The 72,089-nt window shown below is 48.1% G+C and overlaps 2 protein-coding genes, 1 long non-coding RNA gene and 1 other non-coding gene across 4 annotated transcripts in view; all 4 read left to right on the plus strand.

Moving 5' to 3' along the window:
* The first annotated feature begins 1,375 nt into the window (after positions 1 to 1,375).
* Positions 1,376 to 1,448, plus strand: trnak-cuu. The gene has a single exon. It is a non-coding gene; the product is annotated as a tRNA-Lys (tRNA).
* Positions 1,449 to 8,243: 6,795 nt separating this feature from the next.
* Positions 8,244 to 30,589, plus strand: LOC119961087 (zinc finger protein 271-like). Its single transcript, XM_038788570.1, has 3 exons — positions 8,244 to 8,552; positions 9,569 to 10,899; positions 29,743 to 30,589. Exons 2-3 carry the CDS (start codon positions 9,929 to 9,931, stop codon positions 30,464 to 30,466), a joined length of 1,695 nt encoding a protein of 564 aa, XP_038644498.1. The 5' UTR covers positions 8,244 to 8,552; positions 9,569 to 9,928; the 3' UTR covers positions 30,467 to 30,589.
* Positions 20,899 to 22,890, plus strand: LOC119961089. The gene is made up of 3 exons (XR_005459587.1): positions 20,899 to 21,642; positions 21,764 to 21,870; positions 22,611 to 22,890. It is a non-coding gene; the product is annotated as an uncharacterized LOC119961089 (long non-coding RNA).
* A 29,594-nt stretch (positions 30,590 to 60,183) lies between the features above and the next one.
* The window catches only part of LOC119961088 (gastrula zinc finger protein XlCGF26.1-like), a gene marked incomplete at both ends in the record, with an annotated part of 17,029 nt that continues 5,123 nt past the window's right edge, over positions 60,184 to 72,089 (plus strand). The window contains one exon of the mRNA XM_038788571.1: positions 60,184 to 61,382. Coding sequence (XP_038644499.1) covers positions 60,184 to 61,382 — 1,199 coding nt within the window. The remainder of the gene's footprint in view (positions 61,383 to 72,089) is intronic.

Raw genomic sequence — 72,089 nt, forward strand, 5'->3', positions numbered from 1 at the left:
CGAGCCGAAATGAGGAGCTGCAGCTCGCTCGGTACAAACGGGGTCCCGGAAACTTTTCCGAGGATTGTAGCTTAAAACAGTTTTACACGACGTTTCCGCCGGCTCCCACGATCTCTTGCTCCCTCCATATTGTTAAACGCCTCTCACTGATTTCAGATCTGAACAAGACGCTCTTCTCCATTGCCATTACACACACTGCGCATGCTTCAATCACAGTCGGCCCCGCCCCTCATTCATTCCGATTGGTTGGAGGTCTCGCTGCTCCTGGTCTGTCCTCTAATCCCGCCCCTCCTCTTCCTATTGGTCGGGAGCTGCCGTCAATCACCCGGGCATTGTGACGCTTCCAGATGGTGAGAGCGGCCACAGGCTCAGGCTGACTCGCTGATTGTCCAATAATAACAGTGAGAGTCTCAGTGGGACAATCAGACAGTAATAGTGGAGATGGGGCCCTGAGGAGAAACAGCAAAGGATTCACTCACTTTGAGAGTAACAAACACAGTGTCTGCTCCAACAAGAGTCAGGCTGCAGTGTGTGTGAGTGAACACATCATTGTATCCAATGTAGAATCATAGAATCCCCTCAGTGCAGAAGGAGGCCATTTGACCCATGAAGTCTGCAGCAACCCTCTGAAAGAGCACCCGACCTTGGCGAATTCCCCACCCTATCCCCGTAACACCTCCCGGGGACAATTTAGCACAGCCAATCCACCTAATCTGCACATTTTTGGACTGTGGGAGGATACCAGAGCACCCGCGAAGGAAATCTACGCAGATGCAGGAAAACTCGACAGAGACAGTGACTCATGGTCAGAATTAATCATAGAATCGGCCCATCAAGTCTGCACCAGCATTACCTGATCTGGCCAACTCACTGAAATGTCATTAATTTTGAATTGCCTAGTAAGCCACTCAGTTTAAGGACAATTAGGAATGGGCAACCAAGCTGGTTTGCCCGTGACACTCGCATGCCATAAAGAACAGAGAAAATCAAAGGGCTGTTTCCAGTGCCGGTTTCCAAGGAATCGGTACTGGGCCCTTCACTCCTGGTTTACATCAATGATTTGAAATTAAATGTAGGAACATGAAGAAGAAGTTTACCTGTGACACAAAAATGATTGAACACTTGAGGAATAAGGAAGAAAGCTAGAGGGAAAACAAGGCAAAGGATTACATGATAAATGGCAGGACAGGACTAGGTAGGCCAGAGCTAGATTCCTGTGCACAGGAAGATTGCACCAGAGAGAGCACAGAGGGGATTTAAGAACATCAGCCAGAAATTGACAATGTTTGCTCTGAGGAAAGTTTGGATAAACTGGAGCTGTTTTCTTTGGAACAGAAAAGACTGAGGGGAGACCAAAATGAAATTTTGAAAAGCAGCCCAGCTAGCTCATTCGGTAGAGCATGCGACTCTTAATCCCAGGGCCGTGGGTTCAAGACCCACATTGGGCGCTTCAGCTTCTTTAATCTGAGAATATTGAGTTGAGCTGAACTGTTTATGGTAGCACTGTTGCGCCAGGGTGCTGGGTTCAATTCCCACTGGGGACACTGTCTGCGCAGTCTACATGTTCTCCCAGTGTCTGTTTGGGTTTCCTCCGACAAGTCCTGAAAGACATGCTTGTTAGGTGAATTGGAATTCTGAATTCTCCCTCTGTGTACCCGAATAGGTGCCAAAGTGTGGTGACTAGGGGATTTTCACAGTAACTTCATTGCAGTGTTAATGTAAGCCTACTTGTGACAATAATTAAGATTATTCTAAATGTATAAAATTCTGGGGGATCATGGTGGCACAGTGGCTGTGTGCCTGCATGCTGGGGACCCAGGTACAATCCTGGTGCCAGGTCACAGTCTGTAAGGAGTTTGCACATTCTCCCATTATCTGTGTGCCCCAACCCTAACCCCCACAACCCAAATATGTGTAGGTCAGGTGGCTTGGCAAAACTAAATTGCCCCTTAATTGGAAAAAGATATAAATGTATGTATTTTTAAAATTCTGAGTGATCTATATAGATTGGATAGGAAGGTCCTATTCCCTTTGGTTGAGGGATACATATAAAAGGGGGCAGAGATTTAGGGAAGGACTAGGTGGTTTAGAGGGTGGTCAGGATCTGTGACATGCTGACAGATACCCTCAGAACATTTGTAAAGTATTTCGATAGACATTTTAATTGATGTAACTTAAAAAGCTACAGACCACAATCTGGAAATTGAGATTAGGCTGAATACCTACTTTGCAGCCACGGTGAGCTAAATGAAATGCAACAGGAACAACAAACTTCAATAAAAACCCGGATAGTAACTCTCACTACTAACAAGGTCAACAGTTTGCCCAGTTTAGCTGCCAAGTATGCTAATGAATGAAATGAAAATCGCTTATTGTCACGAGTAGACTTCAATGAAGTTACTGTGAAAAGCCCCGAGTCGCCACATTCCGGCGCCTGTCCGGGGAGGCTGGTACGGGAATCGAACCGTGCTGCTGGCCTGCTTGGTCTGCTTTTAAAGCCAGCAATTAGCCCTGTGAGCTAAACCAGCCCCTAATGCGGACATTTCCAAATTTACCTGCATACAAATGAGTACAACAGCAAATTATTTAACTTCCCCAATGTGATCGGTGTAATTAGTCTCAAATTTAACCCGGAATGGTCATTTAAATTTTCCCAGTCACTCTGATATCTGAACTCTTTGTCCTCAGACAGAACAGACAAACCATTTTACCTCCCAATGATATTCAGCTCCTGATGAATCGAGTAACTCAGTCAGAGGATGATGTGATGTGATGTTTGGTTTGAAGTTCCCGTTGGCAAATCCTCCTCTTTCTAAATGAGTTTCCAAAGGAATTTCATTCTCTGTCCAGGAAAGAAATTCACAAGATTCTCTCTTCCGGCTTCCGGTTCCTGGATGCCCGCGCATGCGCCCTGCTGCACATTTCCGCGGAGAAAGATGGCGGCCGCGCAGGCGCCCTGCTGCATATCGCCACCGAAACAGATGACAGCCGTTAACAGGGGCCGATCAGAGAGAAAATCACCGATGCGGCTGGCACATTCGGTACAAACAACGAACGTCATCAAAAGTGCCGGAACCAATTTATCACCCTGAGGAATAAAATGGAATAATGGCAGATAAGGCTACCCGGAATGCCCGGCGAGGCCGAATGCGCCCTATCTCCATCTCAGGAGTCAGAATGCTCAGGAGTCAGAACGCGCAGGCGCAAGTTGCCCCGTCCCCGGAAGTGGCCTCTCTGTGTGGAGCATGCGCGTTGCTGCTCCGGGCTGAGCGCAGCCGCAGTGAGAGTGAGTGTGGCTCCCAGAGGCTGAATGAGAGCCGCCGCGAGCGGGGACAATGGTGAGAACCCAAACCCCCCCAATAAGACCCATTGGTTTTATTGTCAGTCTGCAGACAGGAGCTGGAGAACTGAACACAGGCAGAGGAGAGGGAGGGAGAGAACTGGGAGTGGAGGAAAGAGATGGTGAGATGGGTTTGGATTTCAGCCCAGGGAGGACGGAGAGTGTGTGGGACGGGGAATTACAGCTTTGGGGGAACAAGAGAGGGAAAAATGTTCCAGAGAAACTAGAATTGTCTGTTCAGAATTTATATGCTCCACTGACAGTGATGGCTTTTGTAAACTCCTTTTACAGGATATTGGAAGTGGAGGATTGGACAACAGAAAACTCAAACCAAACATCATATCGAAATCTGACAGCCACTCAATTCATTAAGAGCTCAATATCTTCAATCTTTGAATTTGGAAGGAGAAGGGTTTGTTCTGTTTCAGCAGTGTGACTGCAAAAGCACCGAGACCCACCCCCATTGAGAGTTTTCCAGTCCACTGACTGTGGAGAGAGTTTTAACCAGTTACACAGCCTCAAAAAGAGTATCACATCATTCACTGCAGGGAGAAATTAAACGCTTATTTGTGTGTGGACAAAGCTTCAACCACGAGAGACATAAAGACCCCTCACCATGGAGAAACTGTGGAAATGTGCGGACTGGGAAGGGATTCGGTTACCCATCACAACGGGAAGTTCATCGTCGCAGTCACACTGGGGAGAGACCGTTCATCTGCTCCATTTGTGGGAAGGGATTCACCCATTCATACAACCTTCTGACACACCAACGAGTTCACACTGAGGAGAGGACATTCACCTGCCCTGTGTGTTGGAAGGGATTCACTCGGTCATCCCACATTGTGACTCATCAGCTTGTTCACACTGAAAAGAGACCATTTACATGTCCTGACTGTGAGAAGAGTTTTAAATGTAAAAAGGATCTGCTGACACATCAACATATTCACACTGGGGAGAGACCGTTCTCCTGCTCCCTGTGTGGGAAATGATTCATTCAGTCATCCCACCTGCAGACACATCAACTTGTTCCCTCTGATAACAAATGTTTTAACTGTCCTGACTGTGAGAAGTGCTTTAAAAACAAGAAGGATTTACTAACACACCAATATGCTCACACTGGGGAGAGACCATTCACCTGCTCTGTGTGTGGGAAAGGATTCAGCCGTCCATCTGCCCTACTGAACCACCAGAGAATTCACACTGGGGAGAGGCCATTTACCTGCTCTGACTGTGGGAAAGGATTCATTAATTCATCCAACCTTCTGATACACCAGCAACTTCATACAGGGGATAGACCGTTCACCTGCTCTGAATGTGGGAAGGGATTCACAAGTTCATACAACCTTCTGACACATCAGCAGGTTCACAGTGAGCATAAACCGTTCACTTGCTCAGTGTGTGGGAAGGGATTCACTCGTTCATCCAACCTATTGAATCACCAGCGAGTTCACACTGGGGAGAGGCCATTCACCTGCTCTGTGTGTGAGAAGGGATTCAGTCAGTCATCCAACCTGCTGACACACCAGAGAGTTTACAGTGGGGAGAGGCCGTTCACTTGCTCCATATGTGGGAAGGAATTTTCTCATTTATCTTATCTTCTGAAACATCATCGCATTCACACTGGGGAGAGGCCATTCACCTGTAATGTCTGTGGAAAGGGATTTACTCAGTCATCCCACTTGCTGACACACCAGCGAGTTCACAAGTGACTACAAATTTTGGATTCTACCTTTATTGATGCTGTTAATCATGTTCAGCAGTGAATCAGTTTCACTGTGACTGTTTTCATCTGTTGATGAGGTTTAATATTCTGAATAAATGTGAAATAAATCAGCTTGGTTTGAAACGTTGCAGGTTTTTGTCTTTTCCACCTGGGTCTTTTACGGCTGGGTCACTGTCTGTGTGGAGTCTGCACGTCCTCCCACTGTGTGCGTGGGTTTCCTCCGGGTGCTCCGGTTTCCTCCCACAGTCCAAAGATGTGCGGGTTAGGTGGATTGGCAATGCTAAATTGCCTGTAGTGTCCTAATAAAAAAGTAAGGTTAAGGGGGGCCTGTTCTGTGCTGTACTGTTCTATGTTCTATGTTTAACATCACCTGTCTGTAGCTCAGAAAGGACAATCTAGGGAGAATCACACGGCAGGAACAGAACGTCAGCCTGGACACAGTCCTTCAGGGTCACACTGAGAGGGACAAACAACACTTTGGTCTTTCTCATCTCTCTTCACTGTCAGCAAAGTCCCTGTGTGGGTTAATCCTGAGATGTGAGTGGAATATATCCCAGCTGTTCTCTTCCATGGTTCAGAGCTCCTGGGTATGGAACAGAAGCTCCTTTACAACTGTGTTTAGAGTCAGGAAGAACAATGGTGAATGATGGAAACGTGCTGTAAAATCAGAGATTGGTGTAAAACTGTGATGTTCCTGATTGAATGTAAAGTAGCTCCTTTAAGTTTCCAGACTGCAAATGTGGTTATGTGACAGTCACAATGAAATAATTGAATAGAAACCTACTGAAAATAGATTGTTGGAGTCTGCATTAAAATAACAGCTGGAGGACTTCACGGGAGCCTGGTAACTGCCGGGACAATTAAACAACAGTTTGATTCCCAGATAAAGAAGGATTGCGCAGCTAAAGAATTCCACTGATTCACTACCCTCTGATGGAAGAAATGTCTCCTCATCTCGGTCCTAAATTTGAGACCCCTTCCTCTGAGATTATGCCCTCTGGTCCTAGACTCTCCCACAAGAGGAAACAAGATGATTTTTCAGGCTGTGTAACTGGTTGAAGCTCTTTCCACTGTCAGTTCACTGGAACACTTTCACTCAGGTGTGTGTGTGGGTCTCGGGGCTTTTCCAGTCACACTGATGTTTGAAATCTCTTCCCACAGTCAGAACAGACAAGCACATTGACAGTTTGTGATATTTAGATCCTAATGAATTGAGTGACTGTCAGATTTTGATGTTATATTTGGTTCGAGTTGCTCAGCTGCCAATCCTCCCGTTCTAATGCCTGAAAAGAAGTTTACAACAATGATCACTGTAAGAATAGGATTGAAATTCACAACAGATCATTCTAGTTTCTATCAAACCTTCTTTCCTCTCTTGCTTTCCCCAAGCATGTGGTCCAGTCAAAATAAAAGACCAAAATCAGCTAGAAGCCCCAACAAAAGTGTAGGGAATCTTCCTGACTGAACCAGAATATTGTTCCCAGTGTCTCTGAAACACTCTGTCTGCTGAGGTATCCACTGGTTGTGGAAGGTGTCACGCATTCCGGTGGATACCGCATGCTCCCTCTGCAGAGCCACTGGGAATAGACAAGACCACGGAACAGAAGTCGGCAACCAGAGTGACCCCCCCCCCCGCTCCAAGGTCCTCATCCAGCTACAATGTACTGTTTTAATAAGACCCAAGAGTAGATTCAGTTTGTCACGTTCAGCACAAGGATACTAGATGTGATAGATTGTAAGATCCACAAACTCTGTCATGGTGGCTGCAACTTAACAGGTTATTATGGACATTAAACTGTGGGTAATATTCGATTCTGTGACCAATATTTATTTAAACATGGACCTGAATAAGGAAACGTTGCAGCCACCTGTGAAGTTTAAATGTCTCCTTGTGTCCGGATGAACCAGCATTTGAGGAATATGAAATCTCAGGACTGTTGATCTCCAAGTGCCGTATTGAACACAGGAGAATGAGTTCGAATTGGGACAGAGATACGCATGAGTGAGCATCGTAAACTGCTATTGTATCGGGGTGTTCTGGGTCTCAGAGTTTTAACCCTACAGTTAATTGTCAGGGATGAAGTATAATAAACACTAACCAAAGCAAATGTGTGTGTGAGAAGCATCTGAAGCACCAGGAACCAGCTGAACCAGCAGAGCTGAATGTCTCCCAGTGCAGCCACAGGACTGAACTTATTCCAGCTTCCAAGCCCACCTGAGAACCAACCTCCTGGCTATTCATCTACAAGAAGCATCAGAGCCTCATGAGAATTATTTGTTTCTAAAAATGCTTCACTCCAACTAAAGAATCAGCTGAACAAGAAGACAAGAGGCCTGCAGCGATGTAAAGATTGCAGTCTACATTCATTTTCATCATTCTAGCTTCAACTTGACCTTTACCTAATTCCTGTGTATGTGTCAGTGAGTATGAAAGAGACGAGAGACTGAGATGTTCAAATATCCAGGGAAAGGGTGTGATAATAAATAACCTTCCATCCGTTAAAAATCACCAGTAAGCTTGCTGCTGAAATGTATTTTAATTAAAGAAAAAACACTGAGGGTAAGAAAATATCACACAAACATCCTGATAATGAACTGGAAATGACCACGAAATGTAATCAACCTTTGAAAAACCCCCTTCAGGTAGCTATATAGAACATAGAACATAGAACATAGAACAGTACAGCACAGAACAGGCCCTTCAGCCCTCGATGTTGTGCCGAGCAATGATCACCCTACTTAAACCCACGTAACCCGTATACCCGTAACCCAACAATCCCCCCATTAACCTTACACTACGGGCAATTTAGCATGGCCAATCCACCTAACCCGCACATCTTTGGACTGTGGGAGGAAACCGGAGCACCCGGAGGAAACCCACGCACACACGGGGAGGATGTGCAGACTCCACACAGACAGTGACCCAGCCGGGAATCGAACCTGGGACCCTAGAGCTGTGAAGCATTGATGCTAACCACCATGCTACCGTGAAGCTGCAGCCTCTCACACTGAATGTCTACGTAATCCAGAGGCACCTCCAGCCTGCAAACATCAGCTTCAGCCTGGGGGTGGGTGAAACATTTAAACAACCTGTTACCATTATTTCGCTCGTGGGGCACTAGGACCCGGCTGGGAACAGAAACCTTCAGGTCCCGCCCACCAGGTGTTGCGTCACCAAGACGCCAGCGCATGCGCTCTGCTTCCCCAAGATGGCGGCTGTGAAGCAGGGCCTGGTCCCGGGACAGAGAGCTGACCGGCGGTGATGTGACCTGAGGATCACCACACCTCAGGCAAGGGGCCAGGTTGGGAAGGCGGTGCCTTCAGGAATAACTGGGAAGGTGATGTTTGGTCAGTTGCTGCAGTCTGTGTAGTGAAGGTACTGTCACAGTGGTGTGAGGTAAGGAAGTACAGGATTATCACCCAGCAATGATGAATTAAGGGGAATGTAAATCCAGCCCAGGCTGCTTTCAGATTGGAAAGGGAGCTAAGGTGTGTCCTTAGAGCTGGTGAATGTTGGGGCTTTGGCAGTTTCTCTATAAAGTCAGTCCCTCCCTCCCTATACCACCTCTATCTTTAGAGTCGTAGAATTTTACAGCACGGAAAGAGGGCCTTTGGCCCATTCATTATAATCTTTATTAGTGTCTTAGTGTCACAAGTAGGCTGACATTAACACTGCAATGACGTTACTGTGAAAATCCCCTAGTCGCCACATTCCGGCACCTGTTCAGGTAGACAGAGGGAGAATTCAAGAATGTCCAATTCACCTAACAAACACGTCTTTTGGGACTTGTGGGAGGAAACCCACATAGACACAGGGAGAACATACAGACTCTGCACAGACAGTTACCCAAGCCGGGAATTGAACCGGGGTCCCTGACATTGTGAAGCAACTGTGCTAGCCATTGTGCTATCATGGCACCCAGCATGGCAGCCGGTCCTCAAAGACCCTAATGGGAGCCTTACCCTCCACACCTTCTGACAGGGCAACGACTCAGATGTTCTTTCTCCGACCCCAGGTTCTCCAAATCCTCCAGTACCTCCGCCAGCCACTCGGCTGGTTTTCAAAGGATTGAATTTCGATGGAGGCATCTTGCTAAACGTTCAGGATTCTCTCCTCTGGTTCAAAACATTTAGAGTGCCCAATTCATTTTGTCCAATTAAGGGGCAATTTAGCATGGCCAATCCACCTAACCTGCATGTCCTCGGACTGTGGGAGGAAACCGGAGGAAACCCGCGCAGACATGGGGACCTGTCCAGACTCCGCACAGTGACCCAAGCCGGGAATCAAACCTGGGAACCTAGAATTGTGAAGCAACAGTGCTAACCACTGTGCTACTCAACTGCTATACACCAGAATGAGAATGGAGGGAGAGTGTGTGGGATGGAGATTTACAGCCTTCAGGGAATAAGGGAGAGGAAAAAAATGTGACATAGAAACTAGAATTGTCTGTTCTGAGTTTCTATCCTGTACTGACAGTGATGAATTTTGTAAATTGTTTTTACAGGATATTAGATGAGGAAGAATTACAGACAGAAATCTCAAACATCACGTCTCAATCTGACAGTTACTCGATTCCTTGGAACCTGAATATCTTCAACCTTTGAATCTAGAAGGTGAAACCTTTTCCCGAACTGTCAGCTAAAGATTTCAACCATCAGTGTGACTGGAAAAGCACCGAGACCCACACAACACACACCCGAGTGAGAGTGTTCCAGTGAACTGACTGTGGAAAGAGCTTTAACCAGTTACACAGCCTGAAAAACATAACAACATTCACAGCTGGGAGAGACCATACTCGTGTTGTATCTGTGGACAAGGCTTCAACTGATTGTCCAACCTGGAGACACATGAGGGGACCAAAATCATGGAGAAACTGTGGAAATGTGAGGACTGTGGGAAGGGATTTAGATTCCCATCTAAGCTGGAGATTCATCGACGCAGTCACACTGGGGAGAGGCCGTTCACCTGCTCCAAGTGCGGGAAGGGATTCACTCAGTTATTCAACCTGCAGACACACCAGCGAGTTCACACAGGGGAGAGGCCATTCACCTGCTCTCAGTGTGAGAAGCGATTCAGTGATTCAACCACCCTGCAGATACATCAGCGAGTTCACACTGGGGAGAGGCCATTCACCTGCTCTCAGTGTTTGAAGGGATTCACTCGGCTATCCACCCTGCAGTCACACCAGCGAGTTCACACTGGGGAGAGGCCATTCACCTGCTCTCAGTGTGGGAAAGGATTTGCACACTTATCCACCCTGCGGGGACACCAACGTGTTCACACTGGGGAGAGGCCATTCACCTGCTTTCAGTGTGGGAAGGGATTCATTAATTCATCCACCCTGCGGAAACATCAGCGAATTCACACTGGGGAAAGGCCACTCACCTGCTCTCAGTGTGGGAAGGGATTCACTCGGTTATCTCATCTGCGGATTCACCAGCGAATTCACACTGGGGAGAGGCCATTCACCTGCTCTCAGTGTGAGAAGAGTTTCAGTGATTCATCCACCCTGCGGAAACATCAGCGAGTTCACACTGGGGAGAGGCCATTCACCTGCTCTCAGTGTGGAAAGGGATTCACTCGGTTATCCACCCTGCGAACACACCAGCGTGTTCACACTGGGGAGAGGCCATTCACCTGCTCTCAGTGTGGGAAGGGATTCACTCGGTTATCTCACCTGCGGATTCACCAGAGAGTTCACACTGGGGAGAGGCCACTCACCTGCTCTCAGTGTGGCAGAGGATTTACTCAGTTATCCAACCTGCAGACACACCAGCGAGTTCACACTGGGGAGAGGCCGTTCACCTGCTCTCCGTGTGGGAAGGGATTCACTCAGTTATCTCACCTGCAGACACACCAACGAGTTCACACTGGGGAGACGCCATTCACTTGCTCTCAGTGTGGGAAAGTATTTACTCAGTTATCCAACCTGCGGAGACATCAGCGAGTTCACACTGGGGAGGGGCCATCCACCCCTCAATGTGAGACGGGATTGCATGTTTCACCACACCTGCTGTGACACCAACAATTTCACAATCGATTACAGGGGTTGGATTCTGCTGTTATTGTTTCTGCTCTACATCCAGGACTGCATTTTGTTCATTCTGACAGGTGGTCAGTGGGGATGGTCGAAGGGTTTCTTTCTGCTGGACTGGCCGGTCTCACCACTTTGCCTCCAGTGGGCTGATTCTCTTTGAGCTTTGTTGCTAATACCTGGCTTCAAATTGCACAAGGATCACAGAGTGAAAGGGTGTTTGCAAGTGTGAAGATATGTTGTTTCCATTTCTGTTTCAAACCCTCCAAAGCGTGCCACGTTGCCATGGAGATGGGCCCTGGTTGTTACATGGTTCATTTGTTTAAGTTATCTGGGTGTTCCTCAGAGAAGGAAACAATCGGGGTATGAGGGGCAAGTTGTCTGAGGTGGACTGGGAAACTGATTGGTACAGGGAATACCTAATGTTCAAGGAATGGTTACATATTTATCAGGGGTCGGTCAGCTCAGTTGGCTGGACCACTGGTTGGTGATGCAGAGCAAAGCCAACAGTGAGGATTGAACTCCCGTACTTGCTGAGTTTATTCATGAAGGCCCCGCCTTCTCAACCAGGCCCGTCGCCTGAGTTGTGCTGATCCTCGGGTTAAATCACCCCCAGTCAGCTCTCTGTCAAAGGGGAGAGCAGCCTTGGTTCTCTGGGATTTTTGCAACTTGTATTTCACATATATACAACAAATATAGATTCCTTTAAGGAACAAACATCCAACAGGAAAAGTAATGTAACCGTGGCGAACAAGAAAAGTTAAAGATTCCATGAGAGCCATTAGAATTCAGCAAAGGAGGACCAAGAAACTGATGAGAGCAAACTGGCGAGAAACATAAAAACCGACCGGAAAAGCTTCGACAGGAATGTGAAAAGGAAAAGATTAGCAAAGACCAATGTGGGTCCATTCCAGGCAGAGACAGGAAAGTTTATAATGGGGAGCAGAGAAACTAAGCAATGTGTGTCTGACTTCACAGGGGAAGATACAGAAATTGTCCCCAAAACATCAGAGAACCAAGGGACTGGCAGAGATTAGTATTGGTGAAAAAGTAGCACTGGAGAAATTAATGGGGTTGGAAGTGAATAAATCCCCAAAAGCTAATGATCTACATCCCAGAGTGTTGAACGAGGTGGCTGTAGAGATCTCTATTCCTCATTCTAAATTCTCCTGGCTCTATCTGGAATGGACAAACCTTTGAGCCAAACATAAGAACTAGGAGCAGGAGTAGGCCATCTGGCCCCTCGAGCCTGCTCCGCCATTCAATGAGATCATGGCTGATCTTTTGTGGACTCAGCTCCACTTTCCGGCCTGAACACCATAACCCTTAATCCCTTTATTCTTCAAAAAACTATCTATCTTTACCTTAAAAACATTTCATGAAGGAGCCTCAACTGCTTCACTGGGCAAGGAATTCCATAGATTGACAACCCTTTGGGTGAAGAAGTTCCTCCTAAACTCAGTCCTAAATCTACTTCCCCTTATTTTGAGGCTATGCCCCCTAGTTCTGCTTTCACCCGCCAGTGGAAACAACCTGCCCGCATCTATCCTATCTATCCCCTTCATAATTTTAAATGTTTCTATAAGATCCCCCCTCATCCTTCTAAATTCCAACGAGTACAGACCCTGTCTACTCAACCTCTCCTCATAATGCAACCCCTTCATCTCTGGGATTAACCTAGTGAATCTCCTCTGCACACCCTCCAGTGCCAGTATGTCCTTTTTACGTAGCCATAGAAACTTTTACAGTCCATTTTTATGTATTTTGCTAGTTCACATTCTATTCTATTCTCCCTTTTTTTTCCTCTGTGTCTTGGTTGAAGAACTGAAGTAAATCCTCGGGAATGAATCATCGCTTTGGACAGTTTCTGAGACAATTAAGTTTCGATTTATAAGGCAGAGTAACTATAACCGTGGAGTGTATTTCTAGATTGTGAAAAAGGGCAAAGTTCTAGTTTATAGTTTAATGTGTAGGGTTCTGACTTAAAGTAGCTTCTAGTTTGTTTGTTGTATTAAAACTCATAAAATCTGAAGTCCTGTCGTGTGATCCTTTAATTTGTTGACTGGGAGTTTGATTTTTTCTAAGAAGTTGCTGACCTTTATGGGGGTCCAAAACCACAAGTTTTGATTTCCTATTTGAGCCTCAGGCACCTTTCTGTCTCTATTGTTCGTGTCAATGACAGCCAGGCTGAATTTAGCTGAGAATAACGGGGCCTGTTCCCCAGTTGAGAAACTGCCATGGGCGTCGCTAATAGAGACAGGGAGGTGCTGGAGGCCTGACTGGGAACTGCACCTCCAACCAATCAGGGTTCAGGGCAGGGAGGGTGACCGGGACGGATAGTGACGTGACCCCAGGGTTCAGTGCCCTCGTGTCCAAAGCGGGGAGTCACGGGGACAGGGTACAGAGGAGCTGAAGGGAAACCATTTGGGTCCAGAACATTGTGAACATCCTGTTACTCTGATTGTCTTTGATCCTCAAGTAATTTTCCATCAGTTTTTTTAACCATGTTCTATTTCATCAATAAACTTTTAAACAGAAAATATTTGAATTTGTTGGACTTTTCCTGATTAAAATTGTTCACTTTCGGGAAAGTGGGTGAGAGGGGTTGACAGGCTCTTTAACAGAAAGTGAGTCCGTCTAAGGTAATTGGCAAAGGAACCAAATGGGTAGAGGAGATTTGAATTTTCTTTTGACACAGTGTTTGAAAATGGGTTCAGGGAATCAATCGTGATTGACTAATTTAGCAAGTTGCTTGAGGAAGTAACAAGGGATGTCAATAAAGGGAAACCTGTAGATGTGCTTTATCTGGATTTCCAGAAGGTATGCTGTACATGTCCTGGGACTGATGGGGACAGTGCAGAGGACCATTTACATTGTACCCAACCTTGTGCTGTACCGATCATGGGAGTGTTTGATGGGGACAGCATCGAGGGAGATTTACTCTGCGTCTAACACCATTTTGTATCAGCCTTGGGGTGTTTCATGGGGCAATGTAGAGGGAGCTGTGCTGGAACTGATTGGAGAATGGTTCAAGTTGGCACTTAGTACTCAGATTTCCCAGTACAGACACCCTTCACTTTAAAAATAACATTTCATTCAGTGATCAGAGAAACCATCACCGGTTCCCCCACTGGTTACCCCCCACCACCACCACAAACACACCGCAGGCCCAGAGGGACAGTGAGAGTCCTGAACATTGTTGTACAGTCGGCTTGATATTTCATATACATCTTTTTCTGTTCCATAGAATCTCTACAATGCAGAAGGAGGCCATTCAGCCTATCAGGTCTGCACTGACCCTCCAATACGGCACCCCACTCAGGACCCCTCCTCCACCCTATCCCCAGAACCCAACCTAACCTTTGGACACTCAGGGGAAGTCTCTTATTATGGCCAATCCACCTAACCTGTGCATCTTTGGACTGTGGGAGGAAACTGGAGCACCCAGAAGGAACCCACGCAGACACGGGGAGGAAGTGCAAACGCTACAGAGTCACCCAAGGCCGGAATCGAACCCCCCTCCCTCTAATCTCCAGTCAGCCTCTGTTCGAATGAACAGAGCCCCAGTTTCTCTAATCTGTCCTGGTAACTCAATCCTCTCTTCCCTGGGATCATCTCAGTGAATCTCTTCTACACCCTCTCCATGGCCTTGACATCCTTCCTGGTGTAAGATCCCCAAAACCTGATCTAATATTCCAACTGCAGCCTAACCAATGATTTGTAGAGATTTACATGACCTCTGTCCTTTTGTACTCCACACCCAGAATTATAAACCTTGGATCCCATGAGTTTTTGAAACACTTTATCAACTTGTCCTCCCACATTTAAACATTTGTGTATCTGAACTCTTTTTAGGGTTTTGGAGACATTAACATAACATGGCTGAAATACATTGACATCTAATGTCTGATATAATGTGTGTTATGGGACAGAGAAGTTTAGTCTGAGTTAGAAACTCAAACAGGCGCTTCATTGCAGACAGGTCACCATGGAAACGCTGATCAGACATTCCTTCACTGCCGACAGGTCACCATGGAAACGCTGATAACACATTCCTTCACTGCAGACAGGTCACCATGGAAACGCTGATAAGACATCCCTTCACTGCAGACAGGTCACCATGGAAACGTTGATAAGACATTCCATTCCACAGAATCCACTCATGTGAAACTCTAATCGGATCGGGGAGAGGACAGAGTTTGTCTGTTATTAACCTCAACATAAACTTAAACCAGAGTGAATAATGGAACAGATTAAATTCTAATGTGTGATGTTTTCGCTACAGTAATGGAATTATCAGAAATAATAGAATTAACAGGCAGGGTAGTTTAGGGAAAATGAAGAAATTACTGAAGAAACGTAACTGCTGTGAACCAAGAATGTGTCCTTGTAAATCACAGATTAGAGAAATTCCTGCTGTCTTCCTCACTTCCTGCATGAACTGTGTTCCGTACTGGCCACCAAACCTCAAGAAAGATACATTGCATCTGGTAACGGTCCAGTACAGATTGACCATGATGAAGTGAGGCTGGTGCACTGAGTGAATCCCTTCCCACACACGGAGAACATTAATGGTCGCTCCTCAGTGTGAACATGTCGATGAATCCAGGTCTGATTAAATCTATTCCACAGTGCCCAGATTTCCAAGGTTTCTTCCAGCGTGACTACATATTGTTCGAAAGGTCAGACCATCGGCTAAAACGTCATCCACATTCCGAACACGGGAACTGTTTCTCCCACATTGAACAGGGTCTTTGAACAAAGAACAATACAACACAGGAACAGGCCCTTCGGCCCTCCAAACCTGTACCGGTCACGATACCAATCGTTGCCAAAACGTTCAGCACTTCCTTGTGCTGTATCCCTCTATACCCATCCTATCCATGTGTTTGTCAAGATGCCTTTTGAATGCCATTAATGTATCTGCTTCCACAACCTCCTCTGGGAATGCGTTCCAGGCACTCACCACCCTCTGCATAAACAAACCTGCCTCGCACATCTCCTCTAAACTTTGCCCCAGAGACCTTAAACCTATGCCCCCTGGTGACTGACCCCTCCACCCTGGGAAAGAGTGCCTGCCCATCCACTCTATCCATGCCCCTCATAATCTTGTCGACCTCTTTCAGGTCACCCCTCAACCTCCGCCTTTCTAACGAAAACAGTCCGAGTCTATTCAGCCTCTCCACATAGCTAACACCCTCCAGACGAGGCAACATCCTGGTAAACCTCCTCTGCACCTCTCCAAAGCCTCCACATTCTTCTGGTACTCTGGCAACCAGAATTGTGGACAATATTCCAAGTGTGGCCTTAACAAGGTTCTATGCAACTGCAGCATGACTTGCCAGTTTTTATACTCAGTGCCCCGTCCAAGGAAGGCAAGCATTCCGTCTGCTTTCTTGAGTAACTTCTCCATTTGTGCTGCCAACTTCAAAGATCTGTGCACATGCACACATAGCTCTCTCTGACTTTCTATATTCCTCGGAGTTTTGACATTTACCGTATATTTCCCCTCATAATATTATAATATTCTCTTTAACCAGTAATGCTACTCCCCCACCCCTTTTACATCCCTCTCTATCTTTCCTGAAGCATCTGTATCCTCCAACATTCAGCTGCCAATCCGGCCCTTTGTTTAAACATGTCTCTGTGATAGCCACAACATCGTAATTCCAAGTACTAATAAGTGCTCAAAGTTCATCTGCCTCATCGCTATACTTCTGCCGTTGAAACAAATACTCTTCAAACCACTGTGTTTGAGCAGACAGGGTGATGTTGTTCTCTTATTTGTGTTTTCCAATTCCCCTTCAGTTATTACACCTTCTACACTAACGCTCTGGCTCCCACCCCCCAGCCATACTAGTTTAAATCCTCCCGAATGACTCGAGCAAACCTCCCAGCCAGGATATTGGTGCCATTCAAGTTTAGATGCAACACGTCCTTCTTGTACAGGTTACACCTGTCCCGGAAGGTATCCCAGTGGCTGTTCACCCTCCCCCTTCAGGATGTCCTGTGTTCGTTCAGAGACATCCTGGACCCTGGCACCAGGGAGGCAACATACCATCCTGAAGTCTCTTTCCTGTCCACAGAAGCGCCTATTTGTGCCCCTTCCTATCGAGTCCCCTATAACTATCGTTCTCCTGCACTTTGCCCTCCCCTGCTAAGCAACAGAGCCAGTTGTGGTGCCACTGTTCAGGCTGCTGTTGTTGGTTTCTCCACTGGGCTATCCCTCCAAACAGTATCCAAAACGGTATACCTGTTAGAGAGGGGGACAGCCATAGGGGATTCCTGCACTGCCTGCCTGCCCTTCCTAGCAGTCACCCATCTGTCTGATCCAGTGAACAGACTGCGAAAATAACTGGAATCAGTTACGCAGCCTGACATCACACCATTCACAGCAGAGAGACACCATGCACGTGTCCTGTGTGGACGAGGCTTCGACTGCTCATCCAACCTGGAGAGACACAGGACACAGGCATCATGGAGAACGTGTGGAAATATGAGGACTGTGCGAAACAGTTCAAATGTTCATCTCGGGCACCAATATCCTGAGAGTAGGGCTGATCAGGGATAGTGGACAGAACTCATGCCACGAGTGTGAGGAGATGGGTGAGGCCCTAAATGAATATGTTGCTTCAGTATTCACGGTAGAGAGGGACCTTGTTGCTCATGAGAGCAGTGTGAACCAGGTTGATAGACTCGAACAGGTTGACATTAAGGAGGATGTGCTGGAAATTTTGAAAAGCATCAAGATAGATAAGTCCCCTGGGCCTGACGGGATATAACCAAAGTTACTACAGGAAGTGAGGGAGGAGATTGCTGTGCCGTTGGCGATGATCGTTGTGTCCTTGCTCTCCACTGGGGTAGTACCAGATGTTTGGAGGGAGGCAAATGTTGTTTCCTTGTTCAAGAAAGGGAATAGGGAAATCCCTGGGAATTACAGACCCATCAGTCTTACGTCTGTGTGAGCAAATTATTGGAAAGGATTGTGATAGGTAGGATTTATGATTACTTTGAAAACCATAGTTTGATTAAAGGTAGTCAGTCATGCATCACAAGCCTCATTGAATTCTTTGATGATGTTACAAGACACATTGATGAAGGTCGGGCAGTGGATGTGGTGTATATGGATTTCAGTAAGACATTTGATAAGGTTCCCCATGGTAGGCTCATTCAGAAAGTTAGGGGGCATGGGATACAGGGAAATTTGGCTGTCTGGATACAGAATTGGCTGGCCAATAGAATACAGCGGATAGTGGATGGCAAGTATTCTGCCTGGTGGTCGATGACCAGTGGTGTCTGTTCTTGGACCTCTGCCCTTTGTTGTTCTTATAAATGACTTGGATGAGGAAGTGGAAGGCGGGTTAGTACGTTTGTCGATGACACAAAGGTTGGGGAAGTTGTAGATAGTGTTGGGGGCTGATGCAGTTTACAACAGGACATTGACAGGATGCAGAGCTGGGCTGAGAAGTGGCAGATGGAGTTCAACCTAGATCAATGTGAAATAATTCATTTTGGAAGGTCGAATTTGAATGCTGAATACAGCGTTAAAAGGCAGAATTATTGGAAGTGTGGATGAACAGAGGGATCTTGGGATCCACATACACAGATCCCTCAAAGTTGCCATCCAGGTTGATAGGGTTGTTAAGAAGGCATATAGTGTGTTGGCTTTTATTAACAGGGGGATTGAGTTTAAGAGCCGCGATGTTTTGCTGCAGTTTTATTAAACACTTGTTAGACACACTTGAAATATTGTGTACAGTTCTGGTCGCCTCATTATAGGAAGGATGTGGATGCTTTGGAGAGGGCACAGAGGAGATTTACCAGGATGCTGCCTGGACTGGAGGGCATGTCTTATGAAGAAAGGTTGAGGGAGCGAGGGCTTTTCTCACTGGAGCGAAGAAGGAAGAGAGGTGACTTGAGAGAGGTGTACAAGGTGATGGGAGGCATGGATAGAATGGATAGCCAGAGACCTTTCCCCACGGTGGAAATGGCTATCATGAGGTGACATAATTTTAAGGTGATTGGAGGAAGGTATGGGGGAGATGTCAGATGTAGGTTCTTTACACCGAGAGTGGTGGTTGCGTGCAATGCACTGCCAGCAGAGGTGGTGGAGTCAGAGTCATTCGGGACTTTTGGCATATGGACATCAGTAAATTGAAGGGGTGTAGGTTAGGTTGATCTTAGATTAGGAGAAATGGTCGGCACAATATCGTGGATGAAGGGCCTGTCCTGTGCCATATCGTTCTATGCTCTAAACTCTTCCCAGTCATTATGGTCAATGCGTATTATATAAGTGGGGAGTGAACAGGAGTGGAGTAAATTCAGAGACAGGCAAAGCAGCACTCACTTATTAGCCTTGACCAGAACACCAGGGGTGGTATTCTCCCCTACCCAGCAAGGCAGGGGGTTCCGGCGTACCGGAGTGGCGCCAACCACTCCGGCGTCGGGCCTCCCCAAAAGGTGCGGAATTCTCCACATCTTTAGGGGCTCAGCCCGCACCGAAGTGGCTCCTGCTCTGCCAGCAGGCACGAGCGGCCTTTGGCTCCCCGCCGGCCGCCGTGAACGGCCTTTCCGCCCTGACTGCCGGAGCGAACGGCTGGCCAAAAGGCCTTTGCCGGCCGGCGTCAGGCCGCACGTGCGCCGGAGCATCAGCAGCTGCTGACGACATCCCAGCACATGCGCGGTAGGGGGTCTCTTCCGCCTCCGCCATGGTGGAGGCTGTGGTGGCGGCGGAAGAAAAAGAGTTCCCCCACAGCACTGGTCCGCCCGCCGATCAGTGGGCCCTGATCGCGGGCCAGGCCACCATGGGGTCATCCCCTGGGGTCCGACCGCCCTATGCCCCCCCCCCCACCGGACCCCAGGCCCACTTGCGCCGTCTGCTCCCGCCAGCATCAGAGGTGGTTTAAACCACGGCGGTGGGAGAGGCCTATCAGCGGTGGGACTTTGGCCCATCGCGGGCTGGAGAATCGACGTGGGGGGCGCCGACCGGTGTGGCCCCTACCGATTCCCAGGTGGTGGAGAATTCCGCCCCAGCTTTTTCAGCATTGTTTATCCAGAGTTATTAAAGCTCTCGAAGGAAGGAAGCATAGGTTCAGGTGCTGATGGAGATCTGGTGCATCCTCAGTCACCAATAGTAATTATATATAAAATCGAAGTCTTGAAATATATGAAGGTATGATCGATAAGTTTGCAGATGGAAAATTGTTGGTGTGGTAACTAGCGAGGAGAAAAGCCTTAAATTACATGATGATACAGATGGGTGGGTCATATGGGCAGAACAGTGGCAAATGGAATTTAACCAGGAGAAGTGGCAGCTCTTGTACAGGGTCAGTATAGACATGGTGTGCCGAGTGACATCTGTGCTGGATCATTCTAGAAAACATTGAACATTCAGTATCACGAGAAAGAGAGAAGAAGATAGAGGAATTACTGATTCTGGGATTGAACCCAGTAAGAGTTTGCATCTTCTGGGGAGGAGAGAGGAAGGACCCATTGGGGAAAAAACCTTAGGTTCTGCATTGTTCCACAGGAGAGCAGCATTTAATCATTTTGAAAAATAGTGAATAGCAGATTACCCATTGACAATAATTTGTTTGATTATTTTTATCAATTGGTAACCAAGTTATTTTTTATTTACAGTTTGGGGTGTCAATGGTGCGGCTATTACCCAACATTCACTGCGGCTTGTGAATGTGCCCTGAATCACTTCCACAGGAGCCCTAGTGCGCAGTCGCAGTGCTGGGTGAATCGAGCATGCGCAGTGCCACTGTGCTTGGAGTTCTGCGAGTGCGGCAGCGGCTGTTTGGGGCGGTGAGAGTCGGTGAGGCGGAGTGAGGAATGGAGCCGGGAGTTGGGGTGGGGAGGGAGTGAAGGCTTCATAAACACCCCCTGCTGGTCACAAGGCCGGAATGAGACCCTGCAAATCCCGCATTTGTAGCTGCGGAGCTTTTATCGGGTGTCAGGCCCAGTTCCACGGCCGCCATCTTTGATTAGCGGTGCTTCAGGATCCCGGTGAGACTCTCACTGTTATTATTGGCCAGTCAGCCTGAGCCTGTGACCGTTCTCACCACCTGAAACCGTCACAATGCCCGGGTGATTGACGGCACCTCTCGACCAATAGGAAGAGATGGGGCAGGTCTAGAGGACCGAGTGAGGGCAGCTGGTCCTCCAACCAGTCGGAGTGAATGATGGGCGGGACCCGCCGTGATTGAAGCATGCGCAGTCTGGGTAATGACGATATCGAAGGGCGTCTTCATAGAATCATAGAATTTACAGTGCTGAAGGAGGCCATTCGGCCCATCGAGTCTGCACCAGCCCTTAGAAAGAGAACCCAACTCAAGGCCACGCCTCCACCCTAAGCCCGCAACCCAGTAGCTTGGACACTAAGGGCAATTGATCATGACCAATCCACCTAAACTGCACATCTTTGGACTGTGGGAGGAAACCGGAGCACCTGGATAAAACCCACGGAGACCCGGGGAGGGCGTACAGACAGTGACCCAAGCCGGGAATCGAACCTGAAGCTGTGAAGCAACTGTGCTGCGGTGCTGCCCTAACTTTTAATACTAAGAATCAAAGAAAAATTAACTATATTATGTTGGAGTAAGAAGATCTCAATACAAACACAAAAATACAATTCAAATTCTTACTTTTCTTTTACCCCAGCAATATCCTGACAGAAACTTAGGCCGGAATTCTCCGTTCACACTGCTACAGTGAATGAAGTTTTGGATGAGTGTCAAATTCTCCGTTCTGCATCAATTCCAAAATCGGTGAGAGGCGTTTAACAATATACAGGGAGCGAGAGATCGCGGAGGTGGGCGGAAACATTGTGTAAAGCTGTTGTAAGCTGCAAACCTCGGAAAAGAGATTCCGGGACCCAGTTTGTACCGAGCGGAGCTGTAGTTCATGTTCGGCTCGGGTTAACGGCCGCCATCTTTATTGGATGTGCATCAGGGCGCATGCAGGTTTGTCATCTTTGTCGGGGCGATGTTTCAATGAGTGGGAGGGGCTTGTTCCCCATTGTTCAGAATGGAGACAATTTGTCCATCAAACTGGATTAGTCTTTGAGTCCCAGTGGCGGTCCCAGTCACCAAAGCGGTGGCAGAGATGGAAAGAAAAGGAAGCCAATCCTGCTCTCCAGATTTCGCTGTCTCATTGGATATCCTGTCCCATGTGCCCAAAGCTCTGCGGCTCTGTTCAGCCACATGAAGACCCAGGGCAGAAACTCACAATTCTGAGTAGATGTCACCGTCAAATCGAGGGACTGCTGATGGCAAGAGGGTCAGTGTGCAGCAGGGGGCATGAGCGGTCATCCTGGACCCGGGAGCAGGAGGAGAGAATGTTGTGAATTTCTATCCTGGACTGAGAGTGATTAATTTTGGGAACTCCTTTTCCAGGGGATTAGGAGGGGAGGATTTACACACGGCAAACTCAAACCAGGCGAAACGTTTATCTTTCTTGAATTTCATTTCTGGACTGACAGTGATGCCTTTGTAAACTTCTTTCACAGGGGCTTAGAAAGGGATTCGCAGACAGGAAACTCACAACCAATCCTCACATCAAATTCGAGTTTCCAGGATCTGGAGATTATCGACCTTTGTGTGTAAGCATTGAGTTCCATATCGTTATCACTTACTGTATAAAATGTCTACCTCCTGTCGCCCCTGTAGATCTTGTTCACAATCTTAAATCTGTGTCCCTTTTACAATCTACTGATGGGAACAGTTTATAAAAATCTTTTGCTGGGTTTGCCGTTGTTGTTTCTGGTGCCTGGGTCGATGCCGGGTGGTCAGTCTGGTTTCATTCCTTTTTCATGTTTTTGTTGTGGTTGAATCAGCTTGGACCAGTCCATTTAGGATCCAGAACACAATTGAAGTCACCTCCAAGAATCAATTGATCTGGATCCAGGTCTGGGATGGATTCCAACAAATGTTTTACAAATGTTTCTGTGAGATCCTCTCCCCGGACAGGTGCCGGAATGTGGCGGCTAGGGGCTTTTCACAGTAACTTCATTGAAGCCTACTCGTGACAATAAGCAATTTTCATTTCATTAATAAAAAGATAGAGAAGCAGAATTCGGCCATTCAGCCCATCGAGTTTTCGAGTTTGCTCTGCCATTCGATCATGGCTGATATGTTTCTCATCCCCATTCATCGTGTATTGTACCCCTCTTGAAATGAATGCGAACATTGCATTTGCCTTTCTAGCTGCCAACTTTCCTTTATGTGTTTTGAGATGTGGGGGTCGCTGGCTGAGCCGGCATTTGTTGCCCATCCGTAATTGCCCTGGAACTGAGTGGTTTGCTGGGCCATTTCAGAGGGGGACAGTTTGGGAGGATGTAAGGCTGAAGTGATTAAATGACAAAGGGGATAATGGTGCAAAACAACACTGGGTGACAATGAGATAAGTAAATAAACTAATAGGACAAGAGAAGAAATAAAAGACAGGTCCAGGTCAGGTATAAATGGCAACAGCAGAACCATTACCAGCACCAACTGTCTAAAAATATCAGAGAGATGATTGGGCAGCACGGTAGCATGGTGGTTAGCATCAATGCTTCACAGCTCCAGGGTCCCAGGTTCGATTCCCGGCTGGGTCACTGTCTGTGTGGAGTCTGCACGTCCTCCCCGTGTGTGCGTGGGTTTCCTCCTGGTGCTCCGGTTTCCTCCCACAGTCCAAAGATGTGCGGGTTAGATGGATTGGCCAGACTAAATTGCCCTTAGTGTCCTAAAAAATAAGGTTAATGGGGGTTGTTGGGTTACTGGTATAGGGTGGATACGTGGGCTTGAGTACGGTGATCATTGCTCGGCACAACATCGAGGGCCGAAGGGCCTGTTCTGTGCTGTACTGTTCTAAAAAAAAATAATCTGAAATCACTGAAATGAATGTTGTGTCTGGAAGGTCAGGAATTGCCTGATCGAGGATGAGGTTCTGTTCCTCGAGTTTCCTTTGAGCTTTATTGGAGCAGTGCAGGAGGCCGAGGGCAGAGTGGGAGTGGGGCGGGGAATTAAAATGATCAGAAGCTCAGGATTATGCTTGCAGACTGAATGGTGATGTTTCACAGTCACCCAATACAGATTTAATCTCCTCAGTGTAGGGGAGACCAAATCGGGAGCAGTGAATACACAACACTGGATAGCAAGAAGTACAAGTAAATCATTGTCACCTGGAAAGTATGTTTGGAATCCTGGAATGTGGGAGGGAAGGCGATGAACTGGTGGTTGTTGCATCTGTTGTGTCTGCATGGAAATGTTTACAGTGATGTTCACAAGAACACAAGAAATGGAAGCGGGTGGAGACCATATGGCTCATCGAGCCTCTGCATTTCTTGCTGGCTGTAACCTGCTCGTTCAGGCATCATTCTGGAATACTTTCCCAGTCCTTCCAGATCCATTTTATGACATGGAGACATTAGCTCCACAACCCTGTGAACGAAAATTTAGTCTGGCCGAGTGTCACCGAGCTGAAATCCAGTCTTCCTCTGACACATTATTCTTAATACCATAGCTGACAGGCTAAGAGTGAAAAAGTCAACTGTTTAGCAGTGAGGGGAAGAGGCAGTTTGTAGATGCTCTACAGTGTTACAGACTCGTTGGATCTGCTTCTTCTGTCCCATCTTATATTCAGCTAATGGTAAAATGATTAAAATACTGCAACATACAGGCATTTGAGGACAACAGTGAGTTTGCTGCTCAGATTAAGTAAAGTCTCCACATCACAAAATGGATCTAGAAGGACTGGAGAAGATGCAGGCAAATATATTTAAATTATGCCTGAACTGGCAGGTTACACCTGGCAAAAGGGATTGGACAGGGCATAACCTTTTCTCTGGAAAGGGGAATAAAGGATGGCCTGATCCTGTAAGATTATGAAAAGGTTTGATGTGATAGACAAGTGGAAGATGTTTCCATTGGATGAGAAGGCATTTAAAGAGTTAAAGAGTGGTTTGGAATTGTGTCGGCCAGACCAGGTAAGGATGGCAGATTTTCTTTTCTATTCATTCCCGGGATGTGGGTGTCGCTGGCTGGGCCAGCATTCACTGCCCATCCCTAATCGCCCCTGAACTGAGTGCATCTCAGAGAGCATTTTAAGGGTCAACCAGCGGACTGTGGATCTGGAGTCACATGTAGGCCAGACCAGGTAAGGATAGAAGATTTCCTTCACTGAAGGACAGGAGTAAACCAGATGGGTCTTTGCAACAATCGACAATGGTTTCATGGTCATCAGTAAACTTTCAATGGATTCAAATTTTACCTTCTGCCTTGGTGAGATTCATACCTGGGTGTCTGGAAAATCATTGGGACAGTAAAACATATTTTTGAACATTTCTCTTCAGCGCATATAAAAATATTGAAAATGGGATAAAGGTTGTTTGCCTGACAGTCAATCACTGTCCTTTTTAAAATAAATTTAGAGTGCCCAATTCATTTTTTCCAATTAATGGGCAATTTAGCGTGTCCAATCCACCTGATCTGCACATCTTTGGATTTGTGGGGGTGAGACCCACGCAAACACAGCGAGAATGTGAAAACTCCAGACAGACAGTGACCCGGGGCCGGGATCGAACCCGGGTCCTCGGTGACATAAGGCAGCAGTGCCAACCACTGCGCCACCCACTTTTTATAGGTTTCTATGAGACCCCCCTCATTCTTCTGAACATAGAGCATTACAGCGCAGTATGGGCCCTTCGGCCCTCGATGTTGCGCCGACCTGTGAAACCATCTGAAGCCTATCTGACCTACACTATTCCATTTTCATCCATATGTCTATCCAGTGACCACTTAAATGACCTTAAAGTTGGCGAGTCTACTACTGTTGCAGGCAGGGCGTTCCACACCCCTACTACTCTCTGAGTAAAGAAACTGCCTCTGACATCTGTCCTATATCTACCACCCCTCAATTTAAAGCTATGTTCCCTCGTGTTGGTCATCACCATCCGAGGAAAAAGACTCTCACTGTCCACCCTATCTAACCCTCTGACTATCTTATATGTCTCTATTAAGTCACCTCTCAGCCTTCTCCTCTCTAACGAAAACAACCTCAAGTCCTTGAGCCTTTCCTCATAAGACCTTCCCTCCATACCAGGCAACATCCTAGTAAATCTCCTCTGAACCCTTTCCAAAGCTTCCACATCCTTCCTATAATGTGGTGACCAGAACTGCACGCAGTACTCCAGGAGCGGCCGCACCAGAGTTATGTACAGCTGCAGCATGACCTTGTGGCTCCGAAACTCAATCCCCCTACTGATAAAGGCTAGCACATCATATGCCTTCTTAACAACCCTATTAACCTGGGTGGCAACTTTCAGGGATTTATGTACCTGGATGCCGAGATCTCTCTGTTCATCTACACTACCAAGAATCTTGCCATTAGCCCAGTACTTTGCATTCCTGTTACTCCTTCCAAAGTGAACCACCTCACACTTTTCCGCATTAAACTCCATCTGCCACCTCTCAGCCCAACTCTGCAGCTTATCTATGTCCCTCTATATCCTATAACATCCTTCAGCACTATCCACAACTCCACTGACCTTCGTGTCATCTGCAAATTTACTAACCCATCCTTCTACACCCTCTTCCAGGCCATTTATAAAAATGACAAACAGCAGTGGCCCCAAAACAGATCCTTGCGGTACACCACTAGTAACTGAACTCCAGGATGAACATTTGCCATCAACCACCACTCTCTGTCTTCTTTCAGCTAGCCAATTACTGATCCAAACCGCTAAATCACCTTCAATCCCATACTTCCTTATTTTCTGCAATAGCCTACCGTGGGGAACCTTATCAAACGCCTTACTGAAATCCATATACACCGCATCAACCGCTTTACCCTCATCCACATGTTTGGTCACCTTCTCAAAAAACTCAATAAGGTTTGTGAGGCATGACCTACCCTTCACAAAACCGTGTTGACTATCGCTAATCAACTTGTTCTTTTCAAGATCATTATAAACCCTATCTCTTATAACCTTTTCCAACATTTTACCCACAACCGAAGTAAGGCTCACAGGTCTATAATTACCAGGGTTGTCTCTACTCCCCTTCATGAACAAGGGGACAACATTTGCTGTCCTCCAGTCTTCCGGCACTATTCCTGTCAACAAAGATAACATAAAGATCAAGGACAAAGGCTCTGCAATCTCCTCCCTGGCTTCCCAGAGAATCCTAGGATAAATCCCATCTGGCCCAGGGGACTTATCTATTTTGACATTTTCCAAAATTGCTGACACCTCCTCCTTTTGAACCTCAATTCCATCTAGCCTGGTCGACTGAACCTGAGTATTCTCCTCGACAACATTGTCTTTCTCCAGTGTAAACACTGATGAAAAATATCCATTTAACGCTTCCCCTATCTCCTCTGATTCCACACACAACTTTCCACTACTATCCTTGCTTGGCCCTAATTTTACTCTAGTCATTCTTTTGTTCCTGATATACCTATAGAAAGCCTTAGGGTTTTCCTTGATCCTATCCGCCAACGACTTTTTGTGTCCTCTCCTCGCTCTTATCTCTCCCTTTAGGTCCTTCCTGGCTAACTTGTAACTCTCAAGTGCCCTAACTGAGCCTTCATGTCTCATCCTAACATAAGCCTTCTTCTTCCTCTTGACAAGTGCTTCAACTTCCTTAGTAAACCATGGTTCCCTTGCTCGACAACTTCCTCCCTGCCTGACAGGTACATACTTATCAAGGACACGCAGTAGCTGTTGCTTGAAAAAGCTCCACATTTCGATTGTACCCATCCCCTGCAGTTTCCTTCCCCATCCTATACATCCTAAATCTTGCCGAATAGCATCATAATTGCCTTTCCCCCAGCTATAATTCTTGCCTTGCTCCAGCGAATACAAACCCTAACCAATTCAACCTCACCTGCACATCTTTGAACTGTGGGAATAAACCGGAGCACTCGGAGGAAACCCACACAGACACGGGAAGAAAGTGCAAACTCCACACAGTCAGGGTGGGAATTGAACCCGGGTCCCTGGTGCTGTGAGGCAGCAGTGCTAAGCACTGTGCCACCCCCTGTCTTGCAACCCTCAAGAGAAAAAACAAATCCTTATCCCCATCTGAAATGGGTAACCCCTCACTTTGCAACAGATTCTCCTACAAGAGGAAACATCCTCTCCACATCCACCCTGTCAAGATCCCTCAGGATCTTGTATTGTTCAATCCAGATTTTACCCAAAAATTTAAATCTGTGTCCCGACTGCTTGTACGATCAGTGAATGGAAACAGAGTTTCTTTGTCCACCCAATCAAATCCTGGCATAACCATGTGCACCTCAATCAAATCTCCCCTCAACCTCCTTTGCTGGAACCATTCTGGTAAATCTCCTCTGCACCTTCTCCAAGAATCTTCACATCTTTCCTGAAGAGTGGTGACCAGAGCTTTAGAAAGATTCATTGATTAGAATTAGAACCATAGAATTCCTACAGTGCAGAAGGAGGCCCTTTGGCCCATCGGGTCTGCACCGACTCTCTGATAGGGCACCCTGCCTAGGCCCACACCCTGACCCTGTCCCTGTAACCCCATAGCCCCACCTAACCTGCCCATCCCTGGACACTAAGGGGCAATTTATCAAGGCCAATCCACCTAACTTTCCCTTCTTTGGAGTATTGGACGAAACCTGAGCACTGGGTGGAAACCCACACAGACACGGGGAGAAAGTGCAAACTCCACACAGTCACCAAGGCCGCAATTGAACCGGGGTCCCTGGCGCTGTGAGGCAGCAGTGCTAATCATTGCCACCGAAAGCATAGTTTCAGTATCAATATTACTGTTGATGAAGCTCAGATCGAATTTGCTTTGCCAACTACTCTCTCGCTATGTCTTGTAGATATAGAAAATCCCTCTTCGCCTCTTTCTTTCTCCTCCCAAAGAGGCCAGTTGGGTTTTTATGACAATCCAGCAGTTTTCATGGTCACTGTTTCCAGAGCCGGTCCCACAAGTGACCAGATTCAATCAGCTCAATTTCACAACCTGCCTTTGTGATTTTGTGGGTTCTCTCTCACTCCCTATTTTCTGTTTTAAATCGGTTTCACAGGGTGTTCGAACGGGAGGCTTCAAAGTCCGGAAACTCAAACCAAGCATCACATCAGGATCTGACAGAGTCCTCAATTTATCATAACCTGAATATCATCGGACTTTGAACATGGAAGGAAAAAGCATCGTTCACAGAGGGGAGAAACCGTACATGTGTTGTGTGTGTGGACGAGGATTCGCTCGATCATCAGGCCTCATGAAACACAAATGCAGTCACGCTGAGGAGAAACCGTGGAAATGTGTGGACTGTGGGAAAGGATTCATTTCCCCATCCCAGCTGGAAACGCATCGACGCAGTCACACTGGGGAGAGACCATTCACCTGCTCCAAGTGTGGGAAAGGATTCACTGAGCCATCAGCCCTGCTGTCACACCAGCGAGTTCACACTGAGGAGAGACCATTCACCTGCTCAGAATGTGGGAAGGGATTTACTCTTTCAGCCCACTTGCTGAATCACCAGCGAGTTCACACTGACGAGAGACCATTCCAATGTCCAGCCTGCGGGAAATGCTATAAAGGTTCTGGGGATTTGAAGTGCCATCAACGTGTTCACACTGATGAGAGACCATTCAGATGCTCTCACTGCGGGATTGGGTTCAGACGATCATCTGACCTCATTGTACATCAGCGAATTCACACTGGGGAGAGACCATTCGCCTGCTCCAAGTGTGGGAAGAGATTCATTCACTCATCCGCCCTGCTGAGTCACCAGCCAGTTCACACTGGAGAGAAACCATTCACATGCTCCAAATGTAGAAAAGGATTCACTCAGTCATCTGCCCTACAAACACACCAGCGAGTTCACACTGATGAGAGACCGTTTCAATGTTCAGATTGCGGGAAATGCTATAAAAGTTCTGGGGAACTGATGCGCCATCAACGTGTTCACACTGACGAGAGACCGTTTAGGTGCTCTCACTGTGAGACTGGGTTCAGACACTCATCTCAACTCGCTATACATCAGCGAATTCACACTGGGGTGAGACCATTCACCTGCGCCCAGTGTGGGAAGGGATTCACGCAGTCATCTGACCTGCAGACACACGAGCGAATTCACACTGGAGAGAGACCATTCGCCTGCTCTGAGTGTGGGAAGGGATTCACGACTTCATCCCACCTGCTGAGACATCAACGTGTTCACACTGATGAGAGACCTTTTCAATGTCAAGATTGCAGGAAGTGCTATAAAGGTTCTGGAGATCTGATGCGCCATCAACGTGTTCATACTGACGAGAGACCGTTCGCCTGCTCCAAGTGTGGGAAGGGATTCACCACTTCATCCCACCTCCTGAGACATCAACGTGGCCACAAGTTACCACAGTGATTGCATTTTGCTGTTCCTCACATTCAGGACTGAACCATGTTCATTTGGGTCTCTTTCTGCTGATAACAAACTCCAGCCCATTTACAGGAGCTAATATTCTGGCTGAAAGTCAAATAAATTAGATTTGCGTGAAATACGCAGTGTGTTGCAACTTTTTAATATCTCTGACACAAGTTAGTTCCTTTTGAAGTTCTCTCACTCTCCCCTGTCTCTTCCATCCTCACCTCCAACAAGAAGTGTGAGGAGCTTCTTTGTGACTGAGGTTGAGTCAATCCGATCAGCTGCCTCTGCTGCTTCCCTCCCTTCCACGAGCCCACCGGACCAAACTGTCTCTAAATTTCATCCTTTCCTGAGCACTGAACCCACATCTTTCTCTAGTTTCTCTCCCATCTCCCCTCATGCCCTCTCAGAGCTCATCTTGTCCATGAGACCCAGCTCCTGCTCCATCGACCCTATTCCCACTGAGCTACTGATCAGCCAACTGCCTTGTGTCCACGGATATTGTCAACATTTCTCTCTCTTCAGGTACTGTCCCTCTGTCCTTCAAATCTGCCATCATCACCCCCTCCTCAATAAAACAAACCCTTGACCCTGCCATCCTTACAAATTACTGCCCCATCTTTAACCTCCCTCTCCTCGCCAAACTCTTTGAACATGTTGCCACCTCCCAAATCCTTGCCCATCTTTCCCAGAACTCCCATGTTTGAATCCCTTCAATCAGGTCTCTGCTCTGTCACAGTGAAATACAAGAGACAAACAGAATCTCACCCGGAGAGAAAGACAGACAATCCGGGAGCTTGGATCCAACACGGATATGTCCATAAGACCAGAAGTAAGGGTAGCAGCACAGTCATTATCGAGAGACAACAATACCTGCCGGTGACAGACAGACAACTAAACAACATGAATCACAACACCATACCTAGACCCATATACCCGAGACAAGAAGAATTGGAGATGAAGAACTCAAAGACACATTAACCGGACAAATTTAATATCTAAGAGGACAACAGATAGAACCAAGGAAGTTCTATCTACTCCCCAATATACACAAACACATGATAATAATAATTTTATTATTGTCACAGGTAGGCTTATATTAACACTGCAATGACGGTACTGTGAAAATCCCCCAGTTGCCACACTCGAGTTCCTGTTCGGGTACACTGAGGGAGAGTTCAGAAAGTTCAATTCACCGAACAAGCAGGTCTTTCGGGACTTGTGGGAGGAAACTGCAGCACCCGGAGGAAACCCACGCCGACACGGGTCGAACGTGCAGACTCTGCACAGACAGTGACCCAAGTGGGAATTGAACTCGGGACCTTGGCACTGTGAAGCAACAGTGCTAACCACTGTGCTACTTCAGGGAAATACTAAAAGACATCCCTATCGGATCAGACTGTGAGAGAGGAAATGCTACAGAATCATAGAATTTATAATGCAGAAGGAGGCCATTCGGCCCATCGAGTCTGCACTGGCCCTTTGAAAGAGCACCCTGCTAGACCATGCTTCCACCATATCCCAGTAACCCCACCTAACCTTTGTTTGGACACTAAGGGTCAATTTAGCGTGGTCAATCCACCTAACTTGCACATCTTTGGACGGTGGGAGAAAACTGGATGGGAACCCACACAGATACGGGGAGATTGTGCAAACTCCACACAGTCACCCAAGGCCAGAATAGCTTAAACATCAACACACTGCTCCTGCTAGTTGATGGTATAGTGGGTCAATAAATATAACTAGTGGATTAAAAAGGTGTGTTATATAGTGTAAAAACAGAAAATGCTAGATTAACTCAACAGGTCTGGCAGCATCATAGAATCCCAACAGAAGGAGGCCATTCAGTCCATCGAGTTTACACCAACCCAACAAAAGAGCACCCTACCCAGGGGCACTTCCCACACCCTCTCCCGGTAACCCCACTTCACCTTTTGGACATGAAGGGGCAATTTAGCATAGCCAATCCACCAAAGCTGCACATCTTTGGACGGTGGAGGGGCGGCATGTGGCACAGTGGTTAGCACTGGGACTACGACGCTGAGGACCCGGGTTCGAATCCCGGCCCTGGGTCTCTGTCCGTGTGGAGTTTACACATTCTCCCCGTGTCTGCGTGGGTTTCACCCCCCCCCCCCCCCCCACAACCTAAAATGTGCAGGGTAAGTGGATTGGCGACACTAAATTGCTCCTTAATTGGAAAAAAAAATAATTGGCTACTCTAACTTTTTTTTTAAATCATTGGATGGTTGGAGAAAGCTGGAGCACCCAAAGGGAACGTACACAGACACAGGGAGAATGTGCAAACTCCACACAGCCACCCAAGGCTGGAATTGAACCCAGGTCGCTCGAACTGTGAGGCAGCAGTTCTTTTTTTTTCTAAATTTAGATTACCCAATTATTTTTTCCAATTAAGGGGCAATTTAGCATGGCCAATCCACCTACTCTGCACATTTTTGGGTTGTGGGGGTGAAACCCACGCAGACACGGGGAGAATGTGCAAACTCCACACGGACAATGACCCAGAGCCGGGATCGAACCTGGGACCTCAGCGCCGTGAGGCGGTTGTGCTAACCACTAGGCCACGAGGCAGCAGTTCTAACCACCGTGCCACATCTGTGGCAAGAGAAACAGAGTTAACGTTTGTTCTTCCTTGTTGTAACAGTTCTGTAGAAGGATCAATGGACTCTTTTCAAAAAAAGTCCACAGAAGTGGAAAGAAAATGTTTTAATCAGAGGTTTGATACAGGAAGAAGTTTCAGTCTGTGTGAAGCTCAATCTTCAATTACACAAAGCCCGCAGTCTGATTGGCTGGAGGATCAGAGTCCACCCGGTCCTCCAAATCCTCCCATTGGTCAACGCTTCTCAGGCAAGAAATGAGGTTTGGAACCCGCGCCATCTGACCAATGGGAAGAACTCAAAATGATGCAGAGTCTCAGCTAATGGCAGCACGGTAGCATGGTGGTTAGCATAAATGCTTCACAGCTCCAGGGTCCCAGGTTCGGTTCCCGGCTGGGTCACTGTCTGTGCGGAGTCTACGTCCTCCCCGTGTGTGCGTGGGTTTCCTCCGGATGCTCCGGTTTCCTCCCACAGTCCAAAGATGTGCGGGTTAGGTGGATTGGCCATGCTAAATTGCCCGTAGTGTCCTAAAAAGTAAGGTTAAGGGGGGGTTGTTGGGTTACGGGTATAGGGTGACTACGTGGGTTTGAGTAGGGTGATCATTGTTCGGCACAACATCGAGGGCCGAAGGGCCTGTTCTGTGCTGTACTATTCTATTCTATTCTAATGGGGGAGATCTGGGATCAGCCCGCCCCTGATTTACTCCAATTGGTTGGAGGACCAGCTACTCCTGCACGGTCCTCCAGCCTCACCCCACCTTCCTATTGGTATGGACCTGCCGTCAATCACTCCCAGGGCATTGTGATGTGGGGCATGCGCAGTGCGGCTCATGTCCAGGGACAGACGCTTGTTTGTCTCATCTTCAGGCGGGAAGGAGGTGGATAAGTGGAGGCAGCGTTAGGGGCAGTGGGTGGGAGTGGAGGCTTCACAAACACCCAGTGGAGGCCTCAAAGCTAAAACAAGAAATTACCGATCCCGAGTTTGCACCAAGCGGGAAGGTTTTCCTGCAGAGCCTTTCCCCAGTTAACCACTATCATCCTCATAGAGGGCTGTGTGCAGCAGGGCGCATGCGCGGTGAGCCCTGTCCACTCAGCAGGACTGACAGTGATGGATTCTGGAAACTCCTTTTACAGGGGTTACAAGGGGAGGATTTAAACACAGCAAAGTAAAATCAAATAAGGCATTAAGATCTGAACTTCTGTTTTGAACCAGATGTATTGACAATTTTAATATGATGCAGAGCAAGGCCAGCAGTGTAGGCAGCGCGGTAGCACAGTGGTTAGCACTGTTGCTTCACAGCGCAGCTTAAATTCCTGGCTTGGGTCACTGTCTGTGCAGAGTCTTCACTTTCTCCCTGTGTCTGCATGGGTTTCCTCCGGGTGCTCCGGTTTCCTCCACAAGCCCCGAAAGACATGCCGTTAGGTAATTTGGACATTCTGAATTATCGCTCAGTGTACCTGAACAGACACCTGAATGTGGCAACGAGGATCTTTTCCAGTAACTTCATTACAGTGTTAATGTAAACCAACTTGTGGCAATAAAGATTATTATTATAAATAAATCAAATCAAAACCTGGGTGAGGGTCACATTCAGGAGAAGTTATTAAAATTGAACCAGATACAGATAAACAATATCAGGATTCACTGATATTTCCATTTGAATCACTGCTCCTGGTACCTGACACCTCTTAACTTCATCCATCACACCAACACTTAGACTAACTGACTGGGCTGAGGTCGGTATTGGATAAAAACCCGAGGATCACTTGTCATCACAGAATGCTAGAAATTTACAGCACAGAGGAGGCCATTCAGCCCATTGTGTCTGTGTTGGCTGAAAACGGTTTATCCAATCCACTTTCCACCTCTTGGTCTGTAGCCCTGCAGGTCACAGAAACTCCACATCAGGGTGTCTTTCAATGTGATGAGGGTTTCTGTCTCTACCTGTCAGAGAGTTCCAGATCCCCACCACCCCACTGGGTGAAGAAAATCCTCAATTCCCCTTTAATCCTTCCAATAGATGCTTAAATCTCTGTCCCCCAGGTTACTGACCAGCCTGTTAATGAAATATGTCCTTCTGCCGTCTGATCCACTATATCTGGGACCCTCATGATTTTATACGCCTCAATTAAATGTCCACTCAGCCTCCTCTGTTCCACAGAAAACAATCCCAGTCAATAAGGTTAAGACGGGGGGGGGGGGGGGGGGGGGGGGGGGTTGTTGGGTTACGGGTATAGGGTGGATACGTGTGTTTGAGTAGGGTGATCATTGCTCGGCACAACATCGAGGGCCGAAGGGCCTGTTCTGTGCTGTACTGTTCTATGTTCTATAATCCAATCTTTCCTCTTGTTAAAATTCCCCAATCCTGGAAACATCCAGATAAATCTCTTCCGTACTCTCTCCAGTATAATCACATTCTTCCTGTAATGTGGTGACCAGAACTGTACTCCGTACTCTAGCTGTAATATAACTCGTGTTTTTTAGTTCTGGAATAACCATTCTCTAACATTTCATTGACTTCAATGTGATGGAAACTGACAGTTGCAACCTGTCAGCAATTGAAAGATATTTACAAATGATTTGAGAGTTTTTTACAGTTGGGATCGTTCTCTGTCCTGTCCATTTGAGGTGTTTGATAACAGCCTTTCTCCTGTGAATATCTAGCTGGAGTATTGGGCCCTGATATGTTTCCTTATTCACCTTGTTGACTAAATATTGAATCTTGTGGTTTTCAGATACCAGATAATCAAACTGCCAACAACAAATCGTCTTTTACTAATTTTATTTACAGCGCTGCAATAATACAGACAGTCAAATCCTTACATGGTTCTGGTCCTCAGTGAAATACTGAAATGATGAACTTTAGATGTACTTCATATATTCCACAGGAAACAAAGTATATTTGGTTTGTCCACATTGAGTCCTTTTTTAAAATTTAGAGTACCCAATTGTTTTTTTTTCAATTAAGGGGCAATTTACTGTGGCCAATCCACCTACCCTGCACATCTTTGTGTTGTGGGGGTGAAACCCACGCAGACACAGGGAGAATGTGAAAACTCCACACGGACAGTGACCCAGGGCCGGGATCGAACCTGGGTACTCAGCGTCATGAGGCAGCAGTGTTAACCACTGCGCCACCCCATCCACATTTAAATTTTATAAATTTTTACAGATGCACCACAGAAATGAAATGAAAAAATGAAAATCGCTTATTGTCACAAGTAGGCTTCAATGAAGTTACTGTGAAAAGCCCCTAGTCGCCACATTCTGGCGCCTGTCCGGGGAGGCTGGTACAGGAATCGAACCGTGCTGCTGGCCTGCTTGAAAAGCCAGCGATTTAGCTGAGTGAGCTAAACCAGCCCCTGGTTAAAGCAACCTATCTTACTGCATCACACCTTGTATGGTAACTGATCAGCCCAAGACCGGATTAACCATGCTAAATTGCCCCTTAGTGCTCAGAAAACATGCTTAAGGTTAGGTTAGGGTCGTTGGTATAGGGAATGGGAGTGGACTTTTATAATCTTTATTATTATTGTCACAAGTAGGCTTACATTAACACTGCAATGAAGTTACTGTGAAAGGCCCTAGTTGCCACATTCCGGCGCCGGTTGGGGTACAGTGTGGGAGAATCCAGAATGTCCAATCCACCTAGCAGCACGACTTTTGGGACTTGTGGGAGGAAACTGGAGCACCCGGAGGAAACCCACGCAAACACGGGGAGAACATGCAGATTTCAATGTGGGTTTTGAGGAGAGATTTAGCCTGCTGCTGCTGAGTAGACTGAACACTGGTTCTGAAATACTGTCACACTGATCCAAATCCTCCCAGTCAATCCAGAGTTCAGATTTAAGTAGAATTATTTAAGTTAAAAAACTGGTCCCATTTAATTTATTTAAACTTGGGTCAGCAAACCCCGTCACACAAACTACAAGAGATAGTCTTTGAGATGAATTATTCCTTTAATGTCTGTGCTGTTCTGAATGTTGACAGTATTAACCTTCTCCTTAACATGCGCTTACCCTTCTTTAGGTTAATTCTAAAAATGTTTAACTAACTTGCTGGAGTTTTTTGAGGAGCTAACAAAAAGCGTTAATGAGGGTAATGCTGCAGATGTGGTGCACATGGACTTTCAAAAGGCATTTGATGCAATGCCACACAACAGACTTGTGAGCAAAGCTATAGCTCATGGAATAAAAGAGACAGGAGCAACATGGATACAATATTGGCCGAGTAATAGGAAACAGAGAGGACTGGTCAATGGATATTTTTGGGGGCTGGCGGAAGAGTTTAGTCATGTTCCCCAGAGGGTGGTGTTGGGACACCTGCTTTTCTTGATATATATCAATGATCTAGACATTGGTGTACAGGGAACAATTTCAAAGTTTGCGGATGATACAAAACAAAAGTACTCAGTATCCTGGGATTAATTATTCTGCGGCACAGTGGTTAGCACCGCTGCCTCACAGCACCTGGGACCTGGGTTCAATACTAGCTTTGGGTGACTGCCTGTGTGGAGTTTGCATGTTCTCCCGTGTCTGCATGAGTTTTCTCTGGGTGCTCCTGTCCCCCCCCCCCCCCCCCCCCCGACAGTTCAAAGGTGTGTTGGTTACGTGGAGTTACTGGGATAGGGATGGGAAGTGGGCCTAGGTAGGGTGCTCTTTCGGTGAGTCAGTGCGGACTTGATGGGCCGAATGGCCTCCTGCACTGTATGGATTCTAAAATTAATAGGGAAATAGAGTAGATGAGCAAAGAGATTATGCTGAACTTATACTTGGGGCAGCATGGTAGCATGGTGGTTAGCATAAATGCTTCACAGCTCCAGGGTCCCAGGTTCAGTTCTCGGCTGGGTCACTGTCTGTGCGGAGTCTGCACGTCCTCCCCGTGTGTGCATGGTTTTCCTCCGGATGCTCCGGTTTCCTCCCACAGTCCAAAGATGTGCGGGTTAGGTGGATTGGCCATGCTAAATTGCACGTAGTGTTCTGTACCAGCCAGGTAGTGTTCCCGTACCAGCCTCCCCGGACAAGTGCCGGAATGTGGCGACTAGGGGCTTTTCACAGTAACTTCATTGAAGCCTACTCGTGACAATAAGCGATTTTCATTTTCAGAAAAGGTTGGGGGGGGGGGGGGGGTTGTTGGGTTACGGGTATAGCGTGGATACGTGGGTTTGAGTAGGGTGATCATTGCTCGGCACAACATCGAGGGCCGAAGGGCCTGTTCTGTGCTGTACCGTTCTATGTTCTATGTTCTATACAAGGAACTTGTTAGAACCATTCTTGGAAACTTCTTCTGCACTCTCTCCAATGTGTTCCCATCCTTTCTATGGAGTGGCACCCAGAACTGTGCACAATATTCCAGTTGAGGTCTCAAAGGGCATGAACGGAGGTGAGGGAAATGAGAGAAAGTGGAGTTCAGGGCTCGGACAAATTGGGGAATTTTAGAGGAGACTTGGCCCAGTGGGTGAGGGGAATCATCAACAGCAGAGAAAGCTGATTGAATGGACTGAATCTTAGTGACAAAGAAAAGCATGAGTTCCTCCTCCATGAGCACTTGTGGGGAGGTGAGGATGGAGGAGGCAGGGGAGAGGGAGAGACCTTCAAAAAGAATTGTTTATGTTGACAATATTAAGATTTAACACACAAATCTTTTATTTTTACTTTTTCCAATTTAATGGAGATTTTGCGTGGCCAATCCACCTACCCTGCACATCTTTGGGTTGTAGGAATGAAACCCACGCAGATACAGGTAGAATAAGCAAACTCCACACCGACAATGCCCAGGGCCGCGATGAAAGCCGGGTTCTCGGCACCGTGACTCAGCAGTGCTAACCACTGCGCCACCTTTCCGTGGGCCACACACAAAACATGTAACACAAAGCTCATTTATTTGGCTTTTATCGAGAATATTAACCCCAATAACTGGACTGGATTTCATCAACATCAGCAGAAACTGACCCACTAAACATATTTGAATCTGGATATGATTAACAGCAGAATCCAATCAATGTGGTTACTTATGAATTCTTTGATGTTTCAGCAGGTTGGATGACTGAGTGAATCTCTTCCCACCATCGGAGCAGGTGAACGGCCTCTCTCCAGTGTGAACTCGCTGGTGGACAGTGAGGTGAGATGAGTGTCTGAACCCAGTCCCACAATGAGAGCACCTGAATGGTCTCTCCTGGTGGTGAACATGTTCATGGCGCATCAGTACACCGGAACTTTTATAGCACTTCCCACAGTCTGGGTATTTAACTGGTCTCTCCCCAGTATGAATCTGCTGATCTGTCAGCAGGGAGGATGAAGCAGTGAATCCCTTCCAACACTCGGAGCAGGTGACTGGTCTCTCCCCCGTGTGAACTCGCCGATGTTTCAGCAAGTGGGATGACCTAACAAATCCTTTTCCACATGTGGAGCAGGTGAATGGTCTCTCCCCAGTGTGGCTACACTGATGAATATCCAGCTCAGATGGGTAACTGAATCCCTTACCACAGTCCCCACATTTCCATGGTTTCTCCATGGAGTGACTGTACTTATGTTTTGACAGGCCAGATGATTGGCTGAAACCTCTGCCACACATAAAAACTGATGTTTCCACAGTCAGTTCACTGGAACTCTCTCATTCGGGTGTGTGTTGTGTGGGTCTCGGTGCTTTTCCAGTCACACTGATGTTTGAAATCTTTTCCCACAAACAACAGAGAAACATTTCTCCTTTCACATTCAAAGGCCGATGTTATTCCGATTCTGATGTAGCGAGTGAGTCTGTTTCATCTCTGCGATGTTTTGTTTGAGTTTCCACTCGCAAAATTTCCTCTCCTAATACCGTGTAAAAGAAGTTTACAAACATCATCACTGTATAGTCATAGAAATTCAGTACAGACAATTCCAATTTCTGTGGACTAATCTTTTATCACTTGTTACCCCAAATAAGTGGTCCAAACAAATGTCTTTGTTCATCAGCCCCAAGAAAAGATCCAGGAGAAGAACTTCAGATTCACCCAGCCTCCTCCACAATGAGCAGCCAAGAATTAGGAGCCTGGGGCTGAAGTGTAACCGAAGGTGAGGAGCAGCCCCTTCAGGAAACTATACAGAGGCTGCAACCTCTCACACTGAACAATGGTCCCTCCTCCAGACTGCAGTTGGGGCTGGGTGAAGTTGTTGAATTGCCTTCCTTCCTGCGGGCACTAGGACCTGGCGGGGTACACACTACGAAGCCACGCCCATTAAAGACGTCACCGCATCCACGCATGCGCATCGCTCCATTTCAATCAAGACGGCGGCCGTTAAGCCGGGACTGATATCGGGAAAAAGATCCGAAGCTGCAACCGCAGGACCTACAGGTACATATTCCTGATTTGGGGCCTTCACGCAGTGTTTGGAAACTCTCTCTCCAGAGCCGGCTCCATCGCTTCCTCCGGATTTCCACATCCTTACCCGCTGCCCATGAGACAAACAAGTGTCTCTTTCCCAGGCGCCATCACACACTGCGCATGTTCCAACTACTCCCAGGCATTGCGCCTGCGCACTGCTGCCCTTTGGTGTCGATAGAGGACATTCACCACCGCGGGGGATGCCGGGTAATCAATGTGCCATTTGCGTGGCGCCATGGTTGTGTGCTACCAGGTAAGCTGGGCGGTCTAGCTCACGGAAGCGAAGTGGGAGGCGAGCAGTCAGGGGGGGGGGAGCGGAAACTGTTCTGTTGACACCCCCCCCCCATCAGCAGACCCCTCCACCAACAATCCCAACCCCCACCCCCATATGAAACTAGTCACCTGCTCGCCTTCCAGGCGCTTCTGTGAGCTAGCTAGGGATTGGTGCTTGGAGACAAATTGGAGGTCGAGGACAGTGGATGCCCGAGGGCAGGCCTGAGGAGAGGCAGGATGCGGGCTGGAGGCTGCCCTAAGAAGGGTGATAAGACCATAAGACATAGGAGTGGAAGTAAGGCCATTCGGCCCATCGAGTCCACTCCACCATTCAATCATGGTTGATTTCAACTCCATTTACCCGCTCTCTCCCCATAGCCCTTAATTCCTCGAGAAATCAAGAATTTATCAATTTCTGTCTTAAAGACACTCAATGTCCCGGCCTCCACCGCCCTCTGTGGCAATGAATTCCACAGACCTACCACTCTCTGGCTGAAGAAATTTCTCCTCATCTCTGTTCTAAAGTGACTCCCTTTTATTCTAAGGCTGTGCCCCCGCGTCCTAGTCTCCCCATCTAATGGAAACAACTTCCCTACGTCCATCCTATCCAAGCCATTCATTATCTTGTACGTTTCTATTAGATCTCCCCTCAACCTCCTAAACTCCAATGAATATAATCCCACGATCCTCAGACGTTCATCGTATGTTAGGCCTACCATTCCTGGGATCATCCGTGTGAATCTCCGCTGGACCCGCTCCAGTGCCAGTATGTCCTTCCTGAGGTATGGGGCCCAAAATTGCTCACAGTATTCTAAATGGGGCCTAACTAGTGCTTTATAAAGCCTCAGAAGTACATCCCTGCTTTTATATTCCAAGCCTCTTGAGATAAATGACAACATTACATTTGCTTTCTTAATTACGGACTCAACCTGCAAGTTTACCTTTAGAGAATCCTGGACTAGGACTCCCAAGTCCCTTGCACTTTAGCATTATGAATTTTGTCACCGTTTAGAAAATAGTCCATGCCTCTATTCTTTTTTCCAAAGTGCAAGACCTCGCACTTGCCCACGTTGAATTTCATCAGCCACTTCTTGGACCATTCTCCTAAACTGTCTAAATCTTTCTGCAGCCTCCCCACCTCCTCAATACTACCTGCCCCTCCACCTATCTTTGTATCATCGGCAAACTTGGCCAGAATGCCCCCAGTCCCGTCATCTAGATCGTTAATATATAAAGAGAACAGCTGTGGCCCCAACACTGCACCCTGCGGGACACCACTTGTCACCGGTTGCCATTCCGAAAAAGAACCTTTTATCCCAACTCTCTGCCTTCTGTCTGACAGCCAATCGTCAATCCATGTTAGTACCTTGCCTCGAATACCATGGGCCCTTATTTTACTCAGCAGTCTCCCGTGAGGCACCTTGTCAAAGGCCTTTTGGAAGTCAAGATAGATAACATCCATTGGCTCTCCTTGGTCTAACCTATTTGTTATCTCTTCAAAGAACTCTAACAGGTTTGTCAGGCACGACCTCCCCTTACTAAATCCATGCTGACTTGTCCTAATCCGACCCTGCACTTCCAAGAATTTAGAAATCTCATCCTTAACGATGGATTCTAGAATTTTGCCAACAACCGAGGTTAGGCTAATTGGCCTATAATTTTCCATCTTTTTTCTTGTTCCCTTCTTGAACAGGGGGGTTACAACAGCGATTTTCCAATCCTCTGGGACTTTCCCTGATTCCAGTGACTTTTGAAAGATCATAACTAACGCCTCCACTATTTCTTCAGCTATCTCCTTTAGAACTCTAGGATGTAGCCCATCTGGGCCCGGAGATTTATCAATTTTCAGACCTTTTAGTTTCTCTAGCACCTTCTCCTTTGTGATGGCAACCATATTCAACTCTGCCCCCTGACTTTCCTGAATTGTTGGGATATTACTCATGTCTTCTACTGTGAAGACTGACACAAAGTACTTATTAAGTTCCTCAGCTATTTCCTTGTCTCCCATCACTAGATTACCAGCGTCATTTTGGAGCGGCCCAATGTCTACTTTTGCCTCCCGTTTGTTTTTAATGTATTTAAAGAAACTTTTACTATCATTCCTAATGTTACTGGCTAGCCTACCTTCATATTTGATCCTCTCCTTCCTTATTTCTCTCTTTGTTATCCTCTGTTTGTTTTTGTAGCCTTCCCAATCTTCTGACTTCCCACTACTCTTTGCCACATTATAGGCTCTCTCTTTTGCCTTGATGCATTCCCTGACTTCCTTTGTCAGCCATGGCTGCCTAATCCTCCCTCTGATAACCTTTCTTTTCTTTGGGATGAACCTCTGCACTGTGTCCTCAATTACTCCCAGAAACTCCTGCCATTGCTGTTCTACTGTCTTTCCCACTAGGCTCTGCTTCCAGTCGATTTTCGTCAGTTCCTCCCTCATGCGCCTGTAATTACCTTTATTTAACTGTAAAACCTTTACATCTGATTCTACCTTCTTTCTTTCAAATTGCAGACTGAATTCTACCATATTATGATCACTGCTTCCTAAGTGTTCCCTTACTTTAAGATCTTTTATCAATTCTGGCTCATTACATAACACTAAGTCCAGAATAGCCTGTTCCCTCGTGGGCTCCATCAGAAGCTGTTCCAAAAAGCCATCCTGTAAACATTCAATGAATTCTCTTTCTTTGGGTCCACTGGCAACATTATTTACCCAGTCTACCTGCATATTGAAGTCCCCCATGATCACTGTGACCTTGCCAGTGACACTGTGACACTGTGATGGGCGCAGAGGGGATGTTGTGTGCATGTGTGCGTTCCCCAGACCAGGCTGATCATGTGGAATGTGAGAGTGCTGTATGGGCCGGTCAAGAGGGCTTGTGTATTTGCGCATTTGAGGTGGTTGAAGGCGGACGTGGCAATGTTAGAAGAAACGCACCTGAGGGCAGAGGATCAGACTAGGCTGAGGAAGGGGTGGGTCAGGCAGGTATTTCATTCGGGGCTAGACTCTAAGACTAGGGGGGTTGCGATCTTGATTAATAAGTGGGTGTCATTCGAGGTAGGGAACATAGTGGCAGACTCGGTGGGGGGGTAGGTACATCATGGTGAGCAGGAAGCTGGAGGGGATAACGGTGGTTTTAGGAAATATTTATGCACCAAATTGGGACAACGTGGAATTCGTGAGGCGGGTGTTAGGGAAGATTTCGGACCTGGACTTGCGTAAGCCGATCATGGGAGGCGCCTTCAATATGGTCATTGATCCGAGGTTGGATCGGTCGAGTTCAAGGACGGGGAGAGTGCCAGCCGAGGTGAAGGAGCTAAAGGGGTCTATGGAACTTAGGGGTGGGGGGGGGGGGGGGGGGGGGGGGGTGGGGGGGGGGGTGGATCCGTGGGAGTTTGGTCAGCCAAGAACGATGGAGTTTTCTTTTTTTCATAAAGTGTACTCCCGGATTGATGTTTTTCATTTGAGCAGGGCTTTGCTGGCGGGGGTGGTGGATGCCGAGTATTCGGCAATTGTTGTGTCGGACCATGCCCCACACTGGGTGGATTTATGGGTGAGCAAGGACGGGGGTCGGGGTCCACAATGGAGATTGGATGTCGGACTGTTAGCAGATGAGGGTGGGTGAGGGAAGCCATTCAGAATTATTTGGAGATAAATGACACGGGGGAAATTCCGGCAGCAACAGTGTGGGAAGCACTGAAGGCAGTAGTTAGCGGGGAGCTAATTTCGATACGGGCTCATAGGGTGAAGGTGGAGCGGGTAGGGATGGATAGACTGGTTAGGGAAATACTCCAAGTGGACAGAAGGTATTCTGAAGCCCCAGAGGCAGAGTTGTTGAAGGAGCGGCAGAAGCTGCAGATGGAGTTTGGTCTCCATCAGGCTATTCTTGGAAGGGTTGGAGTTTCCAACGGTGGAGGAAGAGTTGGTGGAGGGGTTGGGAGCCCCGATCGGAACTGTAGAAGTAGGAGAGAGATTAGAGGCCATGCAGTCGATTACGGCCCCGGGACTGAAAGGCTATACTGTGGAATTTTACAAGATATTTTCTGGGAGGCTGGGCCCACTGCAGAAACCAGATGGGGTTTGATAAAGGTAGGCAGCTAATGGCCTAGAAGGCTCTTATGATCTTGATGCCCTCCAAGGGGCTGGAGGCGGAGGTCGCGATCGCTATGGACGCAGAGAAGGCCTTCGACCGGGTTGAATGGAATTATTTGTGGGAGTCCTGGAATGGTTTGGGCAGGGCTTTATTGACTGGGTTCGGTTGCTGTACCAGGCACCAGTGGCGAGTGTGCGGACGAACCGGGTGAGCTTGGACTACTTTAGCCTGCACCGGGGGGGTTAAGGTAGGGAATGTCCCCTCTCCCCACTTGTTTGACTTGGCTATAGAGCCATTGGCGATGGCGCTAAGAGTGCCAAAGGATTGGAAGGAACTATTCCGGGGGGGATGGTGGAACACAGGGTCTCGTTATATGCAGATGACCTACTCCTATACAATTCTGACCCATTAGCGGACATGGGAGAGATTATGCGAATCTTTTTTTTTTTTTTTATAAATTTAGATTAGCCAATTATTTTTTCCAATTAAGGGGGCAATTTAGCGTGGCCAATCCACCTACTCTTCACATTTTTGGGTTGTGGGGGCGAAACCCACACAGACACGGGGAGAATGTGCAAACTCCACACGGACAGTGACCCAGAGCCGGGATCGAACCTGGGACCTCAGCGCCGTGAGGCGGTTGTGCTAACCACTAGGCCACCGTGCTGCCCTGATTATGCGAATCTTAAAGGAATTTGGCCGGTTCTCGGGATACAAATTGAACATGGGTAAGAGCGAGGTTTTTGTGATCCGGACGAGAGGGCAGGAGCTGGGGGAGCTGCCGTTTAAAGTGGTGGGAGGGAGTTTCCATTACTTGGGAATTAGGGTGGCACGGGGATGGGAACAGTTACATTAATTAAATTTGACCCGGTTAGTTGAACAAATGAAGGAGGACGTTCGGAGGTGGGACATGCTCCTGTGGTGGGGAGGGAACAGTAAAAATGAGATTTTTTGTTTTCCAGTGCCTCCCTATTTTTATACCAAAGACCTTTTTTAAGCGGGTGAACAAGATGATCTCTGGTTTTGTGTGGGCGGGTAACACCCCGCAAGTAATGAGAAGTGTTGCTGAGCGGAGGGGGGTGGGCTGGTGCTGCCAAACTTGAGTAACTACTACTGGATGGCAAATATAGCCATGATTAGGAAATGGGTAGTGGGGGAGGGGGAGTCGTGGGAGCGGGTAGAGGCGGCATCATGCAAGGGCACAAGTTAGGAGGCATTGGTAACGGCTCCTCTGCCATTCTCGCCGGCCTGGTACACCACATGCCCAGTGGTACTGGCGGCCCTGAGAGTTTGGGGGCAGTGGCGGAAGCATATGGGAGTGGAGGGAGCATCGGTGTGGGCATCAATTTGTGGCAACCACCAGTTAGTCCCGGGGAGCCTGGATGGGGAGTTTCGGAGGTGGCAGAGAGCAGGGATTGAGAGGCTGCGAGATCTATTTATTGATGGGAGCTTTCCATGTTTCGAGGATTTGGAGGCGGAGTTTGAATTGCCGGGAGAGAATGGGTTTCGATATCTGCAGATAAGGGATTTTGCGCTAAGGCAGGTTCTGACTTTACCGCTTCTACGGCTACAGTGGATACAGGACCGGGTAGTTTTTAGAACGGAGGTGGGGGAGGGGAAGGTTTTGGAAATGTATAACAAACTTATGGAGTGAGGGGAAACCCAGATAGGTGAGCTAAAGCCTAAATGGGAAGATGAGCTGGGAGGGGAGATAGAGGTGGGTCTGTGGGAGGATGGGCTGAGCAGAGTCAACACGTCCTCATCATGTGCCAGGCTCAGCCTGATACAATTCAAGGCGGTTCACCGGGCACACATGACAGTGCTTCATTTTTCATTTCAGTGGCCCGGATGAGCATGTTTTTTGGGGTGGAGGACAGGTGTGTGAGGTGCACGGAAGGGCCCGCGTTCCATGTTCACGTCCACCTCCGGTTAGGGGATACTGGCAGGGATTAGCAGATGTCATGTCCAGGGTGCTAAAGACGAGGGAGGCGCCGGGTCCAGAGGTGGCAATTTACGGAGTGTTGGAAGACCCGGGAGTCCAGGGGGCGAGAGAGGCTGACGTTTTGGCTTTTGCCTCCTTGGTAAACCAGAGACAGATATTGTTAGCATGGAGGGATTCAAAGACCCCAAAATCAAAGGTCTGGGTTAGCGACAAACCTGGGTTTCTCAGTCTTGAGAAAATGATGTTCGCCCCAAGAGGGTCAATGTTAGGGTTTGTTCGGAGGTGGCAGCCGTTTATTGACTTCTTCGGAGAAACCTAAACTGTCAGTGGGTTCGATAAGGTGAGGGGGATAGGAGGGGAGTCAGGCTATTTTGTGTCTAGAGTAGGCAGGAGCTGTGGGAGAAGGAGGGATGTGTTACTCACTGAATTGTGTTTACATTTGTGTTGGTGTCGTTTGTTATAAAATCATAAATGCCTTCATAAAATGTTTTTTTTTAAAAAGAGTATTGATAGGCAGAGGGATCTGGGTGTACAGGTACACAGGTCACTGAACGTGGGAGTACAGGTGGAGAAGGTCCTCAAGAAGACATACGACATGCATGCCTTCATCGGCCAGGGTATTGAGTTAAAAAATTGCCATGTTGCAACATTATAGAAGCTTAGTTTAGCCGCAATTGGAATATAGTGGTCAATTCTGGTCGCCAGGCTACCAGAGGAATGTTGAGACTTTGGAGAAGATACAGAAAAGATTTACCAGATGTTGCCTGGTCTGGAGGGTATTAGCTATGAGAAGAGATTGGAGAAATCAGGTTTGTTCTCACTGGAACAACGGAGCTTGAGGAACGGCCTTATTGAAATCTACAAGATTATGAGGGGTACAGACAGAGTGGATAGTCAGAAACTTTTTCCCAGGGTGGAATAGACAATTTCTAGGGGGCATAGGTTTAAGGTGCGAGGGACAAGTTTAAAGGAGATGTATGAAGCACGTTATTCTACACAAAGGGTGGTGAAAGCCTGGAACTCGCTGTCGGGGGTGGTAGTGGAAGCAGGGACGATAGTGAGTTTTATGGGGCGTCTTGACAATAATATGAATAAGACGGGAATAGAGGAATGTGGTCACCAGAAGGGGAGGGGTTTTTAGTTCAGATGGGTGGAATGTTTGGAGGGCCTGTTCCTGTGCTGTACTTTTCTTTGTTCTTTCTGACCATCAAACTGCATTACCCTTTGACCTGAGTAATTTGACATCCATGACCCTGGTTTGTAGAGACCCAGGTGCCTGATTGATGAAGCAGAACAATGGCAGATAAGGAAAGATAATGAAGCAAATTCTGCTCTCCTGATCCCACTGCCTGATGGGATGTCCTGCCCCATGTGTCCAAACATCTGCAGCTCTGTTCAGTCACATGAAGACCCGGGACAGAAAAATGACCCTGAGTAGACACCATCCTCGAATCGAGCGACTGCTGATGACAAAAGGGTCAATGTGCAGCAGGAGGGGTCATCCTGGACCAGGGAGCAGGAGGGGTCATCCTGGACCAGGGAGCAGGAGGGGTCATCCTGGAGCAGGGAACAGGAGTGGTTATCCTGGACCAGGGAGCAGGGGAGGTCATCCTGGAGCAGGGAGCAGGAGCGGTCATCCTAGAGCAGGGAGCAGGAGCGGTCATCCTGGAGCAGGGAGCAGGAGGGGTCATCCTGGAGCAGGGAGCAGGAGCAGTCATCCTGGAGTAGGGAGCAGGAGCGGTCATCCTGGAGCAGGGAGCAGGAGCGGCCATCCTGGAGCAGGGAGCAGGAGCAGCCATCCTGGAGCAGGGAGCAGGAGGGGTCATCCTGGAGCAGGGAGCAGGAGCGGTCATCCTGGAGCAGGGAGCAGGAGGGGTCATCCTGGACCAGGGAGCAGGAGGGGTCATCCTGGAGCAGGGAGCAGGAGGGGTCATCCTGGAGCAGGGAGCAGGAGCGGTCCTCCTGGACTAGGGAGCAGGAGGGGTCATCCTGGAGCAGGGAGCAGGAGGGGTCATCCTGGAGCAGGGAGCAGGAGGGGTCATCCTGGAGCAGGAGCGGTCATCCTGGACCAGGGAGCAGGAGCGGTCATCCTGGACCAGGGAGCAGGAGCGGTCATCCTGGAGCAGGGAGCAGGAGGGGTCATCCTGGAGCAGGGAGCAGGAGCGGTCATCCTGGACTAGGGAGCAGGAGGGGTCATCCTGGAGCAGGGAGCTGGAGGGGTCATCCTGGAGCAGGGAGCAGGAGCGGTCATCCTGGACCAGGGAGCAGGAGCGGCCATCCTGGAGCAGGGAGCAGGAGCGGTCATCCTGGAGCAGGGAGTAGGAGCGGTCATCCTGGACCAGGGAGCAGGAGCGGTCATCCTGGACCAGGGAGCAGGAGCGGTCATCCTGGACCAGGGAGCAGGAGCGGTCATCCTGGGCCAGGGAGCAGGAGCGGTCATCCTGGACCAGGGAGCAGGAGCGGTCATCCTGGACCAGGAAGCAGGAGGGGTCATCCTGGAGCAGGAAGCAGGAGCGGCCATCCTGGAGCAGGAAGCAGGAGCAGTCATCCTGGAGCAGGAAGCAGGAGGGGTCATCCTGGACCAGGGAGCAGGAGCAATCATCCTGGAGCAGGAAGCAGGAGGGGTCATCCTGGACCAGGGAGCAGGAGCGGTCATCCTGGAGCAGGGAGCAGGAGGGGTCATCCTGGATCAGGGAGCAGGAGGGGTCATCCTGGAGCAGGAAGCAGGAGGGGTCATCCTGGAGCAGGGAGCAGGAGGGGTCATCCTGGAGCAGGAGCGGTCATCCTGGACCAGGGAGCAGGAGCGTTCATCCTGGAGCAGGAGCGGTGATCCTGGACCAGGGAGCAGGAGGGGTCATCCTGGAGCAGGAGCGGTGATCCTGGACCAGGGAGCAGGAGGGGTCATCCTGGAGCAGGAGAGGTCATCCTGGACCAGGGGGCAGGAGCAGTCATCTGGGACCAGGGAGCAGGAGGGGTCATCCTGGACCAGGGAGCAGGAGGGGTCATCCTGGACCAGGGAGCAGGAGGGGTCATCCTGGAGCAGGGAGCAGGAGGGGTCATCCTGGACCAGGGAGCAGGAGGGGTCATCCTGGAGCAGGGAGCAGGAGGGGTTATCCTGGAGCAGGAAGCAGGAGGGGTCATCCTGGAGCAGGGAGCAGGAGGGGTCATCCTGGAGCAGGGAGCAGGAGGGGTCATCCTGGACCAGGGAGCAGGAGCGGTCATCCTGGACCAGGGAGCAGGAGCGGTCATCCTGGACCAGGGAACAGGAGTGGTCATCCTGGAGCAGGGAGCAGGAGTGGTCATCCTGGACCAGGGAGCAGGAGCGGTCATCCTGGACCAGGGAGCAGGAGTGGTCATCCTGGACCAGGGAGCAGGAGCAGTCATCCTGGACCAGGGAGCAGGAGCGGTCCTCCTGGAGCAGGGAGCAAGAGCGGTCATCCTGGACCAGGGAACAGGAGCGGTCATCCTGGAGCAGGGAGCAAGAGCGGTCATCCTGGACCAGGGAACAGGAGCGGTCATCCTGGACCAGGGAACAGGAGCGGTCATCCTGGACCAGGGAGCAGGAGCGGTTATCCTGGAGCAGGGAGCAGGAGCAGTCATCTGGGACCAGGGAGCATGAGCGGTCATCCTGGACCAGGGAGCAGGAGCGGTCATCCTGGACCAGGGAGCAGGAGCGGTCATCCTGGACCAGGGAGCAGGAGCGGTCATCCTGGACCAGGGAACAGGAGTGGTCATCCTGGACCAGGGAGCAGGAGCGGTCATCCTGGACCAGGGAGAAGGAGGGGTATTCCTGGAGCAGGGAGCAGGAGCGGTCATCCTGGACCAGGGAACAGGAGCGGTCATCCTGGAGCAGGGAGCAGGAGCGGTCATCCTGGACCAGGGGGCAGGAGCGGTCATCCTGGACCAGGGGGCAGGAGCGGTCATCCTGGACCAGGGGGCAGGAGCGGTCATCCTGGACCAGGGAACAGGAGCGGTCATCCTGGAGCAGGGAGCAGGAGCGGTCATCCTGGAGCAGGGAGCAGGAGGGGTCATCCTGGAGCAGGGAGCAGGAGGGGTCATCCTGGAGCAGGGAGCAGGAGGGGTCATCCTGGAGCAGGAGCGGTCATCCTGGAGCAGGAGCGGTCATCCTGGACCAGGGAGCAGGAGCGGTCATCCTGGAGCAGGGAGCAGGAGGGGTCATCCTGGAGCAGGGAGCAGGAGCGGTCATCCTGGACTAGGGAGCAGGAGGGGTCATCCTGGAGCAGGGAGCAGGAGCGGTCATCCTGGACCAGGGAGCAGGAGCGGTCATCCTGGAGCAGGAAGCAGGAGGGGTCATCCTGGTGCAGGGAGCAGGAGCGGTCATCCTGGAGCAGGGAGCAGGAGGGGTCATCCTGGATCAGGGAGCAGGAGGGGTCATCCTGGAGCAGGAAGCAGGAGGGGTCATCCTGGAGCAGGGAGCAGGAGGGGTCATCCTGGAGCAGGGAGCAGGAGCGGTCATCCTGGACCAGGGAGCAGGAGCGTTCATCCTGGAGCAGGAGCGGTGATCCTGGACCAGGGAGCAGGAGGGGTCATCCTGGAGCAGGAGCGGTGATCCTGGACCAGGGAGCAGGAGGGGTCATCCTGGAGCAGGAGAGGTCATCCTGGACCAGGGGGCAGGAGCAGTCATCTGGGACCAGGGAGCAGGAGGGGTCATCCTGGACCAGGGAGCAGGAGGGGTCATCCTGGAGCAGGGAGCAGGAGGGGTCATCCTGGACCAGGGAACAGGAGCGGTCATCCTGGACCAGGCAGCAGGAGGGGTCATCCTGGACCAGGGAGCAGGAGCGGCCATCCTGGACCAGGCAGCAGGAGGGGTCATCCTGGAGCAGGGAGCAGGAGGGGTCATCCTGGACCAGGGAGCAGGAGGGGTCATCCTGGACCAGGGAGCAGGAGCGGTCATCCTGGACCAGGGAGCAGGAGCGGTCATCCTGGAGCAGGGAGCAGGAGCGGTCATCCTGGAGCAGGGAGCAGGAGCGGTCATCCTGGACCAGGGAGCAGGAGCGGTCATCCTGGAGCAGGGAGCAGGAGTGGTCATCCTGGAGCTGGGAGCAGGCAGAGAGAATGCTGTGGGTTTCTACCCTGGGCTGTGTGAAGGGGAAATAAATAGTACATGTTAAGGTTATGATATGATTTAAGAATGAGGTTTCAGTCTGAATAAAACACCAGAAAAGGGGTTACAGATTGTTACAAAAATTCAAATTGAGCTTTGTAAAACTTTAAGCACAAGTCAGCAGAATTTGCAGCTGTGTTCTCACAAGGACAGCGAACTTCAATAACAAGGAACAGGAGGTAACGGCTGTCTCAGTAACAGATAGGGACAGTGGACAATAACAAGGAACAGGAGGTAACGGCTGTCTCAGTAACAGATAGGGACAGTGGACAATAACAAGATAAGCAGTGCCTGCAAAGAGTAGGTGAAAGTGTGTGTTTATATATACCAGATTGAAACTTTAAACAATGACTGTGCATGTGTTCAATAAGTTAGAACTATGTGCCACTTTGTGTGAACAATAAAATCAGTTCAGTGAGATGCTTGTTGAGCTTTCTCGCGTAAATCTGCTCGGATATTCCTGTGAATCATTTGTTCGGAGAAGTTAACGGTGCCAGCTTGAGAACGATGACAACTGACAGTGAGGTTTCTGTTCATTTACAGGATACTGGAAGAGGAGGTTTAACAGACGGGAAACTCAAACCAGACATCCCATGGCGATCTGACAGAGTCACTCGATTCATCAGAACCTGAATTTCAGCAGCATCTGGGTGTGGAAGGTAAAAGGTTTGTCTGTTCTGTCTGTGAGGGAAGATTTCAGGTCTCAGTGAGACTGGAAAAGCCCCGAGATTCACAAACCCTGGTTAGACCAAACCTGGAGAACTGTGTTCAGTTCTGGGCAACAAACCTGAGGAAGGATAGAATGGCCTCGGAGGGAGTGTAGCACAGATTTACCTGAGTGAGATCTGACCCCCACCCCCGGGTTAAATTACAAGGTGCAACTACAGGAAAGACTGTGTGGACTGTGCACATTCTCCCCAGTCTGCGTGGGTTTCCTCCGGGTGCTCCAGTACCTCCCACAAAAATGTGCAGGCTAGGTGGATTGGCCGTGCTAAATTGTCCCTTTGTGTACAAAGGTAGTGTTTTGGGAATAGGGTGGGAGATTAAGCCTCGGTAGGGTGTTCTTTCAGAGGGTCAGTACAGACTCGATGGACCGAATGGGCTCTTTCTGCACTGTAAGGATTTAAGGATTTCTTGGAAAGAGCCATAGAGTCACAATGGTACAGAGGAGGCCATTCCACCCATTGAGTCCGTGCCAGCTCTCCACAGCAATCCAGTCATTCCCATTCTCCTGCTCTATCCCATGTCCTCGCAGGTTTATTTCCCTCGTGTCTCTCCAATGTTCTTCAAAATCATTCATCGTGCCTATTTCCACCCCCTCGTGGGCAGCAGGGTTTGGGTCATTATCATTTACTGTGTAAAAATATTCTCCCTCACATCCCCGTCTATCTCTTATCCAAAAATGGAAATCTCTGTCCCAGATTTTTTTGTCTACCTGCTCCAAACCCGTCAGAATCTTGAGAACCTGAATGAAATCTGCCCTCAGCTTCTTTTGCTCCAACTATTCTGGTAAATCTGTAACTTCTCAAGAATCTTCACATCTTTCCTAAAGTCTGGTGACCAAATCTGGACAAAATACTGGAGATGCGGGGCAGCACGGTAGCATGGTGGTTAGCATAAATGCTTCACAGCTCCAGGGTCCCAGGTTCGATTCCCGGCTGGGTCACTGTCTGTGTGGAGTCTGCACGTCCTCCCCCTTTGTGCGTGGGTTTCCTCCGGGTGCTCCGGTTTCCTCCCACAGTCCAAAGATGTGCGGGTTAGGTGGATTGGCCATGCTAAATTGCCCGTAGTGTCCTAATAAAAGTAAGGTTAAGGGGGGGGTTGTTGGGTTACGGGTATAGGGTGGATACGTGGGTTTGAGTAGGGTGATCATGGCTCGGCACAACATTGAGGGCCGAAGGGCCTGTTCTGTGCTGTACTGTTCTATGTTCTATGTTCTATGTGACCTTACCAGAGTTTTAGAAAGATTCAGCATAACTTCCCGGGTTTTGTATCAGTATTCCTACTTATGAAGCTCAACACCCCATTGGCTTTACTAACTAATCTCTCAAAATGTCTTGCAGATACACAAAATCTTTTTCCTTTACTTCCCACCTCTATCTCTCTCCTTTCTGAGAGGCCAGAGTCCTGTGTAGGTCCAGACCAAGTGGAAGGTTCCCTCTCTGATGGATATTAGTGAATCAGTTGAGTTTTCACAATAATCCAGTAACTTTCATCATCACTTCTTCCTGGTCTCCGGTAGCACGGTGGTTAGGACTGTTGCTTGACAGCTCCGGGGTCCCAGGTTCAATTCCCGGCTTGGGTCACTGTCTGTGCGGAGTCTGCACTTTCTCCCTGTGTCTGTGTGGGTTTCCTCCGGGTGCTCCAGTTTCCTCCCACAGTCCAAAGATGTGCAGCTCAGGTGGATTGGCCATGATAAATTGCCCTTTGTGTCCAAAAAGGTTGGGTGGGGTTACTGGGATAGAGTGGAGGTGTGAAGCAACAGAAAAGTATATTTAGCCTTCAGAGAGCAAGTCTGCAACAATTTGAAATGAATTCCAGGATCTCTGATCAATCCGATATCCATTATCAGGAAATGTGTTTGCAGACAGGAAGCAGGTGAATATCCTCTCTCCACTTTGTAATTGACAAGTTTACAGTTGTGATGATGATCAAATCCTTTAACACGCACACACACACACACACACACATACACACCCTCTGTGCAGTGTGAACTCACTGACGACTTAGAAGTTTAAACGACTGAGTGACTCCCTTCCCACACACGGAGCAGGTGAACAGTCTCAGCCCAGTGGGAACTTGCTGGTGTATCCACATTTTGGATGATTAATGAATCCAATCTCGCGTCATATCACTGCGCAACCTTTCCCCAGTATGAACAATTTGATGATTGATCAGGTCAGTTGAAACATTTCCACACATGGAGAGAGTGAATGACTGTCCAACAGGCGACTGTGTGATTGAGTGAATCCCTCCACACACAGAGCAGGTATTCAGCCTTTCCTCAGTATGAACTCACTGGTGTCTCAGAAGGGTGTATGTCTGATATACTCTCTACTCACACGGGGCATCAGACAGCCCCTCCCCGTTGTGAGTGCGCTGGTGTGTCAGCAGGTTGGATGACTGTGAATCGCTTCCCACACTGAGAGCAGCTGAACGGCCTCTCCCCAGTGTGAAGTCGCTGGTGTGTCAGCAGGTAGGATGAGGTAGTGAATCCTTTACCACACACAGGGCAGGTGAATGGTCTCTCCCCAGTGTAAATACGCTGATGTACAGTGAGATCAGATGATCGCCTGAACCCAGTCCTACAATCAGAGCACCTAAACGGTCTCTCGTCAGTGTGAACATGTTGATGGGACATCAGTTCCTCAGAATTTATATAGCACTTCCCAGAGTCTGGACATTTAAAAGGTCTGTCCTCACTGCAAACCCACTGGTGTCTCAGCAGGTTGGATGATCGAGCAAATCCCTTCCCACACTTGGGGCAGGTGAACACCCTCTCCCCAGTGTGAATTCGGTGGTGGGATGAACAAGTGAATCTCTTCCCACACCAGGAGCAGCTGAATGGCCTCTCCCCAGTGTGAGTGCGCTGGTGGGTCTGCAGTTGTGATGAGGCACTGAATCCCTTCCCACACTCACTGCAGGGGAACAGCCTCTCCCCAGTGTGAGTTCGCTGGTGTTCCAGAAGACTATATCTCTGAGTGAATCTCTTCCCACACTCAGAGCAGGTGAACGGCCTCTCCTCAGTGTGAATGTACTGGTGTGTCAGCAGGTAGGATGAGGTAATGAATCCTTTCCCACACTCAGAGCAGGCGAACGGCCTCTCTCTGGTGTGACTGCAATGATGTACAGTCAGATCAGATGATCGCCTGAACCCAGTCCCACAGTCAGCACCTGAACGGTGTCATGTCAGTGTGAACACGTTGATGGGACATCAGTTCCTCAGAACCTCTACAATGCTTCCCGCAGTCTGGGTATTTAAAAGGTCTCTCATGGGTTTGAACTAGCTGGTGTCTCAGCGGGTTGGCTGAGTGAGCTAATCCCTTCCCACACTCGGAGCAGCTGAACGGTCTCTTCCCAGTGTGGACTCATTGGTGTCAATAGGTGGGATGAGGTAGTGAATGTCTTCCCACATTCAGAGCAAGTGAGCGATCTCTCCCCTGTGTGAGTGTCACTGTGAATTTCCACTTCAATGGGTAATTGTATCCCTTCCCACAGTCCGCACGTTTCTACGTTCTCTCTCTGCTGTAACTGCGTTTGTCTCAACAGGACAGCTGATCGGCTGAAATCTCAGCCACACAGAACCTGAGCACAGTTTCCACTGTGAACGGTGATTTCTTTCCATGTTCAAAATCCAACAGTATTTGGATGATGATGAAACTTTCACCCATTCCTTTGTTCTCTGTAGATTTAACAGTTCTAATGCAGTCCCAGCTGGTCCCCCACATTAACCTTCCCTATGAACCCGAGATCTTTATTGCTTAATCACACCAAGTTTCAGTCATGCTCACAGACCTACAAAGGCTCCCAGTTAAGAAGCAGATACATTTAAAAATTCTCCATGCTCAAGTCCCCCCTTACCCCCTTCCACTCTCTATAATCTCCTCCATGCCATTCTCTATCTCTCTATAATCTCCTCCATGTCATTCTCTATCTCTCTATAATCTCCTCCATGCCATTCTCTATCTGGGGCAGCAGGGTAGCATGGTGGTTAGCATAAATGCTTCACAGCTCCAGGGTCCCAGGTTCGATTCCCGGCTGGGTCACTGTCTGTGTGGAGTCTGCACGTCCTCCCCCTGTGTGCGTGGGTTTCCTCCGGGTGCTCCGGTTTCCTCCCACAGTCCAAAGATGTGCGGGTTAGGTGGATTGGCCATGCTAAATTGCCCGTAGTGTCCTAATAAAAGTAAGGTTAAGGGGGGGGTTGTTGGGTTACGGGTATAGGGTGGATTATATATAATTATTATATGATTATTATATAACGTGGGTTTGAGCAGGGTGATCATGGCTCGGCACAACATTGAGGGCCGAAGGGCCTGTTCTGTGCTGTACTGTTCTATGTTCTATGTTCTAGTGTATCTTCCATATTCTTCCTTATAGCAGGCTGACCTTTTTGGGTCATCAGAGCCATTGGAATCGAATGTTTTCCCAGAATTTTTAAAAACGCTGTTGTCATCTGTTCGAATAAGGTATCGTTATCCGTAAACTGAACCCCTGTCAAAACCAGGAGCCTATCCATGTTGCTCACTCTAGCACAGTCAAGTAATTTAAAGGCCAACACAGACTGTGGAAATTCCAGCATGTGTTTCTGCAGCCTTTTATATAGTCTGCCTAATTCCATTATATAGTCTTCCACAGATAAATCCTCCGTTTTCCGGAATTTATCAAAATCCGACCATGCTTCCTATGCACGTAACAAGTCATCTTTCTTATAAATCTTGTCCATTTAATGTAATAAAGTCGGCAGACCTTCTTCTGAGTCTAACTCTTCCAACTCCAGCTCAGAAAGCACTTTGTTTCGGATTTTACTGCCATATGGTAAAGAAAGAGCCAATGCCGTACCTTGTTTTCTCTTTCCTAAAGCAGTCACCTCAGTCCACATAACTACTGGACTTCTCCATTGGTCGTATGATTCACTTTCAGAAAATAAGGGAGGATAATCATAACCGGCCATCTTCGCCCTGGGTTCAGCCATGTTTCCCTTTTTTTTCTTTCACTCCTTGGTTTGATCTGGAAAAATTGTATCTTTCAAGCCTTCACATTTACACAGCAGCCATTCTCTGCTACCAATTGTTAGATATATTAGATGCTGTGGTATGAAGAGGCAAGAGTTCAGCTCCTTTTTCACCAACACACCTTTAATGGTTCAAACTCACTCTGCACAGAACTCTAGAGATCACCAGATCCAGAGTCCACCTGAAGCCCCATTACATATCAGTGTCAATCATTGAACACTTAACATAAATGAGACAATCATTGAACACTTAACATAAATGAGACAATCATTGAACACTTAACATAAGTGAGACAACTAATTACAATGTCTCTTAACCCATTACTTAACAGCGCACTGAGTTAGCCCTGCAGCCTCACGGCGCCAAGGTCCCAGGTTCGATCCCGGCTCTGGGTCACTGTCTGTGCAGAGTTTGCACATTCTCCCCAAGTTTGCGTGGGTATCACCCCCACAAATCCAAAGATTGCCCCTTAATTGCAAAAAAAATCTCTAACAAAAACAGGGCGAGACGGAGTAGATTCAGGAAGGATGTGCCCGATAGTGGGTGTGTCCAGAAATAGGGGTCACAGTCTGAGGATATGGGGTAGACCATTTAGGACAGAGATGAGGAGACATTTCTTCACCCAGAGTGGTGAGCCTGTGGAATTCGTCACCACAGGAACTAATTAAGGCCAAAACATTCAAGAAGCAGTTAGATACAGCACTGAGGGTGAAGGGGATCAAAGGATATGGGAGGAAAGCGGGATTAGGCTATTGAGCCTAATCAACTCTGATCGTAATGAATGTTGGAGCAGGCTCGAAGGGCCAAATGGTCTCCTCCTGGTCCTATTTTCTACATTGCTCCATATCTATGCATGTAAATGATCCAGGAGGTATGAGGAAGAATGTTTTTACACAGACAGTGGCAATGATCTGAAACTTGCTGCCAATGACGGAGTTTGGAAATAGACACAATAAATGATTTTTTTAAAAATTGGATAGAAACCTGAGAGAAATAAAGCTGTGAGGATACAGAGACAGAGCAGGAGAATGACTCTGACTGGATTGCTCCAGATAATAATAATGTTTATTAGTGCCACAAGTAGGCTTACATTAACACTGCAATGAGGTTACTGTGAAAATCCCCAAGTCGTCACACTCCGGCGCCTGTTCGGGTACAGAGCGAGAATTCAGAATGTCCAATTCACCTAACAAGCACGTGGGGGGAAGCTGGAGCACCCGGAGGAAATGCACACAGACACGGGGAGAAAGTGCAAACTCGACACAGTCAGGGTGGAAATTGAACCTGGATCCCTGGTGCTGTGAGGCAGCAGTGCCATGCACAATGCCACCCCCTATCTTGGAACCCTCAAGAGAAAAACAAATCCTTATCCCCATCTGAAATGGGTGACCCCTCACTTTACAACAGTGACCCCGTGTTCCAGATTCTCCCACAAGAGGAAACATCCTCTCCACATCCACCCTGTCAAGACGCCTCAGGATCTTATATCGTTCAATCCAGGTTTTACACAAAACTTTAAATCTGTGTCCCGACTGCTTGTACGATCAGTGAATGGAAACAGAGTTTCTTTGTCCACCCGATGGAAATCTGGCATAATCTTGTGTCCCTGAAACAAATCTCCCCATAACCTCCTTTGCTGGAACCATTCTGGTAAATCTCTGCACCTTCTCCAAGAACCTTCACATTCTTCCTGAAGAATGGTGACCAGAGCTTGATAAAGACTCATAAAATAAAATTGGAACCATAAAATTCCTACAATGCAGAAGGAGGCAATTCAGCCCATCAAGTCTGCACTGATTCTCTGAAAGGGCACCCTGCCTAGGCCCACACCACTACCCTGTCTCTGTAACCCCATAGCCCCACCTAACCTGCACATCCCTGGACACGAAGGGGCAATTTATCACGGCCAATCCACCTAATTTTCCCATCTTTGGACTGTTGGAGGAAACCTGAGCACCGGGTGGAAACCCATGCAGACTCTGAGAGAAAGTGCAAACTCCACAGAGACAGTCACCAAGGCCGGAATTGAACCTGGGTCCCTGGCGCTGTGAGACAGTAGTGCTAATCACTGTGCCACCAGAAGCATAGTTTCAGTATCAACATTACTGTTCATGAAGCTGAAGATTGAATTTGCTTTGCCAACTACTCTCTCAATATGCCTTGCAGATATACAAATTCCCTCTTCACCTCTTTCTCTCTCCTCCCAAAGAGGCCAGTTGGGTTTTTGTGACAATCCAGCGGTTTTCATGGTCACTTTTTCCCCAGTGCCGGTCCCAAAAGTGAACAGATTCATTCAGATCAATTTCACAACCTGCCTTTGTGTTTTGTGGGTTCTTTCTCACTCCCTATTTTCTGTTTTTACATCAGTTTCATAGGGTGTTTGAAGGGGAGGATTCAAAGACCGGAAACTCAAACCAAGCATTACATCAGGATCTGACAGAGTCCTCAATTCATCATATCCTGAATAACATCGTACTTTGAACATGGAAGGAAAAAGCATTCTTCACAGTGGGGAGAAACCGTACACGTGTTGTGTGTGTGGACGAGGATTCAGTCAATCATCAGGCCTCACAAGCCACAAATGCAGTCACACCGAGGAGAAACCGTGGAAATGTGCGGACTGTGGGAAAGGATTCACTTTCCCATCCCTGCTGGAAACTCATCGACGCAGTCACACTGGAGAGAGGCCATTCACCTGCTCCAAATGTGGGAAGAGATTCGCTCAGTCATCCAATCTGTCCACACACCAGCGAATTCACACTGGGGAGAGACCATTCACCTGCCCCAAGTGTGGGAAGGGATTCAGTAATTCATCCTACCTGCAGACACACCAGCGAGTTCATACTGGGGAGAGGCCATTCACGTGCTCAGAGTGTGGGAAGGGTTTCACTGACTCATCCGCCCTGCGGAATCACCATCGTGTTCACACCGGGGAGAGACCATTCAGTTGCGCCAAGTGTGGGAAGAGATTCACTCAATCGTCTGACCTGCGGAAACACCATCGTGTTCACACAGGGGAGAGACCATTCACCTGCTCAGAGTGTGGGAAGGGATTCACTGAATCATCTAGCCTCACTGCACATCAGCGAATTCATACTGGGGAGCGTCCATTCACCTGCTCCGAGTGTGGGAAGGGATTCACTCAGTCATCCACTTTGTCTGCACACCAGCGAGTTCACACTGATGAGAGACCTTTTCAATGTCCAGACTGCGGGAATAGCTATAAACGTTCTAGGAATCTGATGCACCATCATCGTGTTCACACTGTCGAGAGACAGTTTAGGTGCTCTCTCTGCAGGACTGGGTTCAGACGATCATCTCAGCTCATCGTACATCAGCGAACTCATACAGTGGAGAGGCCATTCGCTTGCATCAAGTGTGGGAAGGGATTCACTCAGTCATCCAACCTGCTGAGTCACCAGCGAATTCACACTGATGAGAGACCGTTTCAATGTCCAGACTGTGGGAAGTGCTATAAAAGTTCTACATATCTGATGTTCCATCAACGTGTTCACACTGACGAGAAACCGTTTCAATGTCCAGATTGCGGAATGTGCTTTAAAAGTTCTGGGGAACTGATGCAACATCAATGTGTTCACACTGACGAGAGACCATTCAGGTGCTCTCACTGCGGGACTGGGTTTAAGCGATCATCTCACCTCACTGTACATCAGCGAATTCACACTGGGGAGAGGCCATTCACCTGCTTGGAGTGTGGGAAGGGATTCACTCAGTCATCCGCTCTGCAGAAGCACCAGCGAGTTCACACTGGGCAGAAGCCATTCAGCTGCTCCAAGTGTGGGAAGGGATTCACTAAGTCATTCAACCTGCTGAGACACCAACAAGGCCACAAGTAACGACTGCAATTGGGTTTTGCTGTTCCTCACATTCAGGACTGAACCATGTTCATTTGGTTCTCTTTCTGCTGATAAAAATTCCTGATCATTTACAGGGGCTAATATTCTAGCTAAAAGTTAAATAAATTAGATTTGTGTTAAAAACGCAGTGTGTTGAAACTTTTTAATATCTCTGACACAAGTTGGTTCCTTTTGAAGTACTCTCACTCTCCCCTGTCTCTTCCATCCTCACCTCCAACAAGAAGTGTGAGGAGCTTGTGGAGCTTCTTTGTGACTGAGATTGAGTCAATCCGATCAGCTGCCTCTGCTGCTTCCCTCCCTTCCACGAGCTCACCGGACCAAACTGTCTCGAAATTTCATCCTTTCCTGAGCCCTGAACCCACAACTTTCTCTAGTTTCTCTCCCATCTCCCCTCATGCCCTCTCAGAGCTAATCTTGTCCGTGAGACCCAGCTCCTGCTCCATCGACCCTATTCCCACTGAGCTACTGATCAGCCAACTCCCCTGTGTCCACGGATATTGTCAACATTTCGCTCTCTTCAGTCCATCTGTCCTTCAAATCTGCCATCATCACCCCCTCAATAAAACAAACCCTTGACCCTGCTATCCTAACAAATTACTGCCCCATCTTCAACCTCCCTCTCCTCTCCAAACTATATGAACTTGCTGTCACCTCCCAAAGCCTTGCCCATTTTTCCCAGAACTTCCATGTTTGAATCCCTTCAATCAGGTCTCTGCCCTGTCACAGTGAAATACAAGAGACAAACAGAATCTTACCCGGAGAGAAGGCCAACAATCCGGGAGCTTGGATGCAAGGGCGGCACGGTAGCACAGTGGGTATCACTGTTGACTCACAGCACCAGGGAGCCGGGTTGAATTCCCGGCTTCGGTCCCTGTCTGTGCGGAGTCTGGAAGTTCTCCCCATGGCTGCGTGTGTTTCATCCGGGTGCTCCGCTTTCCTCCCACAGTCCAAAGATGTGCAGGTTAGTTGGACTGTCCATGCTGAATTGCCCTTCGTGTCCAAAAGGTTTGCGTGAAGTTACGGGGATAGGGTGGAGGTGTGGGCTTAAGTAGGATGCTCTTTCCCATGGCTGGTACAGACTCGATAGGCTGAATGGCCTCCCCCTGCACTGTAAATTCTCTGATTCTATGAGGCGCGATTGTCCTTTCTGAGCTCCAGCCAGGTGATGTTAAACACTCAGGCGGGAAAGACAAAAATCTACAACGTGTTTAAAACAGCTGATTTATTTCACCAATATCTAGAATGTTAAACTCCAGTCCCTTAGAGGTTATTATCATCAGAAACAAACTCCAACTATCAGAGTAAAAACCTCAAAGGCCTGGTACAGAGAGAGGCCATTTGGCCCATCGTGTGAGTGCTGGCTGCAGTGGAGCTATTCAGCTTAATCCCATTTTGCAGATCTCAGTCGATTGCCCTGTATGTCCCAGCCCTTCAATTGGATATCTAAGACATTAATTTGAAAGTGATCCGGATTTCTGCTTCTATGACCCTATCAGACAGTGAGTTCTAGACTCCCACCACTGAAATGATGACCTCCTAGAAGCCATAGCTTTGCCAAAGGAAGTATCCATTCTAAAGTGCAAGGCCCATACTCAAGACAACACTATAGAAGCACAAGGAAACACCCTTACAGACCGAGTAGCAAAGGAAGCTGCTTCCCAGTGGGATTCTTCAGCAGAACCAAGACACACCTACAAATTGGGAGTGACCAATTTATTACAAGATCTACGTGAAATGCAACACGACTCTGCACAAGAAGAGAAATGGTCATAGTTAGACTCAGGTATCCAGTTGTCTGATGATGATATTTGGAGACAAGTTCAGACGGATAAACCAGTTGCCCCACAGGCACTGATGCCATTTCTGGCCCAACAGATCCATTCATGGGGCCATTTAGACCCAGGACAGATGATGGCTCGATTCCAGAAAAGTTGGTGTGGCAAAGGATTCCAAACACATGCACAATTGGTAACAAACCACTGTGTAACCTGTCAAAAGAACAACTTAGGACCTATAACATCAATGCCTCAGCTAAAAGCTCCTGCCCCTGCAGCAACATTCCAGAACATACAGGTCGATTACATCACCCTTCCTGCATGTCAAAGATACACTGACATCCTTGTAATAGTGGATAGGTTCTCCAGATGGGCCGAGGCTGCTCCAGCCAGGAGGGCTACAGCCACCCATACAGCCAAAGTCCTATACAAAGACTATATTCCCAGATGGGGAGTCCAGCGAGCATTGACTCAGACAATGGAACCCACTTTACAGGTGCTGTTTTCCAGGAGGTTTGCAGGTTACTGAACATCGATTGGAATCTACGCTGCCCTTATCCAGAATCATCAGGCCAAGTGGAACGCATGAACCAGACTTTAAAATAATGACTGTCCAAATACAACCAAGAAGGCAGGAATTGGATTCAAGCCTTGCCACTCGTTTTGTGCAGTTTCAGAGCAACCCCAAACAAACAGGGGCAGCACGGTAGCATGGTGGTTAGCATAAATGCTTCACAGCTCCAGGGTCCCAGGTTCGATTCCCGCTGGGTCACTGTCTGTGCGGAGTCTGCACGTCCTCCCCGTGTGTGCGTGGGTTTCCTCCGGGTGCTCCGGTTTCCTCCCACAGTCCAAAGATGTGCGGGTTAGGTGAATTGGCCATGCTAAATTGCCCGTAGTGTCCTAAAACGTAAGGTGTGGGGGGGGGGGGGGGGGGGGGGGTTGTTGGGTTACGGGTATAGGGTGGATACGTGGGTTTGAGTAGGGTGATCATTGCTCGGTACAACATCGAGGGCCGAAGGGCCTGTTCTGTGCTGTACTGTTCTATGTTCTAACCACAGGTCGAAGCCCATTTGAGGTCATCACTGGCAGGAACTATTGCCTTGAGAAAGGCAGACTGCCATCTGATCAATGATGCTTTACTTAGTTATTGTCAAAACTTAACAAATGCTGTCAGGTGTCGGCGGCATGGGGCGATCCTCCTGAGGGGGGCCATGACTTTATGCCCAGCTGATCTGTATGCGTAAAAAGAATTCTACGCAAACCAAGTGGGAAGGCCCCTACCAGATATTACTCACAACCCAGTCAGCCGTGAAACTCCAAGGAAATAAATCATGGATTCACGCGTCACATGTCAGAATCTGTAAAAATGTTTGCCATAATATAGATTTTCAGTTCTATGTTTGGCCCAGCAGGCCTTACCCAGGAGTTCAATGTTAACACGTTCCTTTACATGTCCTATACCTATGGCAGAGACTTTAACGTCTCTAAGTGCTGGGTCTGTTCTTCTATCCCTACCAATTCCCAAGCAGGTATCCCACTACAGCCTGTTCCTTTTACTTTATCCCAAATGGCAGAATGGTACATTTTCCAAAATCCCGACTATACCCTTCCCCAATGTGGAGACATCAGAACCAAAGAAATGATAAACCATGAGGTTAAGAGATGGCGATCTGCAGGCCGCCCATTAAACACTTTCAAGGGATGGTATCAACATGTCTATAATCAGAAACAGAAACCACCCCAAGTAACCTTCCCAACTGGTCATAATCATACTGGGACCATATATTTAATCAGCTATAATCGTAGAGCATGGAATGCAGGAAACAGTAAATGTGAATATTATTTGGATGTGAGTGCCAGTAAAATGTGCACTCATGACACAAGCAAGGTAGTGGTCCAGGGACATCAAGAGAATCCCATCGACTTTAAAGGGCAACATAATCACACCGATGGGACAAATTTTACAGAACGTTGGTCCCAATATTCTACCTATAATGGCACCTATTACATGTTCAGTAATACTGCATAGCCTTTGCTCCCAGTGAGCGGGAGAGGAGCGTGCTATTTAGGATTCATTATCCCTTTCATCCGTCATTCCCTTTCCCTTTCCCTAGCCGATGCTATAAACGCAGACTCAAAACATGGACCTCTCATCCCACAGTTTGAGAAATATCAACCTCCCACTATCATCAAGAGATCTAAACGTGAGATCACAGGGGCTCTCATCCCTGCCTATGGCATCATCGTACTGACCAGAGAATACATTAAATTGGCCGCAGCCTGAGAGAAAATAACCCAATGACACTGCCCAATCCCTAAGTAGCATTTCAGCGAGATGCTAGCCATTCGAACTGTGGCTTTACTTGGAGGTCCAACCTACTTAAGCACCAGTGGAGTCACACTGGGGAGAGGCCGTTCATCTGCTCGGTGTGTGGAAGGCATTCATTCAGTCATCCCACATGCTGAGGCACCAGCGAGTCCACAAGTAACTGCAGGGATTGGATTTGGATTCTGCTGTTAATTACATCTGGACCGAACCATCTTCACTCTGACAGCTGGAGTTTGTTGCTGCTGATATTAATCAGCCTGAATACTGGGGTGTGTATTGATGTTCTGTATAAATATTGATTAAATCAGCTTTGATTCAGACACTGTGTTTTGAATATTTGGTTTCCTCAATGAAAAGAGGAGACTGATTGATCTGCTGACTGGGACACTATTTTGATCTTTTCTTACTCTGAATTATTTCTGTTCTCTGGTTCACCTTCTCCCAGATTAAACACTGAGATTTCATCAATCCTATCAATCTGTTGGAGACATTGGACGGTTGGTGAGTTTCACCTGATGTTGGTGTCAGTTGCCCTCGGAAGATTTCCCAGTTTTCTGAAATTCCAGTGTGGTTGTGTGTTTGTGTTAATGTAATGATCGGAGTTTCAGTTCCAGTGCTGATGATGGAGGGCCTGTGCTGACAGAACTACAGAATCATTACAGTTCAGGAGGAGGTAATTCGGCCCATCGAGCCTGCACTGCTCACTGAAAGAACATTCTATCTAATCCCACTCCCCTGCCTTATCCCTGTAACCTTGCACATTCTTTCTTTGCAGATAATAACCCAATTCCCTTTTAAATACCTTAATTGATGCTCCATCTCCATCTTAATAAGTTCATTCCAGAGTCCATCCACCCTCTGGGTGGAAACATTTGGCCTCGCATCACCTCTGCTCCTTTTGCTAATTATTTGAATCTGTGCTCTCTTGTTCTTGATGTCCTCCTGAGGGGAAATAGCTTTTCATTATTTACCCTGTCCAAACCTCTCAGGATCTTGATTACCTTTACAAGTCTACCATCAGCCTTCTTTTCTCCAAGGAAAACAGACCCAACCTCTCCTCATAGCTCCAGTTATTTATCCCTGGGATCATTCTTGTGAAGCTTCTTTGGACTCTGTACTCCAATGCCTTCACATCCTTCCTCAAGTTTGATAAAATAATTTCATTGGGATGTAGTGTTGCTGGCTGGGCATTTACTGCCCATCATTAATTGCCTTTGAACTGAGTGGTTTGCTCAGCCATTTCAGAGGGCATTTTCAGAGTCAACCACTTTGCTGTGGGCTGGAGTCACATGTGGGCCACACCGGGTAAGGGCAGGATATTTCCTTCCCTAAAGGACATGAGGGAACCAGATGGGGTTTTATGACAATCAACAATGGTTTCATGGCCATCATTAGACTTTTAAATCCAGATTTTTTAAAATTGAATTCACATTCCACCATTCCAGATACTAACTAAGAAGTTAATTTCTGGACTGAAGAATTGTGAGTTCTTTGAAGATGTAACAAGCAAAGTGGATAATGGGGATCCTGGAGATGTAGTATATCTGGACCTCCGGAAAGCGTTTGATAAGTTGCCGCACAGAAGGTTAATTGACAAGGTGAAATTACATGGGATTAGGAGTAAGTTATTAGTTTAGATAGAAGACTGGCTGACAGACAGGAGACAGAGAGTCAGGATAAATGGTTATTTTTCTGGATGGCAAGATGTAACTAGTGGCTGCCACAGAGCTCGGTCCTTGGGCCCCAGCTATTTACAATCTATATTAACAACTTGGATACAGGTAGAGAATGTTCTATAGCCAAATTTGTAGATTACACAAAAATAGGTGGGACAGGAAGCTGCAATGAGAAAATAAGAACCTTACAAATGGATATAGATAGGTTAGGAAAGAAAATGGAATGTTAGCAAAAGGAATTGAGTAACAAAGAGTTGTTGGAACTATACACGGCATTGTCAAGACCGCACCTGGAGTATTGTGCACAGTTTTGACCCCTTTTTGAGGAAAGTTGTAGTGGCATTGGAGGCAGTTCAGAGGAGGTTCACTAGATTGATTCCAGAGATGAGGGGTTTGTCGTATGAGGAGAGATTGAACAGTTTTGGCCTATACTCCTCTGGAGTTTAGAAGAATGAGGGGAGATCTAATTGAGGTAAAGAAGATGTTAAAAGGTATGGATAGTGGATGGATAGTGGATGGCAAGGTAGCACAGTGGTTAGCATTGTTGCTTCACAGCGCCAGGGTCCCAGGTTCGATTCCCGGCTTAGGTCACTGTTGCGGAGGTCCGCACATTCTCCCTGTGTCGGCGTGGCTTTTCTCTGGGCGTTGCGGTTTCCTCCCACAAGTCCCGAAAGCCGTGCTGTTGGTTAATTTGGGCATCCTGAATTCTCCCTCTGTGTACCTGAAAAGGTGTCAGAATGTGGCGACTAGGGGATTTCCACAGTAACTTCATTACAGTGTTAATGTAAGCCTATTTGTGCCAATAATGAAGATCATAAAGTAGACGTGGAGCTGATGCTTCCTCTTGTGGGGCGTTTTAAATGAGAGGTCATAATCTTAGAATAAGAGCAAATTTAAAACAGATTTGAAGAGAAACTACTTCTTCCAAAGGGTTGTGAATCTGTGGAATTCGCTACCCCAGAGTGCGGTGGATGAAGAGACAGTGAATAAATTCAAAGAGGAGTTAGACAGATTTTTAATTGGTAATGGGTTGAAGGCTTATATAGAGTTGAGCCCAGGATGGGATCAGCCATGATCACATTGAATGTGTTTAGGCTCGGGAGGCTAAATTGCCTACTCCTGCTCCTAGGTCATGTGTTCTTGGGAGGAGATGCTCTGGCTGATTTTGCAATCCAGCTCTTGGTCTTTAGCATTGTGGGTAGCAGATGAGGAACATATCAGCTATGATAGAATGGCGGAGTAGACACGTTGGGCCAAATGGCCTAATTCTGCTCCTGTATCTTATGAACGTATGACTGCAGTCAGAAGTCTTATAACAACAGGTTAAATTCCCAATAGGTTTGTTTCAAATGACAAGCTTTCGAAGCACTGCTCCTTCCTCTGAAAGCTAGTTATTTGAAACAAACCTGTTGGACTTTAACCTGGTGTTGGAAGACTTCTTACTGTGCTCACCCCAGTCCAACGCCGGCATCTCCACATCAGAACTTCTGACTGTACACAGAACAAAACATTTCATTGTACCTCAGTACACGTGACAATAAAACAAATACAATACAAACAAGTCTTGTTTAACCATCTCCTGGGCTCAATTTCCTTTTAAGAAGTACGAAAAGTTGAAATTTCCCATTCTTCGTTTCTTATAGTTGTGACCATCCTGATCACTGTTATCTCCTCCAGACCCCTTCAAGATCTCTGCACTAATTTAGTTCCAGCCACTATTGCAGTCCTAATTTATTTGGTCCACCATTACTGGCCTTTTCTCAACTTTGACAAAGAGTCATTGGACTCGAAACATTAGCTCTTTTCTCTCCCTACAGATGCTGCCAGACTTGCTGAAATTTTCCAGCATTTTCCCTTTCGTTACTGGCCTTTTGTCATTTGACTGGGCCACAAGCTCTGGAATTTCCTCCTTAAAACTCTGTGACTCTCTAACTCACTTTCCTCTGTATGTATATAATGGAGAGCAGACAGGCAGTGATTGACACACAGGACGACCAGTAAGCATGCAGAACAGAGCAGCCAATCACCAGACAGGACACGACCACTATGAAGCCAGAGGGCACCAGTTTTCCTGCTCTCTCGGACCCAACCTCTGAGACAGTCAGAGTATCGTGAGCTAGCCAGGGCAAACACCATGTGGTAGCTAGTTAAGTCTGGTTAGGCTGGTATCAGGTCTCCAGTCAAGTCAGCATCGTGCCAATCCACAGTTGAACAAGTATAATAGTTTAGATGTAAAATAAAATCGTGTTGCATCTCATCAAGTGTTGGAAGTCTGTCTCTCACTACACTGCATCAAGTGCAGTCCACGCCGACCCCCAACACATCATCCTCTGTTATGATTATCCTTAAAATCTAATATCTCCTCATGTTGCATACTGGAGGGCAGCATCGGTGGCGCAGTGGTTAGCATTGTTGCCTACAGCGCTGAGGACCCGGGTTCGAATCCTGGCCCTGGGTCACTGTCTGTGTGGAGTTTGCATATTCTCCCCGTGTCTGCGTGGGTTTCACCCGCACAACCCAAAGATGTGCAGGATAGGTAGATTGGCCACTCTAAATTGCCCCTTAATTGGAAAAAATAATTGTGTACTCTAAATTTTTTTTTAAATGTTGCTCACTGTCAATTGTTATTTTGTAACGTTTCTCTGAGATGTGTTAAAAAGTTTGATTCTGTCAGGGCACAATAAATACGAATTGTTGTCACTGCCCTGGACATATATAATTGTTCGGTCTCATGCATAAGAATTTGTAACTCGGAGTGAAACACTCTGTCATGAAGAAACATTTGAAAAATATTGCCCTCAACAATGATGGCGACTGAGCCTGCTGCTGCCCCAAATAAAGATGGTGGACGCGCTTCGCTACTACCGCCCCCAACAAAGGTGGTGGGTGCGCGCGCGCATTGCTGCTAGTGCCCCATAAAGTTGGCTCGTGCGCATGCGCAGTACCGCAAGAGCGCGAGAGAGAGATGGTGACCTGGTTGTTCCGTCTGTGAGAAAGATGGAGGCCCCACGGTACCGTAGGTTATTTTTCCGGGTTTTCGGTGTACATAACATGTTTAAGAAGTGTGTCCAACGATGCGCCTAATCGAGCTCTCCCTCGATCCCGCCATTCCACCTTCCGGATTGTGGATCCCAAAAAGAACTTTCGTTGCGCCGCCATTAATCGCACTGCGCATGCTTCACTCGGCCCAGCTGGAGGACCTGCCGCTGCCAGTCGGTCCTCCGAATCGGCCCCCTGAGCCCTATTGGTCAGGAGCTGCCGTCAATCATTGTCCTGGCTTTGTGAGGTGTCGGGGACGGGTTTAAAAATCCCAAATGTGGCCCCAGAGCCGAATGTGAAACAATGAACATTCTCCACTCTCAGTGTCCGTCACTTCCGGCTTCTCTCCACAAACAACCTCATAGAGACCAGGGGGGAGACACTGACTCAATGACAATGCATTAGTCACCCAGAGAGACAGGAACATTCAATTAATAAAATCTGGAATTTAAAGTTAGTCTCAGTGATTGTGACTGAGGGTCACTGAGAAAATCTTCAATGTCACTGGATTAGTGGAAAAGACTAATGTAACCCATCTTGTTCAAAAAGGCGGAAACTAGTTTAAAACCTGTTGGGAAACTGTTAGAATCCATTATTGAGGAAGTAGTAGCTGGACCTTTGGAAAGTCAAACCGCAATCAATCAGAGCCAGCGTGGTTTTGTGAAGCGTAGATCGTGTTTGACTCATTTGTTTGGAGCTCTTTGAAGTAACAAGCCAAATGGATAATGGGGTCCTGTAGACGTATTTGGACTTCCAGAGTACATTTGATGAGATGGAATTTAACATGCGTAAGTGTGAGGTTATCCATTTTGGTCAGAGGAATAAAAAGGCAATTTATTATTTAAATGGAGAGAAACTTTAGAGGACATTGGTTTGGGTGATGAACAAATATTTCACCTCTGTCTCCAGCCAAGAGAATGAGGAAGTAGATATTGAACTCACAGAGAGAGACCGAGAGGTTCTTGAGTGAATTGACAGAGGGAGTGACAAGGCATTGGAAGTGTTGGCAGGCTTAAAAGTGGACAAATCTCCAGGTCTGGATGAATTGTGTCCCAGGATGCTGTGGGAGGCAAGAGAGATTGTAGGGGCTCTGACCCAAATGTTTAATTCCTCTTTGGTGATGAGATGGTGCTAGAGGACTGGAGAACAGCTAATATGATCCCACTATTTAAGAAAGTTTGCAGAGATAAGCCAGGGAACTACAGACCATTGAGTCTCACGTCAGAGGTAGGGAAACTATTGGAGAAAATTCAGAAGGAAAGCATCCATCTCCACTTGAAGAGGCAAGGTTTGATCAGGAATAGTCAGCATGGCTTTGTCAGAGGGATGCCTTCTCAGTAAAGTGATGCAGAGCGACACCGCCGCAGGCCGGCCTTGGCCCGGGAGTCGGAGCGCCCGGCCAGCCCCAGCTCCTGCAGCGAGAGCGACTGCATCTGTAGCGAGGCTGAGGCAGTGTCGTTGCCATTGGCGTTGCGGGCCGCACAGCGGTAGGTGCCGGAGTCCATGCGGTGGACCGAGGTGATCTGCAGGCTGCCGTCCGGCAGAGTTGGGGCCGGAAAGGAGCGAGGGGCAGACGGGGGTCCGGGCGCCCGGGGAGGAGGCCGTGGCCCTCGGGGTTCAGGCCGAGGTCCTTGCCTACTGGGCCCAGGCCCCCGGGGAGGCCCATCCCAGCCTCGGGGTGCCGTGGGTTGAGCACCAGGATGAGGGGCGGCGGCTGGCCGTCGGCCGAGCAGAGCAGGGTGACGGTCTGGCCCTCTTGGGCCTGCAGCCGCTTCAGCCTCTTAACGC

This window comes from Scyliorhinus canicula, unplaced genomic scaffold (assembly GCF_902713615.1).
Source record: "Scyliorhinus canicula unplaced genomic scaffold, sScyCan1.1, whole genome shotgun sequence".
Taxonomy (NCBI): domain Eukaryota; kingdom Metazoa; phylum Chordata; class Chondrichthyes; order Carcharhiniformes; family Scyliorhinidae; genus Scyliorhinus; species Scyliorhinus canicula.

Bases quoted from the DNA above. Each gene is read 5' to 3' on its own strand.
- LOC119961087 (XM_038788570.1), top strand. From the start codon at position 9,929: ATGGAGAAACTGTGGAAATGTGAGGACTGTGGGAAGGGATTTAGATTC. The intron at 10,900-29,742 runs GTTATCTCACCT...GATTGGGTTCAG, and splicing joins TGTGGGAAGGGATTCACTCA to ACGATCATCTGACCTCATTG.